This window comes from Emys orbicularis, chromosome 2, assembly GCF_028017835.1.
Source record: "Emys orbicularis isolate rEmyOrb1 chromosome 2, rEmyOrb1.hap1, whole genome shotgun sequence".
In the NCBI taxonomy this organism is placed as follows: domain Eukaryota; kingdom Metazoa; phylum Chordata; order Testudines; family Emydidae; genus Emys; species Emys orbicularis.
In genome coordinates this window covers 298254933-298325241 of record NC_088684.1, presented here as the reverse complement: position 1 = coordinate 298325241, position 70309 = coordinate 298254933, and the positions used below count along the sequence as shown (strand labels likewise).

The 70309-nt window shown below is 49.8% G+C and overlaps 4 protein-coding genes and 1 pseudogene across 4 annotated transcripts; 2 read left to right on the top strand and 3 right to left on the bottom strand.

The window, feature by feature from the left end:
• Positions 1-2126: 2126 nt before the first annotated feature.
• LOC135875104 (oocyte zinc finger protein XlCOF6-like) lies at positions 2127-12734 on the bottom strand. Its single transcript, XM_065400087.1, has 3 exons — positions 12711-12734; positions 10771-10897; positions 2127-4363 (listed from the first exon to the last, which is right to left on the bottom strand). The coding sequence occupies exons 1-3, from the start codon at positions 12732-12734 to the stop codon at positions 2127-2129; spliced, it is 2388 nt and encodes a 795-aa protein (XP_065256159.1).
• A 4620-nt stretch (positions 12735-17354) lies between these two features.
• On the top strand, positions 17355-18260 carry LOC135875100 (gastrula zinc finger protein XlCGF7.1-like). The gene has a single exon (XM_065400079.1). The coding sequence runs from the start codon at positions 17355-17357 to the stop codon at positions 18258-18260; it is 906 nt and encodes a 301-aa protein (XP_065256151.1).
• A 9175-nt stretch (positions 18261-27435) lies between these two features.
• LOC135875095 (gastrula zinc finger protein XlCGF7.1-like) lies at positions 27436-28425 on the bottom strand. The gene has a single exon (XM_065400073.1). The coding sequence runs from the start codon at positions 28423-28425 to the stop codon at positions 27436-27438; it is 990 nt and encodes a 329-aa protein (XP_065256145.1).
• A 9920-nt stretch (positions 28426-38345) lies between these two features.
• LOC135875093 (gastrula zinc finger protein XlCGF8.2DB-like) lies at positions 38346-39083 on the bottom strand. Its single transcript, XM_065400071.1, has one exon. It carries the CDS (start codon positions 39081-39083, stop codon positions 38346-38348), a length of 738 nt encoding a protein of 245 aa, XP_065256143.1.
• Positions 39084-52860: 13777 nt separating this feature from the next.
• LOC135875091 (verrucotoxin subunit beta-like) lies at positions 52861-67451 on the top strand (annotated as a pseudogene).
• Positions 67452-70309: the final 2858 nt, after the last annotated feature.

Here is a 70309-nt window from a genome sequence, read left to right as displayed (position 1 = left end):
GTTCTTTATTTACTCCAGGGTGTGTGTGTGTGTGTGTGTCCACCAAACCTGCTTCTTGTCAGCAGGGACAGAAGAAAGAAATAGAATCACAGGAGTGGGAGGGACCTCGAGAGGTCACCTAGTCCAGTCCCCGGCACTCACGGCAGGACTAAGTATTATCTAGACCATCTCTGACAGGGGTTGTCCAACCTGCTCTTAAAACCCTCCAATGGTGGCAAAAGGGGGGTTGGTTTTACTTGGAGGGATTCAGCGACTACAGCGATGGGGGGAGAAGAGACAAGCCCCTAGATGCTGGACAGCTCAGACTCTGGCCCCTAGACCGCCCGGGAGAGGTAAGTGCAGTAACATCAGTCGTACCATCACTGTCACGACAATGGACCTGTACTTTATGCAGGAAACTGAATGCGACTTTAGATAATTCTCTCCTTCTGTGGATGAACAAGTCGTCGTGCTGTATGTTAGGCATCAAAGTCTCTGCTATCCCCTGTTGCAGAGGCTGTAGTATTAGTGGGCAGAGCTTAACTTCTCATAGATTATTTCCCGGAGCCCCCCACGCCCTCCCCCACCATGCTATAAAAACTCCAGGGCCCAGTGGGCTGGAGGGGAGGCTCAGGGCTCCAGCCGCTGGGCTGGCGGGGTATGCTCGGGGCTTCTGCCCTGTGGCGGGGTGATGGGCTCTGGGATTCAGCTGCACCAGGGGTGTGGGAAAGGGGCGCGCCGGGGCTCAGGGCTTCAGTCCCATATGGCGGGCGGGGGCTCCACGCCGCAGGGTGGCGCTGGGGCTTGGAAATATTTCCCAGAGCTCAGCTCTGGCCAGATTTAAGCCCTGTTAGTGTGTCCTGGCTAGACTGGGTGAGCGTGTCTGATACTCAGCATGCTCGGTTTGGCAGCTAGAGCTGACACCTGCAGTAACAGCCCTGGGTCCCTGTGGGGAAGCAGACGGTGCAGATTCTCATGGTGCACCCAGTTCTGAATCCCCTCGCGCGGCTCTCCCCTGCGGATGTGCGAGCCGAACGAGAGAAGAGCTGGGTAGACATTCCCCCTGTCTGAACGGAAAGCCCCTGGTTTGGTCACTGCAGCACGTGCTGATGCTCCACTGAAATACACGCCAGTGTTTCCAGGAGCAGTTCAAGAAGGAGCAATGATGGTTCTGTTAAAACTCTTTCCCACTACGGCTTCCTGCCAACTCACGTTCAGTGTCCTCTGCCACCCTGCGGATACGGGGTGCAGGGGGAGTGGCTGACAGAGGAGATAACAGGGTATCTTGGTTATTCCTTTACTCCTCTTCTTTTGAAACCGTTCTACACGCCGGACACTGTGTCCCCCCATTTCTCATGTGTTCAGGGGTTACTGTACAATTGAGTGCAGTCTTTGTGGTTTGTTGATTCCTGCGATGATCCCACTGGAGATTTACATATAAACATCGATAACAGCTTTTCACACATTCATTGCAGGTCTGTCTTTGCTCTCCTGGTTCAGATCTGCAGAGTAGACTGAAGCAGGACCTAGTAGTGAAGCTTCTATTCCTCCCCGTAGATTCCCGTGAATGGCTATGTGGACTGTCTTGTGACCGTTAAAATGTCCAGTTCTTACATCCAGGATACAAAGGGACGTGTTTCCCGGGGGACTCTGTAACTGTGCTTGCAAATATTGGGAGCACATAGTGTTTGTGTGCACCCCAAACATGCTTTGTGCATGCGGTTGCTCATCTTGCATAGGCTGATGCACTTTTCGGGGCACAGACAGATGCATTCAACTTCTGCAGGTGCAACTAAGGCAACTTGCTGCAAATTTGGGCCAAAGCATGTTCTTTGTGAGAGGCCACTAATGAACCTTCGAGAGGAGACGAACCTTTCCTCTAGGGTCCCAGCGCTAGGCTGGTCCCTGGGGTGCTCTAACATTTCTCTGCAGACCTCAGCCTGATAAATAGACATGGATTCTGCTCCGTGCGTATTTGCTGGTGGGAACAGGAGCTGGATGGTTAGACTGGACCTGCTCCTGCGTACTGGGTCCGGGCACGTGGCCCCGCTGTGGAGCTTTTCTCACATTCAGTCCTGTCTGGATTCTGAGTGGTTGCACTTTCCTTGCTCAGCTCCGTTGGGCAGGCGTCTAGCGTTGCTCTTCTTTCACAGCTGGTAAATGTATATGGTCTCCTCCTTCAGCGGATCCCCCAGCGAGATAGGACTTCCAACCGAGACCGAAATCTGGCTCCCCATGGAGATGGCCCCCACGTTGAGTCTGCGCATGTGCGGCTTTACCGCGGCGTGCACTCTCTGGTGCCTCATGAGGTGTGTTTTCTTGCTGAAGCGCTTCCCACAGAGGTCGCAGGGGAAGGGCCTCTCCCCGGTGTGGATCCTGTAGTGCGTGATGAGGTGCGTCCTCTGGTTGAAGCTCTTGCCGCACGCGGTGCACGCGTAGGGCCTTTCTCCTGTGTGGATCCTCAGGTGTCGCTTCAGGTCCTGCTTGTGGCTGAATCTCTTCTCGCACTCCGTGCAGGCATAGGGCCGGCTGCCCAGGTGGGTCTTCTGGTGGGTGATGAGGATGGACTTCTGGCTGAAGGCCTTGCCGCACTGGGCGCAGGGGAAGGGCCGCTCTCCGGTGTGGATGCGCTGGTGGGTGTTCAGGTGGGTTTTCTGGCTGAAGCTCTTCCCGCACTCGGTGCAGACGAACGGCTTCTTCCCCGCGTGGATCTTCTGGTGGGTGATGAGGTTCTTCTTCCAGGTGAAGCTCTTCTCGCACTCGGCGCAGGCGTAGAGGATCACGTCCCTGGAGTGGATCAGCTGGTGGGTGAGGAGGTTCTTCTTGCAGCTGAAGCCTTTGTCGCACTGGGTGCAGCTGAAGGGCCGCTCCCCTGTGTGGATTTGCTGGTGCCTCATCAGGTGGGTTTTCTTGCTGAACCCTTTCCCGCATTCGCTGCACAGGAACGGCCTCTCGCCCGTGTGGATCCGGAAGTGGGTCACCAGGTGAGTCTTCTGGCTGAAGCTCTTCCCGCATTCGCTGCAGGCGAAGGGTCTCTCTCCGGTGTGGATCCGGTGGTGCCTTATGAGGTCCTGCTTGTGGCCGAAGCTCCTCTGGCATATGGCGCAGGTGTAGGATCGCCTTTCGAGGTGCGTCTTCTGGTGCATGCTGAGCACGGATTTCTGGCAGAAGCTCCTGTCGCAGTGAGGGCAGTTGTACAGTCTCTTCTCCTCATGGGTCTTCTGGTGCGTGATGAGGTATTTCTTCCAGCTGAAGCTCTTCCCACACTTGGCGCAGCTGAAGGGCCGCTCCCCCGTGTGGATACGCTGGTGGGTGATGAGATTCTTCTTCCAGCCGAAGTTCTTCCCACACTCGGTGCACGTGAACGGCCGTTCCCCTGTGTGGATCTGCTGGTGCCTGGCGAGATCTTGCTTGTGGCTGAAGTTCTTCTGGCAGACAGAGCAGGGAAACGGCCGGGTTCCCGAGTGAGTCCTCTGGTGCCGCATCAGGTGGGTTTTCTTCCTGAAGTTTTTCCCGCACTCAGTACATGGAAACGGCCTCTCGCCCGTGTGGATTCGGAAGTGCGTTATAAGGTGCGTTTTCTGGACGAAGCTTCTCCCGCATTCAGTGCACTGATAGGGTCTCTCTCCCGTGTGGATACGGTAATGCCGTATCAGGTCTTGTTTGTGATTGAAGCCCTTCTTGCATTCCGTGCAGATGTACGGCCTCACTCCCATGTGGGTTTTCTCATGAGTCATGAGAAGGGACATCGGCCCAAAGCCGCTGCCACAACCAGTCCAGTTAAATGGAGCCTCCAGTGGGAGCTTTCCCTGGTGTGGTTCCAGGCCAACCTGATCCGCAAAGTTGTCTTCGTATTCCATGCACCCGTATGGCATTTCTCTCTTCAGGTGTTCTTGGAAAAGTGCAAAATTCTCTATGTTGCCAAAGCCGGATTGTTCAGCCTCAGCCTGTAGAGTGCTCCTCGTCTGCCTTTGTGATTTGCACGGGATCCTGCAGACATTCCCCCAGTCTGAATTCACGGTCACATTCTCTGGGCTTGTTTCTGATGATCGGTCCGGTACCTCCAGTTTTATAGCGGAGGTCTCATGGGTCGCTTCAATGGGGCTCACCGGCTGCCTTCCTGATTTGCACGGGATCCTGAAGATGCTGTCCCAATCTGAAGACTCAAAAACAGTGTCTTTGGACTGTTCAGGTGATAGTTCAGGTGAGTCTAATTTCACCGTAAGTTTCTCATTCTCTGCTCTGGTGGGGTTCATCTGCTGCCTTTCTGGTTTGCACTGGATCTTGTAGGTGTTTCTCCAGTCTGGAGACATGGAGAGATTCTCTTCTGATCTCTCTGGTAAGGGGGCAGGTGGTTCTGATTTTATAGTAAAGTTCTCATCATCTACAACACAGAGACGAGAGTTCAGAATATTATTGCAAGGGAAGGTAAAACTTCTAATATCAACTCTTTCTGATTACCAGTGTAATCCCATGAAGGTGTGTCTCACAGCAGCACTGGTTATAGGCCCCTTGTACCACCTCCATGTCTATAGTTACAAGGTTTAAAAGATTTGGAACTTTTGTAGGAAGTCATCATGCCAACAGGATATTGCCTCTATGTTAGGATCTCAAAGCATTTTACAGGCATTATCTAGTCCCCCAAACCCATGCTGTGAGATAGGTAGGTAAGCAGTACTGGTATCATACCCGTTTTACAGAGTGGCTCACTGAGGCACAGTGAGATCAAGAGGTCACACAATAGGTTAGTGACAGAAAGCTGGGAACACAACTCAGGAGACCTTACTCCCACTATACACGCTGCTTCCATTCTTTCCATGATTGATTAGAATTTGCTGGTTACAGATCACATGATCGTCTTTACTATTTTAATACTAGGTGGCATGTATGAAATATAGATTTAAAAAAAAATGCTGTCAGGTCACATCAGTTTGCAATGAGCCATAGGGTCATACCACTGTTTACTTATGAAGATTAAGATGACTGTCACATACAGCAGAACCTCGGCGTTACGCACCCCTCGGGAATGCAGGCTGTTCGTAACTGAAATGTTCGTAACTCTGAACAGAACACTAGGGTTGTTCTTTCAAAAGTTTACAACTGAACATTGACTGAATGCAGCTTTGAAACTTGACTATGCAGAAGAAAAATGCTGCTTTTAACCATCTTAATTTAAACAAAACAAGCACAGAAACAGTTTCCTTGCCTTGTCAAATCTTTTCTTTTAAACGTTCCCTTTATTTTTTTAGTAGTTTACGTTTAACACAGGACTGTACTATCTTTGGTGGGGGGGGGGTTTATGTCTCTGCTGCTGCCTGATTGTGTACTTCTGGTTCCAAATGCGGTGTGTGGTTGACTGGTCAGTTCGTAACTCTGGTGTTCGTAATTCTGAGATTCTACTGTATTGTAAAAATTATCCTAAATTCCAAAAATTTTCACAGAAAAGATTGAGTAGGAAAATCTGTACCAGAACGTGTGATCTTAATCATATGCTATTCTTGATTTCTTATTTGCAATTCTCCCAGTCAGGAAGCACACACAATATCATGTGTCTTAATTTGCCCAACCCCACAGCACTATAAGAAGCACTAATAATGAATAGAAATCATCAAAACAGACAGTTGGCAAACAGCCAACAGCCTGAAAATGACAGGCCCCCACTGCCCAGAGAATAACGAACCATGTGAAGAAACGGAGGATGGATCTGAGAGCGAGATTAACCAATGAGGTGCTAATTTTGTAGCAAAAAATTCAACAAGCTCTAGGTGAACAAAATCTTTGAATGGCATTTGAGAGCTCAGCCCACCAAGATGTGACGACTAAGAGGTAAAAACCTGATGCTTGGAAGAGACACCCTGTAACCTGAAGAGCTTGTGGAATGTTGGCTTCATTCCTTCTCTGCCCCGTCTGCATCCGCCAAGAAAGAACCGGTGGAGCAGTCCTCCCTAGGAAGCTGTGAGCCCATTTCCGCTGGCTAGGGCCGGCTGGGCCTACACCTGAGAGTTTCTGGAGCAGGTCTGATCCCTCACCTGTGAAGCAGCTTTGCGGAGTCCCCTTTTCCTCTGCATCGCTCCATTCCCTGGGACGTGGCGGCTCCTCCCCTCGCTCGGTCCGTGGCGGGAGGGCACGTTTCATAACAGAATGACCTGCTGAGAGCGCAAGGCAGACCCAGTTAGTTTCCTTTTGCATCTCCCAGGCTTCAGAGTCTTCTGTGGCCCCTTGACAAGGTCCCCTCCTCCTAGTGAATGTGCCCCCTGGCAAGGTGAAAACTCCCCTCCCAGGGAGGGTCCTGCTTCTGCAAGCCCCACTCTTCCTACTCCCTCCCAAGGGTGGGTTTCCCTGCCCCACTGCCCCTCAGGAGGGTCCCCCGCTTTGGGTGTGTCGCCCCCATCCCACTGAGGGAGCATCTCTCCACTCGGCCCAGTCCTTCTCATCCCCCAGGGGCGTCCCTCCAGCTGGGGCTGCCCTCCTGGGACACAGAGACCGAGCCTAACGTGCCTCTCCACCCCGCCCAGCTCTCCCACCACAGAGAGCCGGCTTAGCGGGCTGCCCCCCCCCCGGATTGGACACAGAGATACAGCCCTCTACGTAGCATAGGGGTATCCATCGCGCTGCCCCGCATCCTTCAGGGCCGATACCCTAGACAGCCAGTGCCATGGCAACCACTTGGGAGACAGTGCCCTAAATCGGAGGGAAACCAGGAGTCTGGGTGGGTGCCGTCTGCAGCTCCTGGGCCTCCCCACCCCTCTCACCAGGAAGAGAAGCGGGTGAGATGGCGCCATCCCCTTCCAGGCCTCACGTGGCAATGGGACTCAACGGGGAGGGGGTTCTCACCTGGACTGCCGCAGACTGGGACCTACTCGCCATCAGCCAAGCCTGGCTGGCAACGTGATCCATGGTGTGGGAATACAGTGGCCCCACATAGGGGGACTGGCCGGCGCTGGGCAATATGCCTGCCAGGTCACTGGTGTGGACGTGGCCTGGGACAGTGGTGCACAGACGCCGCTGTGTGGGTGGGCTGGAGCGTCCCTTTCCGGTACCTAGTGGCGCCCCTATTATAAAACCCACCATCACAGCGAATGCTCGTCAGCAACCCCTACCCATCTCATGAGAGAGGCCAAGGAATGAGTGGGCGCGGGAGACGTGACTCCCCTCTCCCCCTGAGGGCCTAGACTGAGAAAAAAGGGGGTGTATTTAAATTGTGCTAGTCCCTCTAGGGCTAGCCCCAGCCAGGTGACCTGGCTTTTACAGTGAGAAACTGAGTCTTTGCTAGGTCCTAAGTGGGGTGTCTAAGGGGCTCACCTAACAATGACCCGCTCTAAACTGGTGCAGACGGGTAGGGGTGGTGGTGGGGATCTGGCAATGCTGCAGTCCAGGCTGTACCTGCTCTGAGAATAAACAGGGGCTTTTAATCCCTCGTATTGTCTCCCTCACGGTACATTGCCCTGTAGGAACCCACATCACCACCCACCCCTCTGCCCCTTTGTTACTTTGAATGTTCTACTTCTGGATTCCACTGAGAATTGTCCCAGTCGCAGTGTGTGTGGAATAAGGGACAGTCACCCCTGATGTCAGTGATTATAACACCCCTGGTGTGACAGGGTGCTGGGCAAAGGGCCGGCTGGGCCTACACCCTCTGTCACGCCAGCTCCCGTTTAGGGGAATACATTAGAGCTGGCTGGAGATAACCTGGCCCTATCTGGGGAAGCAGAGACAGCTGCCGCCCAATTACCCTGGGGCTGTATAAAAGCCTCAGGGGAAGGAAGAGAAAAGACAGGGAACGGAAGCAGCGAGGTGGCGATTCCCTCCTGCCTGCAGATGGTGAAGGGCCAACTGTACATGGTGAAACGGTGGTGGGAACAAGCTTGCAAATAAACGGCACCAGTGGTTACTAACCCCAGGGTCGCCGAGTGACTTTGTGGACCCAGCAGAGGCAGGAGCCCAGGGGCCCTGCCGCACTCTGCTACACCTGGCGTCAGTGGAGCTGTGGCTGCCTACGCCAGCTCCGAATGTAAGCACTCTGTGTGTAAGGGTTTTCTCTTGCAAACAACTTACTCCAGGGAGTAGAGCTTACTGCCATGAGTCACTCCACTGCTTTCAAGGGAGTAAGCACCACGCCTGGTCCGAAATGTCTGACAGCTCAGGACCCTGGATTTTAAATGTGGAAAAATAACACGCAGGAAGCCCCCAGCACTCGGGCTGGGAGGGGGAGTGCAGCCCCACCCCATCCAGGCAGCAGCCTGCTGCTCTCCTCTTCCTCCCCCTCCGGACTGCTGGGGACTCCTGGCGCACTGTCCCCGCGGCTGTCCTGCCCTGGCCACACGCCTGACCGGCCCCAGCACCATGTATTTTAAACCCTCCGGAGGCTGCAGGAGCTAGAGGCTGTGGGCAGGGGGGAGGAAGCACACGGTGCCCTGGTCTACTCCTGCACTGCGCTGCCGTGGGCTTCTCTGGAGACGTAGCCAGCGAGGACCTGCCCCGACCTCGGGTGAGCCACCTGCTCCGCTCGGTGAGTTACTTTTGCCCCAGTTGGGCGGGCGTTTGGGGGCGGGCTGTTATGTGACTCCTGTGGAGAAGGGGTGCAGCAACAAAGCGAGAGTACCTCCACTCTACAGCAATGCAGAGGAATATTTAAGAGAATATTTGTTCAGGTGGACGGTGGTGAGTTTGTTGGCTGCCCCAGAAGAGCAAGCACTGGAATAAATGCATGAATGAATGAATGAATGAATGACTAGGCATTTCTACTGCACGCATCACCTAGAGCGATGATGATTTGCAGAAAAAAAGTTGCAAAACAAACCAACTAGGAGGGCATTTTTCAGAAAAATGTATTGAGGAGGGATAAGCCACAAGTCAGCAGTTAAGAACATAAGAGCAGCCACACTGGGTCAGACCAACGGTCCCTCTAGTCCAGTATCCTGTCTTCTGACAATGGCTCCCCAGAACTTCAGGGAACTGTAAAGAAGAGGGCAGCTGGAGTAATCCACCCATCTTCTGGCAAACAGAGGCTAGGGACACTTCAGAGCATGGTTTGGCATCCGTGCCCATCCTGGCTAACAGCCATTGATGGACCTTGACAAAGCCCTGGCTGGGATGATTTAGTTGGGGATTGGTCCTGCTTTGAGCAGGGGGTTGGACTAGATGACCTCCTGAGTCCCTTCCAACCCTGATATTCTATGATTCTATGACCTGTCCTCCATGAACGTATCTAGTTCTTTTTTTAACCCAGTTATACTTTTGGCCTTCACAACATCCCCTGGCAATGAATTCCACAGGTTAATTGTGCATTGTGTGAAAAAGTACTTCTTGGTTGTATTAAACCTGCTGCCTATTAATTTTATTGGGTGATCCCTGGTTTTTGTAGTGTGGGAAAGGGCAAATAACACTTTTTCCACACCAGTCATGATTTTATAGACCTCTATCATATCCCCACGAGTCGTCTCTTTTCTAAGATGACAGCCCTAATCTTTTTAGTCTCTCCTCATATGGAAGCTGTTCCATACCCTTGATCATCTTTGTTGCCCTTCTCTGAACCTTTTCCAGTTCCCCTGTGTCCTTTCTGAGATGGGGCGACCAGAATTGGTCACAGTATAGCAGGTGTGGGCGCACCAGGGACTTACATAATGGTATGTGAAATGTTCTGCCTTATTTTCTATTCCTTTCCGAATAGTCCCTAACAATTCATAGATTCATAGATTCTAGGACTGGAAGGGACCTCGAGAGATCATCGAGTCCAGTCCCCTGCCCGCATGGCAGGACCAAATACTGTCTAGACCATCCCTGATAGACATTTATCTAACCTACTCTTAAATATCTCCAGAGATGGAGATTCCACAACCTCCCTAGGCAATTTATTCCAGTGTTTAACCACCCTGACAGTTAGGAACTTTTTCCTAATGTCCAACCTAGACCTCCCTTGCTGCAGTTTAAGCCCATTGCTTCTTGTTCTATCCTCAGAGGCTAAGGTGAACAAGTTTTCTCCCTCCTCCTTATGACACCCTTTTAGATACCTGAAAACTGCTACCATGTCCCCTCTCAGTCTTCTCTTTTCCAAACTAAACAAACCCAATTCTTTCAGCCTTCCTTCATAGGTCATGAATCTGTTAGCCTTTTAGACCATTGCTACACATTGAGCTGAACTATCCATGGAGACTCCAAAATCTCTCTAAGTGGTAACAGCTAATTGAGAACCCATCATTATAAATGTGTAGTCGGGATTATTTTTTCCCAGTGTGCGTTACTTTGCACCTGTCAAGGATGAATTTCATCTGCCATGTTGTTGCCCTGTCACCCAGCTTTGTGAGGTCCCTTTGTAGCTCTTCGCAGTCTGCTTTGAACTTCACTGTCTTGAATCATTTTGTATCATCTGCAAACTTTGCCATTTCACTGTTCACCCCCATTTCCAGATGAGTGGGTCAGAGCAGAGGCATGTTACTGCCTTGTTTCCATTCACGGAGCACGATTCTGCTCTCACTTAAACCACGTTTACAGTGGTGAGTCTCCATGGACCTCACTGGAGTTACTCCAGATTTACATTAGCGTAACTGAGCTCAGAATCAGGCCCACAGCGTCACCATGGTGGAGAAAGAGAAAGGGCCAGATGTTTAAAGATATCCAGATGCTTAAAGATGCAGATCGGAACCTAGTGGGATTTCAAAAGCACCTACGGGCCTAACCCATTGAAATCAAACCCTTAAAAATGTGGTGCAAACTGATAAACTGAAGTCACCCCAGACATGCCCAGAATCAGGCTATCCAAAAAGCAAAGGCAAAACGATTGTTGATTTTTACCCATTGAGATCAGAAGCTCATAGTTGTCCCTCATGACGTCCTGGTAAAGCTCCCTCTGCCACTCTTCCAAAATCTCCCACTCCTCCGGGGAGAAATAGACACTGACATCCTCAAACGTTACCAGGCTCTGAAACACAAACAGCGACCCGCTCAGTGCCCTTCTGGAACGGGAAGGGCTATGGTATCGGTGTGAGGTTAAAAGCTACTGTGTGTGTGTGTGTGCGCGCGCGCGGGGGTTAACAGCGTGTTAAGTGGGAAGCAGGTGAACAAATTCCGGGAACCGGAGGGTTTATAACAGGATTGTGAGACTGCTCGGTTCTGGAACCCTTGTGCGGCACGTACCTTCCTGAAAACTGCCATTTGCCCTTCAACTAGCTACAGGCATATGGCGTGTCTTGTGGGTGCAAATACAGTGCTCGTTATCTCCAATACATGGCACTGCCTTGCCGAGGAATGGTTTGTCTGCACGGATCGTTACTTTCAGCTCCTCCACAGAACATGCCCAGCCTGTGCAGAGCAGTTACACATTTAGGTGACCATAACCATGGGTTATTTTTCTAATTCTCTTCCCAAGTACAACAGCTATTAACGCTGCAGAACCTATGATCCAAACCCCTTCCAAAGCGGAGGGGCTGGATACGGACTCTAGTTGGATTCTAAACCTGGCAGGGTCTTATTTTCCTGTCCTGGCTAAAGCGGAAACCTGTTCTCATGTGATTTTGGCCTCATGTGGCACAAGCCTTGAGAGCAGCTGCTCTCGTGAGGTCTCTGCTGTTTGGGGATGAAATCCCACAAGAATGGCCGGGCTCCGTGCTGCTGAATATAACCCACTAGTCCTGGTTCAGCCGCTAACCTGCGCTCCAGTCTAAGGGCAGGTCTTCATTACCTGCCGGATTGGCGGTGATTGATCTATTGGGGGTCGATTTATTGCGTCTAGTGTAGACGCGATAAAATCGATCCCCGATCGCGCTCCCCGTGGACTCTGGAACTCCAGCTCGCGAGAGGCAGAAGCGGAGTCGACAGGGGAGCAGCAGCGGTTGACTCGCCGCTGTCCTCACGGCCAGGTAAGTCGACCTAAGATACGCCGACTTCAGCTACGCGTATCTTAGGTCGACCCCCCACTAGTGTAGACCTGGGCTAAGACTCTAGATAATCCCCTTCCAAGAGCCATCTCTAAAACGAGGTTCTTCAGCCTGCGTGCACTTCTCAACCATCTCAGGCCACATTTTCAAATGGAACATGCACCTGCTGACAGCTACAACACCTCCCTGGCTCTATAGAGAGATGCGGTGCTGCAGGACAGACCCCTCAGATATGACAGCCCGGCACCGCTTTGCTGTGTAGGGCAGATGGGGGCAGCGCGAATGTGTCTATTCCCTGCTCCTAGGCAGCTCTGGTCTAAGAGCTCTGCTCCAGGAATTATTTGGGGGCCGTTCTCTGGCCTGTATTACACAGGAGGTCAGAGGAGTTGATTACAATGAACAGTCCCGCCTGGCCTGGGAATCTATGACTTGATAATGGAGCCCCAGCAGAGAGAGGCATTTTACCCTTTCATTAGACACTGCTCCAGTAGAACAAAATCCAAGTCTCCACCTGTGGACTTAGAAACCTGCAGGCTGCAGCTCGGGCGACCAGATGTCCCGATTTTATAGGGACAGTCCCTATATTCAGGGCTTTGTCTTATACAGGCGCCTATCACCCCCCATCCCTGTCCCCATTTTTCCACTTGCTGTCTGGTCACCCTAGCTGCAGCCAGGCTGAGTATCAGGACACAGAGACACATTCTGCTCTCCGTGTAAATCTGGAGTCACTCCACTTAATTCAGTGGAGCTGCTCTGGATTTACCTCAGCGTAACTGAGATCGCAGTCTGCTTCCTGACAGGTTCTTCGGGGTGTTTATAATTGATCTGCAAACACGATGTTCAGGGTAAATGTCCTACCTGAGCGGAGATCTCCTCAGCCATTCCCCTCTCGGGCTGGGATGCACCGGGTGTAGATGGGCTGTCTTGGCTGGAACTCAGCAGATAATGAGGACTCCAGATCTGGTCTTTTTTATCAATCAGTGTTTAGAGATCCTGGTTTTTCTCTCTCAATGGCTGCCAGCGCAGAGGGGCTCTGGTCTGATTTCAGCAGTTACCAGGAAAGGCACTGAGAGAGTAGAGAAAAGAGAAAGGGGGGAGATCTGCAGGCAGGACTATAAGGTTGTTTTTTTTAAAGCAAACGCTGACAAACTGAGGATGCTGAGGAATAAGGCAGTTATCCACAGAGGTCACATGTGCTGCTGTTAGACCCATAGAGCCCCCTCTATTGTAAGGCTTTTACTCCTACCGAGCATCCCTGGGAGCTGTAGTCCTTCCCGGAAGGTACTGGAGCTGCCTGGGACCACAGCACAGACTGTTTTTAACCTTGTCAGAGAGGGAGAACTACACTTCCCATCAGCCCACGGAGCGGTCATGCAAACCCTTTGTTTTCTGCAGGGCTGCTGTGGCAAACCTTCCCACACGTGACTGCCAGCAAAGCCCCTCCCCTCTGCATTACAAACCAGTCTCTTTACATTTTGGAATAAGTAACCAGAGACTAGGGGTCTGATCTAGGGTGACCAGACAGCAAGTGTGAAAAATCGGGACAGAGGGTGGGGGGTAATAGGCGCCTATATAAGAAAAAGCCCCAAAGATCAGGACGGTCCCTATAAAATCGGGACATCTGGTCACCCTCGTCTGATCCTCCAGCCCTCAATGGAGCCACTTGCATGAGTAGAGTCCTCTGACGTGGGCACAGCTTTTCAGGGCCACCCTCCGATGTTGGTGCGCACCTTTTAACTGTGGGCACGTACTGTAGCATTGAGAGAGTGAAGTACGTGCACCCAGACTGACGTGTGGTGCAAACATCCTGGCACTATTTACTGCAGGTGCAAACATACTTGGGGGGAAAAGGGCTTGGTACAGGTTTCTTTACATATCAAGTGCATTGGTTTTGCTTAGATACTACGGTGATGGGCATGTTATAAACCTGTGGATACGATTAGATCATGGATGATTCACCACCATTTAGTCCTGTGGATTATTTTATTACTGGTCATTTTAAAACCAAGGCAGGCTGTTTGTCTAAAGAGCTCTGCTCTAGGAATTATTTGGGGGGTAGTTCCCTGGCCTGTGTTATACAGGGGGTCGGACCAAATGATCACAAAGGTCCCTTCTGGCCTTGGAAGCTAGAAATACAACATCCAAGCTGCCCTCTAACCTTGTCTGTACATTTCATCCTCTCTCCCCTCCCTGTGTCAGCTGGCAGAGCCCTGCAGGCCCCACAGCCGAGGGGAGTTTTCAGAAAGGATTTACAGGCAGAGGCTGATAGCTGGGCAGATCTTGCTGGGGAACTTCTACTGAAGAAAGCACAGGCATGTCTGAGGCCGGAAGCGGAGTGGTGGACGGCGAAGGCTGGGTGATTTGTCAATGCGAAGGTGGGTAAAATACCAGATCAGAGAGGGTGAGGCTAAGTCACAAAGTGCCTTACAGGGAAAGACAAGAAGCTGGTGTTAGCTGCAGTGGAGAAGGGGGAGCCAGTGGAGGGACAGAGCGGGGCTGGATGAAGTCAGGATGACCTGAAGCAGGAAGGTGTTAGCAGCAGTGTTCAGAGGGGGCCGATACGGATTGTGAATTTCCCTAGCCTTTAACAGAAGGGATTGGGGCCAGGGCTGAATTTTTAACAAAGACAAACTTTCTTCCAAGTGTTTCTCAGGCATCTGAGTTAAATGTGTCAACAAAAGCAAACAAAACCCAAAGCGTTTTAAATGCACTGAATCACAATTATCTCCCCACTCAATGAATCAACGGTCACTTGAATGGTCTCTCTAGTGCCCTAAGTCTAGTTCTGTTTGTCCGTCTGTCTTTTTATACCATCCTCATCTTCATAGTATTGGAACATCTCCAGCCATTCAGAGTTTTCTAGTCATCCATAGAGTCTTCCAGGAAAAAACAGATTAAACAAGACCTACATTTCTAATGTAAAAAGCAAGGGGGGGAGGGGGGAAATGCCTTTTTTTATACATCATGCACTTTTTAAAAAAAAGGCACAAATCCATTTGACCCCTTTGCAGGTCGCTTTCTGGATTCATCCGCACACGGTGACCAGACTGTCTTTGAGCCCGGGGAAGCGGGCTGGTCTGGGAGGATACAGATACTATAAAACATCCTGGACGTACAGAGGACAGACGTGTGTCTGCAGTGGTGTTGTCGCCTGTGGGTCCCAGGAGATGAGAGACACAAGGTGGGGGAGGTGAGATCTTTTATTGGACCAACTTCTGTTGTGGGGCCAGAGAAGCTCTGACACTACACCGAGCTCTGTTCTCCGGCCTGATCCTGGGGGCCGGGGTTTGTCTGGCCAGTCTCCTCTCCCTGGCGGAGGCCTGTCAGCCCGTTCCCACCCCCGATAAAACAGGAAATTGCAGCAATCGCAGGCAGCCGCCTTCCCTTGCAGGAAGTGCTCCAGCTGCTCCCAGGGATGCATTGCAAGGCTGCGAGCCCCGCACAATGGCGCAGGCTCGGCGTGACTCGCCAAGGGCGAGCTGCTTTCCCGGCATCGCCTGGCCACTAGCCCGTGCGGTGTGAATCTGGCCTGTCCTGCTTCCCCAACGCCGCCTCTCCCTCCCCTGGCCGGGACCGGCCCCGGCCCCTGCCCCTGCCCGCCCGGGGCGTCCTGCTGCCGTTAGCGGACGAGGAGAAAGCGAAGCGAGACGCAGCGAGCTCCGCATTGCAGCCCGGCGCACCTCACCGAGGCAGGCCCCGCAGACTCCGCTCCGGTCGGACGCTTCCAGCCAGTTCCCGTCCGTTTGCACCGAGGGAGCCAGGGGAGTCGCACCCGGGACCAAGCCCCTGTCTCCCGGGGAACAGCCCGGGCTGGGCTGTTGTACACAAACCTCCCGGCGCCTCCTACGGGTCCCGGACCGGGGCAGTGTCCGCGCGCGGCCACGCCGGAGTGAAATCGGATCCGGGTAAGGGCGTTCGCGTGGGCGATCCGCAGAACGAAACGCGCGTGGGAGGGGCACCGCGACTTGCTGCTTCGCGTGGCCGGGGCCCGGCGGGGATGTGGGGGCGGGGCTGTACCGGGGTGAACGCGGGTGGGTGGGTGTTGGGGGGCAGCACACGCCGGTGCATTCACACGGCTCTTCCCCACGCTGCAGACCCACGGGCGCGGCCCCTGCTGTCCGAGAGGCTGCCGGCACAAGGGAGTGTCAACCGCTGCCCTGCTCCTAGTGAGTGCAAACTCTGCCACTGCCTGGCTGCGCGACCTTGGGCAAGTCACTTCACCTCTGGCTCGCTGTAGAAGGAGGTTAACGCCTCGCCGGGCCGCGGTGTGGCTCAGCGAATGAACGTTTGGTCCTGGCTGCTGGGGATGTAACACGCTGCCTGCCCTGTCTACATGTGTAGCACAGCGCCGGGCACTACGGGCCGCACAGGGCCCAGCGGGCAGTACTGTCTGATCCCAGGCTCGGCCTGATTCGTGGCATGCTGGGACTCTGGCCCATTGCATGCTGGGACTTGTCTCTGTGGGCTGCAATATGAAGGGGGAGTTTGGCTGATACCAGCCTCACTTTGTGGAAAGGACATTCATCACTTGGACTCCTGGGTCTCCATGCAGTCACCTGCTGGGGAAATTTTGGGCACCCTCATTCAGCTGTTTTAGCGTATACCTAGGGTGACCAGACAGCAGATGTGAAAAATCGGGACAGGGGTGGGGGGCAATAGGAGCCTATATAAGAAAAAGACCTCAAAAACTGGGACTGTCCCTATAAAATCGGGCAATCTGGTCACCCTAAGTATACCAAGGCTCCTCATGCAAAGGGACAACTTCCCTCTGGTTGCAACGTAGTCAAACAATGAGGAACCCCCCAGCCGTCAGCCAGATCACCTTGGGCTGTGATCCCATCATGCCGTCCCACTAAGCAATCAGGCGAGGAGAGTTGGAGACCTTCCAGCAACACACAGATGTGGTAGGAACAAGCGGTGAGATTGAACAGATGTCACTCTTCCCTCTACTCCAGTACTGAATAAATACCACCCTACCGCTCACTGTTGCTATAGTTACCGTCCTTCGGGTGAGGTATAAAAGACAGTCAGGCCCTGATCACTGATCGTCATTACAGGGGCCAGGGCACACTTGGTAAGAGTCAGTGCCCTGTTTGACTCGATTGGTTACACTGTTCTTATTTAAATTCCCCCGCAGCTGAAATTGGATTCTTCATTTTGAGTGCTCAGCTGTTGTGTAGCATTGTTGTGTGGTGTTTTAGGGCTCCTGTATTCCACCCTAGAGGAGGCTGCATTTCAGCGGGATCCCGTTAATCTCTGTATCAGTTTATATTTGTCAACGGCACTGGGGCTATTCCGAGCAGAAGTGGAGAAATCAATGGAACGGGGGTGTGGTTAATAATAATAAAACCCAGATGTCTTCAGGCAGAGTTAATGGCTGTTGATGCTGAAAGTGGCAGTGAGGAGACTGTTTAGTGTTAAATGGTGTGTTTATGGCTCTTTCCCCCCGGGGCCTGGGTTAATATCTGCAGTGTGTTTGTTTACCCAGGAGATGACGGTCCCATGAGTGCGGATCGGGAGCAGGCTCTCATGACTCACCTGACGTCCCCCCCCGGAGAAAGGCCATTCGCGTTTCCGGCTTGCGACGAAAGCTTTAGCGATGAGAGAAATCTCATAATCCACAGCCAGGCGGAGGAGCGGGAGTACAAATGCATTCTGTGCGGGAAATGCTTCAACCAGCAGCCCAGCCTGACCCGGCACCAGAAGAACCACGCGGGGGAGCGGGCCTACATCTGCCCCGAGTGCGGTAAGAGCTTCAGCCTCAAGCACAACCTGATCATCCACCAGCGCACGCACACGGGCGAGCGGCCCTACAAGTGCAGCGTCTGCGAGAAGAGCTTCAGCCTCAAGCAGAACCTGGTCACCCACCAGCGCATCCACACCGGGGAGCGGCCCTTCGCCTGCCCCGAGTGCGGGAAGAGCTTCCGGGAGCAGCGGTTCCTCCTCAACCACCAGAGGACCCACACGGAGGAGCGGCCCTACGAATGCAGCGACTGTGGCAAGTCCTTCAAGGAGAAGCAGACGCTGGCCAGCCACCAGCGGACCCATAGCGGGGACAGGCCCTACCAGTGCACCGAGTGCGGGAAGAGCTTCAGTCAGCGCACGTTCCTGGTGACGCACGAGAAGACCCACCAAGGGGGGAGCCCGTTCCCCTGTGGCGAGTGCGGGAAGAGCTTCAGTTGCAAGAGCGGCCTCGTCACCCACCAGCGCATCCACACTGGGGAGCGACCCTTCGCCTGCCCCGAGTGCGGGAAGCGCTTCAGCCAGAAAGGCTCTCTGAAAATCCACCAGAGAATCCACACCGGGGATACCCCCTTCACGTGCCCCGAGTGTGGGAAAACCTTCACGCAGAAGATAAACCTGACTACGCACCAGAGAACCCACCTGGGAGACAAAGCCCTCACATGAGCCTGACGTCGTGTTAAAAGCTTTACAGAGCGGATAGCTCTGAACTCCGCTGGGAGCTCCCGGAGGGGCCCAGGACCGCACTGCACGTGAGAGGCTGAACGGCGGAGACGCCATGTGAACGTTCTGAGTGTCCGGAGTCGCTCCTTATACACCCTGGAGTCCCCACAGGGGAGACTGATTGTCTTCACGCACTGACTCTGGGGCCCCCTTTACAGCTCCTCTTTCCATTGGCCAGTCAGGTTCGTGCTCTTCATGCCCACCCCACGTAGAAGCCCCAGAAGGAATCCGAAGTCCCAGCCCCCTGGCTCCATGGTGATGGCCTCGCCCTCCAGCGAGGCACTCTCCACCCACGTCCCTGTCCCAGCTCACTTGGCTCCGTGTGCGTGGGAGCAGAGGAGCTAAACAATGAGGGAAACTCACGGCGAAGTTCTTTACTGCTGCTGTAGGGACTGATCCTGTGAAGGGCTGAGTCCCGTCACTACCCTTCAGCCTCCATTGGAGACGCCTGACATCTTGCAGGATCAGACCTGGCTGGCCTGCTTTTCAGAGGTGCTGAGCACCCACTCCTGCTGGCTCCCATGGGAGCCGTGAATGACCAGCACCCCTGAAAACTAGGAACAGCTCCCTTCACTTTCTCTCCGTCTTGGAGCATTGCAGCCTTCAGGACCTTAAAGCCCATAGTTCTGGCCTGGCCAAAATTCAGCCCTGGGATCACTGCAGGCCACAGTCTTCTACAGGGTGGCCCTGGTCTTCCATACAGTGTTGGCCTGGCTGCTCAGAGCAAGTCGAGGCCAGGCATGCTGGGATCTGGGTTCTCCGTAAGCCCCTCCTCCATATTAAGGATTAGGGCAGCTGCACTCACTTTTTGCCAATTAGACACGGCCCGTGGAGTGTTGGTTAAATACCCTCAGCTGGGCAGTTTGGTTGCTTCTGCTGCAGCCCCTTTTGGGATAGCGGAAGCACAAAGGTACCAGCTGCTCTGAGTTAGGGGAATGCAGTGAGGGCAGCTGGTGCCAGTGAAAAGAGCAGAGGGGTGCGCCCAGAGAAAGCAGATGTGGCAGCACCATCCCAGCCCTTGGCTGAATTAATAGCGCCTTGTGACCATTGCAGAGCAGTTGTCAGTCATGTTTGCCCGGCTTCCCCCCACCCAGCTCTCGCTCTGGGCTGTTTGGCTCTGGCGCTGGCCCGTAAAGCACTATTTATTTGTGCTCAGTATTGTTTGCATTATCCGGGTAGTTGGAAATTTTCCACTAGTGCATGAATTAATCTCTGAATGTGTTCGTTTACCCAGGGAGCAAGAAGGATGAGTGTGAAAAAGAAGCAGGATCTCATGAATCATGTGAAATATTAATACTTTGTATATGTGGGAAAAGCTTCATCCCACAGCCACCTCTCCTAGAAACCACACCGGAGAGAAGGTGGCACCTGAAGCAGGATCTCATCCACCCCAGAGAAACTGTGTTATCCTCATAATTAATAAAAAAAAACAAAAAAAAACTTCAGAGACCAGAGATTTCTTCTAAATCACCGGGGACCCTGCACGGAGCAGAGACTAAGCGACTATAGTCCTTGCTGCAAAACCTTCAGGGAGAAGCAGGCTCACAAAACCCCAAAGACCATCCCAATGAACTGAATGTGGGAGAGGCTTGGTCTGAGGATGTTCCTGGTGACATCTGAGAAAATCCGCAAAGGAGGGGCCCCATTTACCTCCTCTGAGCTTGGGACACGCTTCAGCTGTCAGAGTGACCTCATTATAGTCCAGAGAATCCATACCAGAGGAGACCATTTAAATGCCCTGAGGGCAGGCACGCTCCTCACAAGATAAATCTGCATGAGTGAGGTCACTTACCCAGAACTGGAGAACTAGGGAGCTGCAAAGATAAGCTAAGAATAATTCTCTCCTCTTCAGGAATCACTGGGTATCGTTTTGTGACTTGGCCAGTGCAGGAGGTCTGACTAGAGGAGCACAGTGATTTCTTCTGGCTTTAAATTCCGTGAATCTGTAATTCTGAATATAGGCCTGAGACCTCCTGAAGGTGGGAAAATATTCTGTTAAAACACAAGGAGAGACATCATACAAATGTCATGTATGTTGGAAAAAGCTTGTTCGCTCCCCTTGCTGTACAGGACAGCAAGAAATCACCAAGTGGATGCACTGGAGTGTTTGCTCCCTGTTTGCTGTTACAGGCCAGTTCAAGGAGCGTTGCTATGCCAGTGGCATGTAATTGCATCCCTGTTTTTCCCTTTGTGGTATTTCCCACCTCCTGTTCTAGTCTCTTCTGGTCCTTTCTGGTTGGGTTTGTGATGTTCTGTTCTATGCCCGACAATTCTGGGCAGAAGGGGAAGGTTTCATTAATGTTCCAAAAGGAGGCAAGTTTCTGCTGCATGTGAGGAGGGCAAGAATTCAGTCTGTTTCCTCTGGGAGAGGCAGCTGCTGGAAAAGGCCATCAGTGCAGTCAGCATAAAACGCAAGAGATGTCCAACACAGACAGTTCCTGCCTGTGTCACTCTCAGACGTTCAGATGAGTAAAACAGAAATGGTTTGGAAAAATGAATTTTCCTTTCATAGTTTTCTGCCGTTTGCTCATTGTTACATGTCACTCTGCCTGGACAATGAAACCAGATTGGTCAGTTTTAGTTTCTAGCCATTTTCACTTTCTGGGTCTCCCCGTGGGCATATCCTTACTGGGTTCCCAATGCCACAGGGGAATATTAAACATCTGGGAGGAGGAAGATCATTTCAGTGGAGCTGTTCTGGGGTAGAATTAACCCATGGATTTCAAGTCATCACAGCTGATACATGCAGAGATTAACATCAGCGATCAGACTTTAGGGCCCAGTCCAACTCCTGTTGAAATAAATGGACAGGCTCTCATTGCCGTCAGTGGGAATAGGAGCAGAAAGGCTCAATCCTGCAAGGTACTGAATACTCTGCCCTTGATCCAGCAAAGCAAAGTGCTTTAGCACATGCATTGGTGTCAGTGTGACCACTCACCGGCTTAACGTTAAGCAAGGGGTAAGTGCTTCGCTGGATCAGGGTCAGAGGCCTTAGTGACCGAGGAGCAAATATGATAACCCTCATCCTACCATGGGATAGGATACCCACCCTGGATGAGAGAGCACGTGTATCTCATTGTCAGAGATTCATGCAAACACTCCCATCGGTACGAGGTTTTTGAGATCCTCACCCTCCCAACACCCGTTATTTAAAAAAAAAAAAAATCTAAATGTTGTCTGTAACCCCAGAGGATTGGCTGGGTAAGTTTCTCTTTGGGAATGCACGGGTACCATTTCTATGACTGGAAAATGCCGCATTCCTGATTAAGAGGCACATGATGGCTCGTATTTCTATAGAGGATCCTGGGTCTTTAACTCTGTTTGAATTCTTGTAGTGATCCCTGCCTGGGCAGAAGGGGTGGTAGAGATGGGTTGATTAAAGGATGTGAAAATAAGACAGGAGGGTGTAGGGGAGGGGCATGTCTGGTGAGGGTTAATCCTGGGGGGAAGCAGCTATTAAATTGGGGGTGGACATGATGGGGTGTCTCTCTGGTACTGTAGCTGGAATGCTAGAGATCAATAAAGGAAGGTGTGTTTTGAAAGGAACTCTGCTGTGTGATGATTGATTTAGGTGAAAATCTGTCCTGATCACGGCTCACCCATGATTTTCCAGCATCAGCCTCCGGTTAGGTGTAACGAACTGGCTGCATAGATACGGCTATCCCCACTCTCACGGCCCAGGAACTTCAGCGCTTAAACCACTGGCTTCTACCAGTTCAGCTAAAGAAAACAACAACCACTCACTATTAGCTTGAGGCAGTAGCAGACTGTGGTGGTCACTGGGGCTTGGGAGACAATCACATGCACTTAGCCAGGGGGAAACCTTTAGCCCTGGAGCGGCGATGGCCGTCAGAAGCAGCGTCCCATCAGCACGTGGGAGGCCCTGTGGGCACGGGGAATGTACTCAATTTTCAGAACTCAAGGCCACATGCAACAATTCACAGAGACTTAGGTCCAGTTCCTCTCCTCTGCTTCCATGAGCATAAGGGACGTGGGGTTGGCAGAGGAGGGATGCTGGGTGGGGGAAATGCCACCCTCACATCCTCCTCCCCATGGAAGCTTCTCCAGCAGAGCTCAAGGCCCCATAGGGACGCCATCCACGGGTGTGCTGATCACCTCTTCCAGAGCATTCCCGGAGAGGTTAACCAAACCAGGCCCTCTCCCCAAGACAGGGGATACCCAGAACAGATATGGGGTGGAGCAGGAAACAAGCCCTTCTCGCCCTCCCAGCTTTCTCTGTTCCATCAGTTCCCTCCTGCTGCCCAACACCTCTGCTCAGTAATGATCTCATAGCCGTATTCTTGGGGCTTGTCCCTGCATGTTCAAGGGCCCTGGCAGGCAGCGCCAGGAGGCAAACGGGATTTATTCAGACGAAAAGAAGAGATCCTCACAATAAACTGGGTTTCTTCAGAGATCACTTGCCTTCAGGGTGGAGTTTCAGGAGATCAGAGACCTCCCTCGTAACGTATGTGCCAAAGACTAATCCGCTGGGTTTCCCAAACAGCACCACCAAGGGGCGCTAGGTGAACGTGTGCATTTCCCATGTCCTCGCTGAACCAGTGGCACTGTTAATGCGATGAGAACGCCAGTCTCAGTAACTCATTGCAGGCTCTGAATTTGTCACCTAATCTCCTCCCACTGGAGTAGTTCTTCCACACAATCCCGTTGGACCTAAGATGAAGGACTCCGCAGTAGCTAATGAGAGTGGCATCTCCATGTGCCCCAGCTCCTCGCACAGGTCTGGTTTGATCCCTATGAGCCCCCTGGTGCCAGCTGGGGTCTTTGAGCTGATGCTCTGGCCGGTATTTCTCTGTGTGTACTGAGCCTCAGGGCCTGCCCGGTGTATCAATCAGTGAAGTGTTGGCTTCTTTCCCGGGGGTGGGAGGAAGAGTTTTTTAACCCCATGGAACGGCCCAGTCTGTATGCCTATGGCCTGAGGGGGAGAGGACAGTTCTCAGCTAGTCGCATAACCTAGCGTGTGGTCCTCTGAGCCCATCCTGCAGCTCATCTCTTTTACTCCCTCCTGTGGACCCTTGGAAGGCCCCACTCTGGCCAGAGCTGTCTTGGGACAGGACTGCACGTCTGGGGTCAAGAGGCAAGGAGTGCTCTACCAGTGCAGGTAAGTGTACTGCCGCTGCATGCCACAACCCAGCCCCTGCCGGCCTGGGGGCAGGGGACCAATCCAAGAGCCCAGCACCTGGCATCCACATGGCTGCTAGAACCAGGAACTACATTAAACAAAGCAAAACAACAACAAAAACCCAATCCCAAACAAAACTGAGAATTTTCTTCTAACCACTTAACTATCTAGAAATAAATTACCCAGCCTCAGCTCACAGGTAAGGAGAACTGTGCAGTATCAGGCTAGCAGGTCCGTGCACCACTGCCCTCTAGTGTGTGTCTGGAGCCAGGGACGGGGGAAAGCCACAGTGCTATGGTGTTCTCAGGGCCATCCCTGTGCTCTTGGGTTTGAGGAACCCCACTGCTGCAGGAGCGCAGCTGAATTGGTCGTGGTGGCGTCTATGGACATGTGGCCATGGGCCGTTATGCTGTATCCGAGAACTTCCCAGCCCATTTAAACATTGTAACATGAACTCTTCAAGGACCAGTAGGAAATGCTCTGATAACTGATGCGCTGGTCACTTTTTTGGAATTTTCTTCCCATATGTTTTTTGAAAACCAGTGCTAACAATTGCATGCAGAACACAACTTTTTGCTGCCACATCATGTGTCTAATTTGCTGACCACTGTCAGACCTGGAATCATAGAATATTAGGGTTGGAAGAGACCTCAGGAGGTAGCTAGTCCAACCCTCTGCTCAAAGCAGGAGCAGGAGCAGGACCAGCACCAAGGGGGGGGGGGGGGGGGGGAAGAGGGACAGCTCAGTGGTTTGAGCATTGGCCTGCTAAACCCAGGGTTGTGAGTTCAATCCTTGAGGGGGCCACTTAGGGATCTGGGGCAAAGTCAGTATTTGGTCCTGCTAGTGAAGGCAGGGGGTTGGACTTGATGACCTTTCAGGGTCCTTTCCAGTTCTAGGAGATAGGTATATCTCCATATATTAACTAAATCATCCCAGCCAGGGCTTTGTCAAGCCAGGCCTTAAAAACCTCTAAGGATGGAGATTCCACCACCTCCCTAGGGAACCCATTCCAGTGCTTCCCCACCCTCCTAGTGAAAAAATGTTTCCTAATATCCAACCTAGATCTCCCCCAATGCAACTTGAGACCATTGCTCCTTGTTCTGTCATCTGCCACCACTGAGAACAGCCGAGCTCCATCCTCTTTGGAACTCCACCTAGGTCCATTCCAGCCATTTCTGCTTCCCAGGTGTCTCCTTCCCCACTGTGTACGTGAGATTCTGGTTACTTTCCTTGACATGTTCTAACTGCTTTTTTTCCAAGTTGATCTTAATTTAGTTATTTCCTGCCCAGGTCTCTAATGCCACTAGGACCCTTGGGATTATTTCCATGTCTTGTCTGATCTTTGCAACACCTTCCAATTTGGTATCATGTAAAGATTTCATTTGTGTGCTGGTCACCTCCTCTTTCAGATCATGGACTGAGATGTTAACTAAAACAGGACCTCTCACCAGTTCCTGTAAAACCTGTGAGACACCTCCCTATAACTGGTTACATGACCATTTCTGATTACTCTTTGTGAAAATACCCCAGTGATGGGAACCATAATAAGAACATAGATAGGTTAGACTGACTGGTCTTCCAGCCGGTTTTCAATCCAATATGAATTAACTTTTCAAAGAAAATTTTGTGAGTCACAGAATCAAATGTTTGACTAAAATTCAAATATATTTCATATTTCTGATTTATTGCAGTCACTTTAACCACTAATTTGCCGTTCTGCCAGTTGTGTTTGTGCAGCAAATTTTATTCTTTTCACAGAGAATCTCCTAATACATCTCATCTTTTCTACATTTGCCTTACAATCATCCGCACCTCAGGTTAGGGTTAATTATAGACAACCGATTTGTGTCTTGTGCAACGCCAAACACATTCTCTGTGCCTAACGTATTCCTCATAATAATTAACCCATGCTCATTATTGCTCATGGCTCTGTTCCTTGTGGCTGATCAGTGATTTTTTTTCTCTTATGTTTTACTGTTTTTACTAGGGCTATGAGATACAGACCTGAACTGCCAAGATCACTCTCCTTACCACATTTGAAAATCAGTACCACATTTAAAGAGAATTCTGTGCTACATCTTTCTACAAAACAATAGGTTGAGTAGCTTCTATCTCACCACAATTAAATGGTAAGGAACAGACATCAACAACTCTTGGTGCTGATTTTAATGTTTGTGCATTAAGGACCATATAGTAGACAGGAACTCTAAACTGTAAAATCAACAAGGCGAAGCCTTTCCTTTATACCTGTCTGTAAACTGCTCAGCACCTGCTGACATTATGCAAATAATAAATAATAGTAATACATTCTAAGGAAGCCAGCATTCACAGCCTGAGTGTGCGTCATACAAATGGCACAGTTACAGCTCATTCATCTCCCGGGTCACCTTTCAAACCCTCCTTTTCTCTGGCATTGCCTTGTGTGATGTTTCCCAGCACCCAATTTAATCACCCAATGTCCCAACAGGTAAAGGACTTGTTAAGAATTACCCATGCATTGGCAGGAAACAGAATGGAAACGCTTGTGTCCTCACCCACAAGACTTCTGCTTCACAGCATGACATTTTTTGCTTCCATTTGCTGTGGTTGGACTTAAATCTGGAAGAATGAACATCTTAGCATGTGCTTCGAGCTAATCTTTCTGCTGCCCAATGACTGCCAGAACTTGGTCCCATCCCTCGTGTCCAGCAGGGTCATTGATAAATATCCCACCAAGACCTGCACCTCCAGCAAGTGGTGCATACATGTGGTATTTCTCTACGTGGAAAGGGTGAACTTTGGTAGCTAAATTCAGCAGGTCCCCTTCAAACTCTTCCATGAAATAGGCGGGACTGGGTGCTTCCTTCCCCACTGGAATACCAGCATCCACTCATGATGAGCGAGCCAATCATACATTAACAACATTGTGTTATTGGAGGAATCTCTTTGTTAGTTGTAGCTGGTGGTTTTTGTATGGTGTATTTTGTGCGTTTGGGTTTGTTGCCCGTCTCAAACTGCCTGTCCCTTGAGGGCATTAGCTTTTTAAATGTAAGACTTCAACTATACCCAGTAGGGAGGTTAGTGATGCCTGTCATGGGTCCATCCTTGCCAGGATCCCCCAGACGTTCTTTCACCAACTGTCCTTTTCTGAAGGTGCTGGTGTTATGTTTGCCGCCAGGGGATCCAGCCTTTCCTGCTCAGCTAAACCCAGTGAAAGTTATAGCTTAAAGACCTTCTCTGCCCCAGCTCTAGCTTTGTTTACACCATCAGCATCAGATGTCAAGACACTAATGTTTCTCGCGTGAGGTAAGTGCCATAGAAATGGAATCACTTCCCTTTAAAGTGTGCAATTTCTACTCTAAATGCATTGTGCGCAGACAGCAAACATAAAGGCCTCGATTGCAAATTCTCCATGGACTTCAATGGGAGCAGGATTGGCTCTGCAAAGCATTCTCTGTGGCCTGTTTCTTTGGCCCTGCCTGCCCGAGAGGGAAAACATTTTAGACAGAGCTCTTCTGAAATAAAATTGTCCCAGGAAGGCGTGAACACAATTTCCAAATGGATCCCCAGCCCCCTACGGGCTGTGTTACAAACTGGCTGACCTACACGGCATCCTAGACTAGGATTCTGCCTCAATTAATTAATTGATGTTTACAAGTACCTGCGAATCTAGAGACCACGTAAATGCTGCATGATGCTTATCACTGTTACCTAGTTGGCTTGTAAAATGGTTTATGGCATATTCTACCCAGTCTACACAAATGAGACCCAATCCAGACTGAAGTCAACAGAAAGGTTCCCATTGATTGGATCGGGTCCTTAGAGAGACAGGGAAACACGGGGAGGTCCAGTCGTACTTACACCTGTCTGGGAAGCATTCTGGTTCAGAATGGCTCTGGCTAATGCCCTACACCCGGGGCGCAGCCGGGGCCCTTAACTCGTGTATGGATGTGGGCTCTCGTGTGGATCCTTGGCCTGCTCTGAGATACGTTGCCTCTGTTACCGATATTCAGTGCATGCAGGCTGGCTCTGCCGGGTGTGGATTCTCTCGTGGGCGGTGAGATGCGCCCACTGGCTGTAGCTCTCCCCACACTCGGCGCATATGTAGAGGCTCCCGGCTTTGTGGCTCCGCTGGTGGCTCACCAGGTGGTTCCTTTGCTTGAAGCTCTCCCCACACTCGCTGCAGGTGTGGGAGGTCTCCCCGCTGTGGGTTCGCTGGTGCACCTTCAGGCTGTACTTCTGGGTGTAGCTGTTCCCGCACTCCCCGCAGGTGTAGGGGGTCTCCCCGCTGTGCGTCCGCTGGTGCTTGTTGAGGTTCTTCCTCTCGGTGAAGCTCCTCCCGCAGAGGGGGCAGTGGAAGGGCCGTTCCCCGGTGTGCAGGCGCTGGTGGATGCGGAGCCCCTGCTTGGCACTGAAGCGCTTCTGGCACTGGGCGCACTGGTAGGGCCGCTCCTGGGTGTGGGTGCGCTGGTGGGTGGCCAGGAAGCGCTGCTCCCGGAAGCACTTCCCGCACTCGGGGCATCGGTGCGGCTTCTCCTCCAGGTGGCTCCGCTCGTGCGACACCAGGTTGCCCTTCTGCCGGAAGCTCTTCCCGCACTCGCTGCAGGTGAAGGGCTTCTCCCCCGTGTGGATGCTCTCGTGCTTCTTCAGCGCCTGCTTCTCCACAAAGCTGCGGCCACACTGGGCACAGGTGTGCGGCTTTTCGCCGCTGTGCACCGACTGGTGCTGCAGGAGGCTGTGCCGCCACCGGAAGCTCTTCTCGCACGCGGTGCAGGCGTGCAGCTTGCCGCCCGTGTGGATCTGCTGGTGCTTGATCAGGCTGGTGCTCCAGGTGAAGCTTTTCCCGCAGTGAGCGCATTTGTGCGGCCTCTCGCCTGTGTGGATTCTCTGATGCTCTCGGAGGATCTTCTCCTGCCCAAAGCCTTTCCCACACTCGGTGCATTTATAGGGTTTCTCATCCCCACAGAGAACCTGGGCAGCTTGGAACATGGTGTTGCCGTTCGTGTGCCCACATACAGGGTATTATCTACTAGAGCTGGCTGAATGATGGGTCATTGCAAACGGCCTAGGCTGTGAATTCAGCCCTTTCTCCTGTGCCTGAGCAACTTTGCAACGTGCATGTATTCACCAGAGGGGTTGTGCAAATAAATCTCAATCTATGAGTTGTCCACAAGTTATTTACTATTCATTATTCGTGGGGGTTTGACTGATCACCTAGGTCACATGGGATTGTTTCTGCTCCCTGACTGGATGGCTGAAACGTTTAAAATAAAAAAATAATGAATAATAAATAATGAAAAATATATTTCCCAGGATGAAGTTTTGGACAGGTAATCACTGGAGTTAAAATTCATGAAACTTTGGCGATGCGCAGACATTTTCACAAATACCTGATGGCTATTCAAATATGGTGAATAGCAAATAATGTGACTGCAGGAATAACATGGAACCAAATTAATAGCTTCCAGTCTCCAAAATATGTTTCATATCATTCAGCCAGCTCTGTTAATTCTGTGAACCCTCCAGAAGTTTTTTCCCCAAACTGATATGTTTTTTTCTGTGGTGTCTGTGATTATTGTCTGTGTACCAGATATGTGGGCACGGCACTGGGAATCTTAAAAATGCTGCTGAGTTTGTTGAAACTTCTTTCACCAGTATTGAATGTTTCTGGTTTGTTTTCCGCTGGCTTCCTCTTCTTTCTCAGTTTCCTCCAGCTCTTTCAGCTTCTCTCATTAGCACTGCTCCAGAAACCATCTCTTTGTATCTTTCTCTCAGAAACTCCTGTTCCTCCAGTTGCTTTATATTTTTATGGTGTTTCTCTTCTCTAGTTTCCACTTGTGGACCTTTTACCCACTGTAATGAAAATGGAAAAAGCAAATTATTTTGTTGCTAGTAATGGTGCTATCGTCAAATGGAAAAATAATCCAGAAAACTTTTATTCACAATAAGGTCTCCAAAATTTTCTATTCTTCACTGTTGTTGCTACGTTGACAGTGCTGCCTCTCGGGTGTAATGTTTGAGAGTCTGCGGTAATTTGGACCAATGGGTACAGAGATTTCCCTTGTGTCATATTTCAGACACCTCTCATTGTCACCTCCTCAATTAACCGACCAGACTTCTTAAAGCAAAAGCAATGGCTTCCTACAGTGTACAAACGTGTTTATAGCTTGGAACACACATGCTCATGGTAAGCTCACTTTTAGCCCCATTCCATGCTGTGGCATTAAAAGCCACGGCAGAGCTCAAAGAGCATCACACTACGATTAGGTTAAAATTTTCTTGTCTCGTATTTCCCAAGACCAGGAGACCCTGACATCCCTGATCTCTCCCTCAAATGCCCGCTGCGTCTTGGAGAACACAAATGCCAGACACTGCTGGCACCAGCAGCTAGGGTTGCTAACCCTCCCAGATTGGCCGGGAGTTTCCTGGAATCGGCCTCAATCTCCCGGCGGCTATTGAAAGCCATCTGGGATATTTTAATAGGCCAACAGTCCGGTGGGGGGCGCAGCAGGGCTAAAGGAAGGCTCCCTACCTGCCCTGGCCCCGTGCAGCTCCCAAAAGTGGCTGGCATGTCCAGCTCCTAGGCGCAGGGGTGGCCAGGGGGGTCTCTGCGCGGTGTCCCTGCCCCGAGCGCCGACTCTGCAGCTCCCATTGGCCAGGAACCATGGCCAATGGGAGCTGCGGCAGCAGTGCCTGCAGGCAGGGGCAGTGCGCAGAGCCACCTGGTTGCCTTTGAGCCAGATATGCCGGCCACTTCCGGGAGCTGCCCTAGGTAAGCGCCGCCCAGCTGGAGCCTGTACCCCTAACCCCCTCCTGCACCCCAACCCCTGGCGGCCCCAGCCCTGAATCCCCTCCCACACCCAAACTCCCTCCTGAAGCCCACACCACCTCCTGCACCCCAACTCCCTGCCCCAGCCCTGAGCCCCTCCGACACTCCAGACCCCTCAACCCCATCTCCCAGCCCAGAGCCCACACCCCAACCTCCTGCCCCAGCCTGGTGAAAGTGAGTGAGGGTGGGGGAGAGCGAGCGATGGAGGGAGGGGGGATGGAGTGAGCGGGGGGTGGGGCCTCAGAGAAGGGGCAGGGCAGGTGTATTGCCTCGGGGAAAGGGCGGGGCAGGGGCAGGGGCAGGCAAGGGTGTTTGGGTTTGTGTGATTAGACAGTTGGCCCCTTGTGCTGTATAGAAATATTTGTCAGTGATGTTTCCATTGCCTGGAGTAGCAAACAATCTATATCGGCAGCAAAATTCGTGTGCTCAAGTGTGTGGGATAAAAGCCAGCTGCTTACATACACATTGCTTGTGACAGGCGCCCGCCTGACAACTCCAGAGACTGGACCCCTGGGTTCATCCAGTGACGGGTACAGCAGCAGACTCTGCTTCCCACAGGGGCCAGCCCATGTGCCTTAACTATGAACTGCAGGGAACCTGCCTGCTGCAGGGGACTCTCCATCATCTATTCCAGTGGTTCTCCACCAGGGGGACGTGTACCCCGGGGGGCGCAGAGATCTTCCAGGGGGTACGTCAGCTCATCTAGACATTTGCCTGGTTTTACAGCAGGTTACACAGAAAGCACTAGTGAAGTCAGTACAAACTAAAACTTCATACAGACAAAGACTTATTTATACTGCTTGGTCTATTCTACACTGAAATGTAAGTACAATATTTATAGTCCAATTGATTTATTTGATAATTGTATGGTAAAAATGAGAAAGTCAGCAATGTGTCAGTAACAGTGAGGCTGTGACACTTCCATATTTTTATGTCTGATTTTGTGAGCAAGTCGTTTTCAAGTGAGGTGAAACTTGGGGGTATGCCAGACAAATCAGACTCCTGCAAGGGGGACAGTCGTGTGGAAAGTTTCAGAGCCACTGTTCAGCCTACAGCGGCTCCGCTGCGATGGGCCAGTTGTGATGGTAGGCTTGGGGAGGAGCACTCCACCCCCATCCTTTGGGAACTGTACTGAGATCCCCAGAACCCATAACAGCGAGGCCAGCAAACCGCCCCAGATGGCAGCAACCTTCAGTCACCACCACCTTGGTCTGGATTTAACTAGCAACCTAGAGCTAGAACATGTCTACAGCCCATTACCCATCCCTGCGCCTCCCGGTCCCCTGCAGAAAGCTTTCCTGGAATGCAGCTGTTAAAGGCAGGTTACACATGGAAGAGATTTTAGCTCAGATCCCTAGACAGAGCCCGTCATTCAGTCCTGTGTCATTATGGTCCAGGTGCAAACACAAGAAAGTCAGTGTCCTACCTGAGCTGAAATCCCACCAGGTGTTTTCCTGTCGGGTTCCCTGATGAAGCTGGAATTATAACTGCTGAAAGTTCCCAGATCTCTCTTCTCTGTCAGGGTTAGGAGATCCTGTTTCCACTCCTGCCTCTTGCAGTGTCTGACTGTCCTAAGGGCTACAGTGAGTGCAAGGGTAGAACAAAGGGACCGAGAGGGAGGGCTGTTGGGGGCTGGGGGAGGGGAAGGCTGGAAGATAAGGGAAGGTAGATCTATGGAAGGGATATTCCCAGAGTGAGCTCATTCAGACCATCCTTAGCACGGTGCCAGATGCTCTGAGCTCCATCCCTGGCTATGCATTCGGGACTGGCTTGCACTGCACCACTTCCTGGGAGGAATTGCTGTCGCGTGCAATTGCTGTAGTTTCCTGTTCTTTCTCTTGATCGCTGATGTAAAAAATAAACTACATTTCCCAGCAGCCCTGTGGGTGGTAACTAGGTGCGGAGAGCTTGGGCAGCTGCTGCAGCCTACGTCAGCTTCTGGTCCATGCCAAGTGCCCGCTCAGGGATGAGCCGGATGCTCGGGGTACCAGCCTGTGGCCTAGTCCAGCACACGTCACATGAGGGGCACAACTATAAAGGCCATGCAGAGATCAGTTTAATATAGGAGCTGAGTATCAGAACTATTTCAGAGTCGGGGCTGCCTGCTTCAGATCTAGTTTTGTTTCAGAAATGTTGAAACAACCTTATCAAAGCACTTTGTTTCCACTGTATTCAAATATCATATCATAATGTAATATAATGAATAATATAGTTTATATGATTGAAACAAAGAACTTTGACCTAATCAAAACAAAACGTTTGGATAAAGTGTAATTGAAATGTTTGATGAAATCAATATGTTCATTTAATTGAATCAACATTTTCCAACTGACAGTTGTCCAGCTGGAAAATTTCAGACCAGTTCTAGTTGGTATGTTGCTTTCCCCCATTATTCAGTATGTGTTTATGGCTTTTTTTCCTTGCGTGACTTGCCTTGTGTGTTTTGATTTCATTTTGGATTGAAGATTTTCCCACACTCAGAGCTCTTGAATGGTTTCTCTTCCATTTGGATAATCCACAGAGTGAGGAATATGATTGTGTCTTTAGTTCTGCAGTATATTTATGTTGTTCTCTGGTCTGGTCTCTCTGCCCAGAATTATGAAGCTTTTGGCTCTTTGTCCTGGATTCTTGTGTCATGTTAGAGTTTGCTGAAATCGGTTTATCTAGTTTGATATTTGGTGTGATTCCTCTTATTTTTCACTACACAGCTCTGTGAACCTCTCTCTCGTATCTATTTCAGACAGTATCTTCTTTCAGTTGTTCTCTCAAGTTTTATGCTGATTTTTGTTTTGTTTTCCATTCAACATGGCATCATCTGCTGTACTAAAAAGAAAAGATCGTTAGTAAAAAACAAGCTGTCTCTCTCCTAACAAATAATTGGATTAATAATAGGTCCCTAAGAGTCCATTCTGCCTGAATTAGTTAGTATCAACCCGTGCAGTATGGTGAATAGGTTATGACTCAGCATTAATACACAACAAGGTGGATTTTATTGGTTTTTTAATACAGTACTTGGCTCAGGTACATGGAGTTTGAATGCCTGTAACCAACTGTGATGTGTATTAACAGGCCAATACAGCAACCCTCATGGAGTGGCAGCTACTACAAACATTGTTAATTAAAAAAAAAATCTATTTACATATGACACTTTTTCTCTACTGTTTTTGAGCTTGTGAACTCTGGCCCTGCTGTTTTTCCAGCTTTGTTGAATCAGGAGTTTTCTGTGCTCTTGATTTTACCTTTCTAACAGAGGAACTATTCTGAAAACAACTGTCTCGGAGATGCGGCTGAAGCACAGACTTTGAAGTAGTTTTCCCCATCCCAGCCCACCAGACTAACCTCATAAATAACCCCAATTCAGCCACTGGTATCGCTGTAATGATGCTGGCCCCTAAGCATGTAGAGGGAGATACAAGAATTTACACAGTTTAAACTAATGAGGATTTTACCCCTATTTTGAAACAAAGTCCAATGGGCCCACTCCCATGATTAAAGTTTCTCTGGCTTGGAGCGAAAGGGACAAGGATTGCCCTAGGTTCAGGGGCTGGGATTCAAACACATGCTGCCTGCCCAGCAAATGAGCCAGAACTCCACTCCCAGGCACATTGGTGTAAACCTGGAGTCACTCTGGTGCCGTGAGTGGGGTTACTCTGGATTTACATGGCTATCACAGAGAGCAGAGCTGGGCCCAGTGCGCCCAATTCCCACAGCTGCAAAATCTGGTGCAGCCCCACGTGTGACACTGGTGACCGATCGTCACTGATTCCAAGTCAGGGTACTCCTGAGCAGGGGGAACAGGGGTGGGATAGGCAGGAACTGGAGAGGAACCGGGGGTGCTTGGGGAGCCAATAGGGAGGAGGTACTGAGGGGAGCCAGGGGCTGCTGAGGTGGGGGGAGCGTGGAAGAGGGATTTGCGGTGCTTTTGTGGAGCAGCTGTGGGCCAACAAGGGGCAGTGTGACTGTGAGGAGTTAGAAGGGGCGTCTGGGGACCCCGGCAGGAGTGTGGAGTTTTGGAGCTGGTTGGCAGGGGGCTGTATGAGACCCCTCCGGCCGTTAGAGTCATATGGGCTCGCAGCACAGGCCTGGTTACAGGTGCCCCCAGGCACTGCCAGGGAGCCGGGCTGGTGTCACAGCAATCCCAGGGGGTGATAGTTACAGATTGTGGGTGGTGGGGGGAGGAGAGATGAGCTTGGAGGCTTTCAGGGCAATGGAAGAGCCTGGGGCAGCCTGGCAAGGGCTGTGTGTGTTGGGAGGGACAGGCTGGGGGGTGTTAGGGGGCAGTGGGAACCAGGCGTTTGTTGAGGGAATGGGGGACCTGGGGCAGCCTCCTTCATTCTGCCCCTGCCCGATTTTCTCCCCCTTCTCCAGCCCTCTTCTCTTCCCTCCCTTGATTCCCAGGTCCCCCCCTGCTTATCGCCTTCCACTACCATTGCTACACCTCCTCCCCAAGGGCCAGAGAGTGGGGCGGCAGAGAGCGCCGAGAGGCAACGAGACCACTTGGCTGCCTCAAATCCAGTGCCAGGGGCCCCAGGAGCAGGAACTGCAGCTGCTGCCCACGGCCCGGCTGAGTGTGCGAGGGTCCTGCCAGGCTGCGGCTGACGTGACACGGTGCCCAGCGCACGAGTGTCACAGAAAGTGCCTGGCACTTGGCAGCCCCGGGTTCCAATCTCACTCACACCAGTACTTCAGTGTCAGCCCCTCAGTGCAGTTAATCCAGAGCAAGGGCCCCTCTGAGTGGAAAACTCAGGGCAGCAGTTTCCCTCCAAAACGAAGAGACGTTGCTGCAGTTAGACAGGATGGGAAACCCCAAGTCTGAGGGAGTTTTATATTTATATTTGAAAATTAGATAGACAACAGAGGCAATTTTATATAAATACTTAATAATTAGAGAGAAGAGGCAAAGCATGAGTGGATTTTATACCAACGTTTGAGAATTGGGGAGAAAATGGGAAAAAATTGAGGCTTTTAAAATCAGTATTTGATATTTAGTGGCAAGGGGCAATATCTGAGGGCTGTTTTAAATCATTCTTCAATAACTGAAAGAGAGGGAACATTTAAGGGGGGGGTTATGTCAATATTTGAAAATTGGATGAAAAGTGGCATAATCTGAGGAGATTTTAATCACTGTTCAATAATCTGATGGAAACTGGTGCAGGGTGAGGAGATTTTATATCAATATTAAATAATTCGAAAGAGCAAATGGGAAATCTAAGGGTATTCAATAAGATTATAAAGAGAAGTAGCAACATCTGAAGTGATTTTATAGTAGTATAGAATTAAATGGGCCAAAATCTGAGGAAATTTTCTATCAGTATTTGAGAATTGGATAATGGCAAAAATCTAAAATACCATTTATATTGATATTTGATAATGATAGCGAAACAGATCAAAATCTGAGGGGATTTGGGGTGATTTTGTAGCAGTGTTTGATTATCAAAGAAGAAAGGGTGGAAATTTGAGGGGATTTTATATCCATATTTGATAAATACATCCTTGGTAACTACACACGTGAGGTCATACAGCCAGGAACGGGGAATGCAGGTGCGAAGGGGTACACATGCCCCACGCTGGCTGGAGAGCGTTAAGGAGCTGCGTGGGCCCATTCAGCCCTACAATAGGTGTTGGACAGCAGCGGGAGAGCCCAGCTCAGCTGTGAACTGGCTGGGAGGAAGAGCAGACCTCCAGCTCTCACTCTGTGAGCCAGAGAAGTCTGGCTAGGGCCAGGTATTGACTAGGCAGCGTGCCTGCCAGAGCCTCCCCGAGGAAAAGTAGGCCTGACGGGATGATTGTTTGGTTTGCTACCAGTGACTTGGCCGAGTGTTGCTGAGGAACACTGTTGCCGGTGGTGCCCTGCTGGAAAGGGGTGACAGCTAACTCAACCCCTTTTGTCTTTTGCACCTGACTGGGGATACAGCCGTGGCTGGTAGTGAGCCCAGGAATGCCCTGGTCACAGCAAGCCATACCAACAGACTGCGGGCTGTACCCTGGGAAGCAGTGACGCTGAAAAAACATAGGGGTCAGCTGGGCAAACAACTAACCATCAGCTCCCGGTGCGGCAAACAAAAGGGTTGTGTGATCCTTGGATAAACGGGAGCAGTGAGTAGAAGTAGAGAGGTAATTTTTACCTCTGCGCACAGCATCGGTGAGACCGGTACTGGAATACTATGTCCAATTTTGGTACTGACATTTTAAAAAGGATGTTCAAAAATTAGAGATGGTGCAGAAAAGAACCACAAAAATGGTTCTCAGGGGCTGGAGAAAATGCCTTCTCACAAGAGCGTTAAGGAACTCAGTCTGTTTAATTTATCACAAAGAAGATAGAGAGCGGACTTGGTTACAACCTGGAAGAGTACCTTCCTGGGGAGAAAATACCAGGTACTAGTGGGCTCTTTAATCCAGCAGAGAAAGTCGTCACAAGAACTAATGGCTGGAAGCGGAAGCCAGACAAATTCAAATGAGAAATGAGACACGAATTTTTAACACTAGAACAAATTACCCAGAGAAGTGGTGGATTTCACTGTTCTTTGATACTTCAAATCAGGATGGTCTGTCTTCCTTGAAAACATGCATGGGCTCAGTACAGGGGTAACTGGGTGAAATTCTCTCACCTACAGTATACAGGGGATCAGACTAGATGGTTGAATGGTCCCTATTGCCCTTAAAACTGATTAATCTTTTCTCTGATCCTGGGATTGTTCTACAATAGAGACAGCTCAATGAGCCCTTTAATAGCCCTTGAGTTTAAATGACTCACCTCAAATTATTGTTCACCCTGTTCTTTGCTGGGACAGTTAAAAATTCATCCCTTTGTTTCTGTTCCCCTTCCCAGGCTCGAATGAGATTTCCAGTCTCAGAAAGGAAAAAATATGTTAACATATTAGGGCCCTGATCCTTCAAACACTTACACAAGTGCTTGGCTTTAACCCAGTGAATCGTCCCACTGACTTCAAAGGGACGGCTCATGTGCTAAAGGTTAAACATGAGCATGTTCCCAGGATCAGGGCCTAGAATGACAGGAGAAGCCACGTCATGTCACAGCTGTGTCCATCATAGACCATGTCTCACCAGAAGCCCAGAAACCCTCTCACTCGCTTCACTCCTGGATGCCAAGGATTCTCTGAATGGATCTCGACCTGTGCAGCACTGATCCATGTTCCAGTGGGGTGAACTAGGCACATAATACGTTGGTCTCTGCAGAATCTCATGTTAGCAATTTTCGCTCATTCCCCATGTTTTCCTTAAAACAGACACCACAAGGAATTGAATTCAGTATCTTTGGGGAAAAAACATAAGGCAGAACTTTATCCATGGGGAACAGACAGTGTTTTTAAAAGGATGGGCTGGAAAGTCATGCAAATGGAAACGTTCTGGGGCAAACCAAGAAACTCCTGAATAAACAAAAAAGGAAAACAGGCTGTTAATTGGAAAACTGATCAACAATTGTGTGTAAACCTGATGGTTATTCTGGACAATAACAAAATGACCATCATGTAACTACATACAATGCAGCATGTAGCCATCTTGTTTCATGATGCATTGTGCAGAAATACTTTAACAAAATGATACTCATTCTCTCTGCTAGCAATCCTGCAGGGGCATAGAGGACTCATTAGTGACACTCTATCCAGCTCCATGTATCTATTCTAACAGCACACTTCTTGCTACTCAGATTTCCACATAATGCACATGGTGTCTCTCCTCCAGAGAGTCATCTGTCCTACTAGGATTAGATTTATTGCTGAAATTGTCTAGTAATTATTACACCTAGAGAGTCCCTCTCCTGCGTGGATGATTCTCTGCTATGTACCATCCTATTGGCTTCACGATGAAGCTCTCCTATTCACCACTGTGTATATTATGATTTATTATTTGTATTACTGGAGTGCCTACGACCCTAGCTATGGACCAGGGCTCATTGTGGTAGGCACTGTACAAACTCAGAACAAAAGCATATCATCTAAATGGGTAAAGTGTTGATTTTCCGGGTCTTTTCTTCGTCATCTGCTCCACGAAGCTGTACTATGCTCGTCCTACTGATGGTCTTTCCTCTGTGTGTTCTGAGACTGTCTCTGCGAAGCCCTCACCGGCACTCGCTGCAGGTCAGCTGGCCCTCCCCGGCGTGGGCCCGCTCGTGAGTGGTGAGATGCGCCCACTGGCTGTAGCTTTTCCCGCACTCGGTGCATATGTAGAGGCTGCCTGCGGCGTGGGTCCTCTGGTGACTCACCAGGTGGTTGTTCTGCTTGAAGGTCTTCCCGCAGTCCTTGCAGCGGTAGGGCCTGTCCCCCGCATGGCTCGTCTCGTGCTTCAGCAGGTTGGGCTGCTTCCTGAAGAACCTGTCGCACTGGGTGCATCTGTAGAGCTTCTCCTCCCGGTGGGTGCGCAGGTGGCTGATGAGGTGGTTCTGCTGTTTGAAACCTTTCTCGCACTCGGGGCACTTGTAGGGCGTCTCGCCGGTGTGCACCCGCTGGTGGGTTTTCAGGTTATGCTTGTGGCTGAAGCACGTACCGCACTCGGTGCAGGCATACGGCGTCTCCCCCGTGTGCGTCTTCTGGTGCTTCCGCAGGCGCTGCTTCTCGCTGAAGCGCTTCCCGCACTCGGCGCACTGGTGGGGCGTCTGGCCGGTGTGGATCCACTGGTGCTTCCGGAGGTTGTTCTTCTGCCGGAAGCTCTTTCCGCACTCGGCGCACGTGTGCGGTTTCTCTCCGGTGTGGATGCTCTGGTGGGCTTTGAGGATCTTCTTCTGCCGGAAGCACTTCTCGCACTCGGTGCACTTGTACGGCCTGTCGTCCGGGTCAGGGCTCTGCGGGGCTTTGAGCATCTTCCTTCCCCGCCAGCTTATGGCACAGGAAAGGTATTTCTAGTATTGATACTGCGATAGCACCTAGGGGCCTTAACCTGGTCAGGGCCCCATTGTGCTAGGAGTTGTACAGACACATAGGATTTCTGTCTAGCAGGGGCTGCATTAGGAAGATCCTGCTCTGGGAGTCTCTCCCCCCCCATCACATAGTCTCCATTGTCTAATATCGGCAAGTGTGCTGGGTCTTCTTTCTCCAGGAGTGGATTTCTCTCCTAGGTTCCTCTTTGGTTTCAGATTTCACCAGGTCCTGCAGCTTGGCTCATTATCACAGCCCTAGAAACCATCCTCATCGTGTCTTTCTGCGGCTGTTCCCTGCAGTTCAATGTATTTTGTATGATGCTGCTTCTGTTTGTTCATGGATTCTTCAAGTACTGGAGAAGAAAGAAATTCTGGAGGTTACTGTGATGGCAATACAGTTGTCCCAGCATGAAGCATGTATATATTCATAAGCTGAAAACATGAGACCTTCCACTGCTGAAGTGAGTGAGATTGAAATTGGAATAATTTGAGCCTAGTTTGGCAATTGTTGCTTGCCCAGAATGAAAGTAAAGGGGGGAAGGGGGAGCACACTGGGAATGCAAGCTTGAGCGTCTTGCATCATATATTAGCAGTTTCAACTGGAGTTTTGCCTGTAGCGCAACAGGATTGGGCCCATTAGGAAAGCGTCCAGGCACCTGAGCTGTTACACACCATGAGCTGAGACCCCAATGCGGCTCTGACACCACCACAAAGCAGTCTTGGGTGTCAGTGGAGCCCCTCTTTCAGCCTGGGGAGATGTAGCTGCTATTCGGCTTATTTTCCTTTTTACAACAAAGGGGGGAATTAAGGCCAGAGTTTTATTCTAAATCATTTCACCACAAAGTGAACTATATACTTAATTCTCCACCTGGGCTTTTTCTTGAATAATGGCTTACACCTATCTCCCTGGCGGCAACACGGACAGAAAGTTTTGTTGCTCTTGCTAGAAGAATTGAAGCTGTCATTAAATTGGTGTGTTTGCGGCCCAAGCCCCTCAGCAATACGATAAAATAGAATAATTGTCCGACAGACACCAAAGGCCAGTGCCGCTGGTGTCAGCCAGCTCCCTTTGCTGGGCAGAGATGTTCAGCAGGAATGTCTCTGGCCCTTGCAAAAATTCTCGGCCTGTTTTTTTCAGTCACTTAGACCCGTTTTACAGCAGTGAGGTCAGTGGTGCTGCTCCGTATTTGCACTGCGGGAAGTGAGAGCTGACTCAGACCCTCTGATTGCTAATCCTGGGCCAAACTCACAGGGGTGCTCAGGACCTGCACTGAATTCAGGGGGTGTTGTGGGTGCGCACCGCCTCTCCAGAGCTGAAGCTGTAATAAACTCTGCTCTGAATTCCACGCTTGTTAACCTAGAGTAACTCCATTGACATCAGTGGAGTTAGTCCAGATTTACAGGGGTGTAAACAAGAGCAGGATCTGACTCATCACTTTGTGTTTTACAGCTTCTAAATTCTCTACAACTAGCACGGGCCACTGTGTGGTCTCAGTGCCGCTGGTGTGAATTGGGCTTTTGAAAGCAGGGCAGGGGACTTACTCCAAGTTTGCCCGACATAACTGAGCCGCAGTCTGATCCTGACTAGTTATTAGTCAGCACATGGGCAGCAAACGCTTAAACAAATTTCTCTTTGCTGCCCTGATTTGCCAGGCAGAGATTTTACTACATTTGGATGTGGTTAAGCTACTGATGCTCGGCCCTGCTCCTAACAACAGCGACAGCAAGACTCCCTTTGATTTGAATGAAAGCTGGATTAGCCCCAAGCTCACTGGAAGATTCCTACCTGAGCAGAAACCTCTCCAGGCGTTTCCTTGCTTCCCCTTCCTCTGGCCAGACTGGGTTTCTCAGCAGAGAACTGGAAAATACCGAAGGCTCCAGACCACTCTCTGACAGGGTTCAGTCCTCTTAGCATTCCTCATGCCTGCTTGCTCACTGCATCGCATCATGGCTGCACACTCAGCCTCACACCCCAGCTTGTGCTCAGCTCAGTAAAGTAACAGGGGAAGCAGCACAGCAAACAGAAACGCAGCTGAGCTTGGGGAGGGGGTGATTGCTCCCTGCTTGGAGAGCAAATAGATGCTAGATTTAGAGCATAATCGACAGAGGCTTTGCTGGGGGAAGGACAGGGCTCTGGTCTCCCTTGTTGCTGTGTCTAATTCGCCCAGCCTGCTCTGTTGTGAGAGCTGGGCTCTCACAGGGTATTCCTGGGAGTTGTAGTCCTTCCTGGAAGGATGGTTGGGATTTCTGGTGGTGTTTGCTCGGCTCAGGCCGATTGGAGTATTGCACTGGTATAAGGCAGACTGTAGCGTGTTGGGTGCTCGGGGCCAGATCCATAGCTGGTGTCAACGGAGTCTGAAATCCCCGGCCCAATGGCAGGTCCTGGCACTGTGCACTGACGAGGCTTCTTAAAATAAGGGATTACAAATTAAAACCCAGACAGTGCGGCTGCCTGTCTCCTGAGACGGGTTCCAGCTGGTCAGGGCTGCAGCCTCCCTGCCCCCTATCATCAGACTTGGCTGTGGACACTCTGAAATGAACAGGCCAGCTAGATAGAGAATGGACGGGGGGCTTGTTGTTAGGCTGGTCTGATAAAAGTGAATATAATGTGCTTGGGCAAAACGGGCCGGTTCCTGCAGTGTGGTGAGCCAGTCACTCTCCTGTGGCCTGTCGGTAAGTGAAATGGAGAGGACACCGTGCTGAAAGTACAAACCCCCGTGTCACAAACCCTGTGTTCAAAACACGCGAGCCAGGTCCTCCAAAGGATGCGATTGCCTTAAAAATCATGGAAATTCACACCCACAAATGACCTTTTCTTTTATTTGCCGCCAGGTTTGTGAGCCTTTAAGGGTGCGTCTACACCGTGAGGGGCAGCCTTGGCAGTGAATTGCAGACTGTAGCAGGGGGCTGGTGCAAAAGCACCTAATTAGCCCCTGCCCAGTCAGCTCCAATCAGGGAAAAAGGCCTGGTGCCGGCCTGAGGATTGGCAACACCTGCTGGCCTGACAAGCCAAGGGCTATAAAGGCTGGGAGGGAGGCAGGGAGAAGTCAGGCAGGGAACTGGAGGCCTCCTAGCTGAAGGCTGACTGTGCCTGTAAGGGAGGTGATTAATCCTGCAAGATTTGTATCAGAGTAGCAGCTGTGTTAGTCTGTATCCGCAAAAATAACAGGAGTACTTGTGGCACCTTAGAGACTAACGAATTTATTAGAGCATAAGCTTTCGTGGGCTACAGCCCACTTCTTCGGATGCATATAGAGTGAAACATATATTGAGGAGATATATATACACACACATACAGAGAGCATGAACAGGTGGGAGTTGTCTTACCAACTCTGAGAGGCCAATTAAGTAAGAGAAAAAAAACTTTTGAAGTGATAATCAAGATGGCTCAGTACAGACAGTTTGATAAGAAGCAAGTGTGAAAATACTTACAAGGGGAGATAGATTCAATGTTTGTAATGGCTCAGCCTTTGATTAGGCATAGATTTGCGCATTTTATTTTATTTTGCTTGTGACTTACTTTGTTCTGTCTATTACTACTCTGAACCACTTAAATCCTACTGTCTGTATTTAATAAAATCACTTTTTATTTAGTAATTTACTCAGAGTATGTATTAATACCTGGGGGAGCAAACAACTGTGCATATCTCTCTATCAGTGTTATAGAGGGCGAACAATTTATGAGTTTGCCCTGCATAAGCTTTATGCAGGGTAAAACGGATTTATCTGGGTTTAGACCCCATTGGGAGTTGGGCATCTGAGTGCTAAAGACAAGCACACTCCTGTGAGCTGGTTTCGGATAAACTTGCAGCTTTGGGACTAGTGATTCAGACCCTGAGTCTTTGTTAGAGCAGACTGGAGTGTCTGGCTCAGCGAGACGGGGTGCTGGAGTCCTGAGCTGGCAGGGAAAACAGAAGCAGGGGTAGTCTTTGCACATTGGGTGGCAGCTCCCAAGGGGGTTTCTGTGATCCAACCCGTCACAGATTTGTATCTAGACACTGGTGTTGGGAGAACCTTATGTAAATAAAGATGTAAGCAGAGTCAGGATGAGCTCTACCCTGACATCTGGTGGTGAATTATGGCGAGTGTGGAAAAGAACCACGTAAGGTGCCCCTTAACACCCTCTGCACTCCCCTTCCCCCCCATTTCCACGGGGGGGGGGGGGGTAAAAACCCTGCAGATAAACTTTTGACCCCTGGGGCTGCACTGACCAGGGGCAGAGACTTTTGGGGTGTTGGACTTTGGGGACTCTGGGTGATTCTTGGGTTGCTGGACTCAAGAACCAAAGGGAAAGGACACGGCCCAGTTTGCTGGGGTGGGTCCTTTGCTCATGGTTTGTGCCATGAATCCTGTTTGTGGTGTTTTCCCAATTTTATGCTGATGTCGTTTACCTCACGTTATTAAACATTTTTTACTACACTCAGACTCCGTGCTTGCGAGAGGAGAAGTATTGCTTCTTAGAGGCGCCCAGGGGGGTGGTATGTAATTGTCCCAGGTCACTGGGGGGGGCTCGAGCCGGTTTTGCATTGTGTTATTGAAAGGAACCCCTAGATAATGAACCCGGCCCTTGCTGCTGCCAACTCAGGTGGGCAGAAGGGTTACAAAGACACGGGTGTTGCACAACCCTGAAGCCTCTCTGAGCCTTATTGGGGGCAGCAAGCGGGCCCCAGGAAGAGGGGCAGGTCATGAACCCTGTTACACAGACCCTAGGTCAACTGCTCGGACTCACAGGACTTGCACTACAGCAGCTCTGGAGCCTAGGGTAGGGGAAGGCCTTCAGTGCCCAAGCTCCAGCTCGAATGTCTCTGCAATTGATTTCAGGGCTGTAACGCAAGCCTGAGTCTGCCCAGGCGCTGAGATTTGCTGCCGCAGGCTGTGTACATGTAGCCTCAGAGGCAGATGGGTGATGTGTCCAAGCTTTCCTGCAAAGCCATGAGCACCAGCTGAGATTCACATGTTAACATGACTCCTGGAGCTGGGGCTTATAAGAAAAGCATCCAATACATGAGACTTGCAATAAAACCATGAGAGCTGGCTACACTGAAATCCACAGAGTTTATTATACAATCCCTCCAGTCCTTCAGCACTGCCCTAGATCCACTGGAGTACGCAATCAGCAATCGGGCAGATCCTCAGCTGATGCATATGAGCAAAGTTCCATTGACTTCATAGATTTACACCAACCGAGGATCTGGCCCAATGTCTCCATAGTGCAGGATTAGTATTCGTTACTACTGAACACCCTGCGTCTCTGAGCAGTACAGCTCCGAGGTTTCTCCCTCCCACTGAATATTTGTATTTTCAGTAAGCTTCTTCCATGTGTGTATGTTTGTACTGTTCCAAACATTTGGTTAATTTTGTGACGCCGGCAAACCAGGGGCCAGCTCTTGCCAATACTGCAGGCAATAGCTAAAAACTAACAAACTTATAGCTGGAGACCAAACCAATTCACCTGTATGTTATCTATTTTGCTCAAAATTATTAGTCTTATAAGAATGAAAACAACAAGGAGTACTTGTGGCACCTTAGAGACTAACACATTTATTTGGGCATAAGCTTTCGTGGGCTACAGCCCACTTCATCAGATGCATGGAGTGGAAAATACAGTAGGAATATGAGTGCATGAAAAAATGGGGGTTGCCTTACCAATTCTTACCAAGACAATTCAATTAGAGTGGATTATTATCAGCAGGAGGAAAAATCACTTTTGTAGTGGTAATCAGGGTGAGGCCTCATCTGGGCCCCACACTACAAGAAGGATGTGGAAATATTGGAAAGAGTCCAGCGGAGGGCAACAAAAATGATTAAGGGGCTGGAGCACATGACTTATGAGGAGAGGCTGAGGGAACTGGGATTGTTTAGTCTCCAGAAGAGAAGAATGAGGGGGGATTTGATAGCTGCTTTCAACTACCTGAAGGGGGGTTCCAAAGAGGATGCATCTAGACTGTTCTCAGTGGTGGCAGATGACAGAACAAGGAGCAATGGTCTCAAGTTGCAGTGGTATCAGGGTCGGCTCCAGCATTTCTGCCACCCCAAGCAAAAAAAAAAAGCCGTGATCGCAATTGTGACCGGCGGCGACAATTGGGGGGGAAAAAAAAATAAAAGCCGCGATCGGCAGCGGCAGTTCAGCGGCAGGTCCTTCGCTCCTAGAGGGAGTGAGGGACCTGCCGCCCCCGAATTGCCGCAGGTGCCGCCCCTCTCCCTTGGCCGCCCCAAGCACCTGCTTGTTAAGCTGGTGCCTGGAGCCGGCCCTGAGTGGGGGAGGTCTAGGTTGGATATTAGGAAATCTTTTTCACTAGGAGGGTGGTGAAGCACTGGAATGGGTTCCCTAGGGAGGTGGTAGATTCTCCTTCCTTAGAGTTTTTAAGCCCCCGGGTTGGACTAGATACCTCCTGAGGTCCCTTCCAACCCTGATATTCTATGATGCTATGTGCTGGCAACTGAAGTCTCCCATTATCACCGTTTGATCAGACTTTGTAATCTCTTGATATCCCCCAACACTGCAGCGACTCTCCTTTTCCTGACCAGGGGCTTGGGAGTGTGACCCTTCTAGCTTATTGGTGATCTTGTGATTTGGGCCTCTTCAAACAGAATTTTTATCTCAGTAGCTTCTACATCTCTGCTCTCAGTGGGATGGGTGTGTCTATGGCTGAGTGTATTCTGAGAAACTCAGCAATTGGGGGTGATGGTTTCACTTTCAGGTTTGCTCATTTCCTTTTCTGGGGAGATTCTGTGTGAAGGCATTGGAAAAAGCACTGAAGTTTTCTGAACTCTCCTGCCTATTAGAACCAAGGAATCTGTCCACCAGGTAGGACCGAGGCAAATATCTTGTCAGAATGGAATTATATTGGTTTGTACAAACGTCAGAATTCTTTGTTTCGTCCTTTTCTGGTCTCCAGAAATGTGTCTGAACCTGTCAGCCCTGGGTGTGGCTTGTTTTATAGGGCCTCAAGGGTGGGAGCCAGCTGCTGGGGTCTGAATTATGAACAGAAATCTGTGGGATAAGTGTCGGGTGCTGCTAAATTGCCTTTTCTCTCAACTGTCAAAATTATATTATTTAACTGAGCTGGAGAGTGTGTATTTAGTGTCAGATGGCTGGAAGCTTCTGGGTGTGGAAGGGCCTGGATTTTTGTGGCAAGCAGTATGATTAAAAAATCCATTCTAGGGGCACCTACACGTTGACATTTTTATTTTTTGAGGAAAACACGAAGGTCGGGTGTAGACGGGGGGAGGGGGGGAGGTGCTGAAGAGGCTGTGCGTAGGGGCGTGTAAGGTGGAAATCCGGCCCTGCCTGCATCCAGGTCACGTTCCCCACCTGGGCTGTGCCGTGAGGGATCAGGAGCTGCTGCTCTCCTGCCCTCTCCTTACGCAGGGAAAGTGACCTGGATGCAGGGAGCCCCGATATCGCTCCTGGCTCCCCCCCCCCACCGCCCCCTAGGGGTGCACAGGGCAGAGGAGCAGCAGTGCAGGGGGTGAGTGAGCAGCAATGGCAGCTGCTCCGTGCATCCAGATCAGTTTCCCCACATGGGCACAGGAGGGGATGCAGGGGTTAGAGGGGCAGGAGGGGGCAGGGATTGGGGTGAAGGGGGCACAGTGCAGCGGTTAGGGCACAGGAGAGGAGCAGGGGTTAGGGGTGAAGGGGGTGTAGGGATTCAGGGTGCAGGAAGGGAGTGCTGGGATTAGGGGCACAGGAGGGGGCAGGTGTTAGGGACAAAGGGGGCACAGTGCAGGGGTTAGGGGTGAAGGGAGGGGGGAGCCTGGGGAGCCTATAGGGGCCAGGGGCAGCAAAATGCAAGTTTGCCCAGGGTGCCATTTTCCCTAAGGCCGGCCCTGCTCTTATTTTTTTAAAAGAAATTAAATACTAATCAGTGTTGTTCACTGACTCCTTGTGGGACTCCTGTAAGGAAAGGTGAGGAGCGGGTGACGACTCGGTGAGCTGGCTGGACAGGGCATTCCCAGAGTGGAGGGTACCATGGGAGCAGGCACGGAGCTGGTTTGGCAGAAGCAGATGAGTGGGCACTGAGACTGGCATTACTGGTGGTGCTGAGGGGATGGCGGGTGACGTGATAAGGGATTAAGGGGTGCAGACTGGCTGTGAAGGTGAGGACAGGAAGTTTGAACCACATGCAGTGAAGCAGGGAAGAGCCAGTGGAGAGATCGAAAGAGGGAATCGTCTGGTCAGAATGACAGGCTGGGAGGATTATTTTAGCAGCAGCATTTTGTATTTCGGGAGCAGTGATGTGGGTATCATGGAGGCCAGCGAGGGGGAGGTTGCAGTAATTCACGTCAGAGGTGATTCGGGAGGACAAGAGGTTTAGCTGTCAGGCTGGAGAGGAAAGGTTGGATCTTACAGACATTGTGGAGGCAGGAGCAGCAGGATTTGTACATGGTCTGGGCATGAGAACAGAGGAGCTGTCTGAGGAGAGGCTGAAACGTAGGACTGGGCAGTGAGAGAACGTAGCGAGCCAGAGCCACAGAGAGAGAGCGAGAGATGAAACCAAGGAAGCAGGTTACAGGGAGACAATACATAGAACACGCTGGTTTCACTCACTGGCTCTGATTTCCTGTCGCCCAGCACTTTGTGAAGTGAATTACACCAGTGCACATTGGGGGGGTGAAGCACTTTCATTCCACTGGCCAGTGCTTTACATCCCCTTTGCATTGGGGTGAGTGACAAGGTGCAGGGCAATGGGGCTCAGGCCCACAGCGCTTGGATTGGACGTGGTAACAGAGCAGAAGTCAGTGAGGGGAACTGAGGAGGAGAGAATGCGCTTGGAGAGGAAGCAGAGGGAGGTGACTTTAGCAGCAGCATTGGTGACAGACTGGAGGGGAAGGAGGTGAATCAGGGAAGCTGCAGATTTTGATACAGTAGTTGGGAGATGGACAAAGGACCAGGTTCAAAGATGCCCTATAATGTACAGTCACTCGGATAAAACCCCCACCCCAGAGAGCCCCTAGGCCCCCTCTCCAAGACCCCAGCACAGGGGGGGTATCAGGGGTGTTCTGGGGTGCGCCAGGGGTTGGAGGAGACATGACAGGGGCGTTCTTACATCTCTGCAATGGCCCAGAGGAACCACTGAAGCAGGGCACAAGTTAAGGCAGCCCTGAGGGTACGAGCCATCCCCCTGCACCAGCCGCAATGCCAGTGCTGGGATGAATCTGGCCACGGGCTGTAGCTGACAGGGTGGCAGAGAGAGGGTTAATTTGTATTGATGTTATACAGGGAACAGTGACAAAACACAGCAGGAGCCTGGATGTGAAGCACTCTGATACCGCGGTGACACGTTCTGGGGATCCCCAGAGCAGTCAGGGGGTCTGTCACCACCTGCCCTGTGACCGTGGGGGCCTTAATGCTGTGCGGCTTTGGCTCGGAGCCCTGGCACCAGTAGCCACCCACAGGCATAAAGGTCTGATCCTGGCTTCCAGCAGCCTCGTTATCCCTGCAGGGTGACCCCACCAGCCCTTCCAGTCCCAAGCGTCCCCAAATCCGCCTACCCCGAGTTCTTCACTACCAGATACGTGGACTTTTCCCCTCTGGTTCCTCACCCCAAAGGCCTGAAACCAGCCCCCAGTTCACAGTTCACTTTGGGACACACTCCACACCATTTGCACACTAGAGACCCAGCATTTGTCTCTCCCGGGGTTGTACAATGGTGGGTCAGTCTTGTCTGGCTGGGGAGGCAGCTCCTCCCTGCCTGGCTGGCCACACCCTGCTGGGACAGGGAGGAAAAGCTTTAGGAACCAGCTCTCTACATACACGATACATAAATCCCTAACCACGGTCTGGATCCATCTCTCACTGGGATTAGTAAATTTAGAACATCACAAGCTTTCAGAAAAGACAATTCTTTGATTCCATTGCTTATTCTTTGGGGTTCAGTCCCCCTCTCCTGCCCTTGGAGTGTCCTGACCCTGTGACACATGGTAAAGGGGGCAGCATATGAACCCAGATTTTAGTGGGGAAGTAGCTGCACTGTAGTTAAAGTTGAGACTCCCTTACTGTTTAAAAGCTGATTTTTCTAAGCTGTCAAACTCCCTCTGTTTGCCTGCACTTACTTTGCAACTGGCTGCCTTTTTATAAGGCTGCTGGCTCGAAGCATGTGGCCTGGCTCAAAGCCTTCCCTCCAATCAAAGCACTCCCAATCAGGGCCGGCTCTGTGGGGGGGGGGGGGAACCGGGGGGGGGGGGCGGCGAGCCCCGGCGGGGGCTCCGCTCTCCCCCCGGCGGCCGGGGGGAGGGCGCCGGAGGGGAGGGCGGCCGGAGCCCTGGGAGGAGGGCGGCGAGCCCCGGCGGGGGCTCCGCTCTCCCCCCGGCGGCCGGGGGGAGGGCGCCGGAGGGGAGGGCGGCCAGAGCGCCGGGGGCAGGGCGGCGAGCCCTGGTGGGGGCAGGGCTGCGAGTCGCGGCGGGGGCTCGGCTCTCCCCCCGGCGGCCGGGGCTCGCCGCTCTCCCCCCAGCAGCCGGGGGGAGGGCGGCCAGAGCGCCGCGGGGAGGGCGGCGAGCCCGGCTGTGGCCCCGCTCTCCCTGGCAACCCGAGCGCCGCGCCGCCCCCCTCCAGGTGCCGCCCCAAGCACCAGCTTGGTTGCCTGGTGCCTGGAGCCGGCCCTGCTCCCAATTCACACTTTTCAATCAGACACCCACAGGGTCAAACAGTCACACTATTCAAACAAACAAGCACATGGTCAAACAAATGGTCACAGCAGACAGACACTCAAATATTCACTCAGACCTGAAGATCTCTTTGTAGTTCAAAAGCTCGTCTCTCTCTCACCAACAGAAGTTGGTCCAGTAAAATACATCACCTCTCCCATCTTGTCTCTCTGCACTCTAGTGTCAGTCAACGTGCTGGCAACTGAAGTCTCCCATTATCACCGTTTGATCAGACTTTGTAATCTCTTGATATCCCCCAACACTGTGCAGCGACTCTCCTTTTCCTGACCAGGGGCTTGGGAGTGTGACCCTTCTAGCTTATTGGTGATCTTGTGATTTGGGCCTCTTCAAACAGAATTTTTATCTCAGTAGCTTCTACATCCCTGCTCTCAGTGGGGTGGGTGTGTCTATGGCTGAGTGTATTCTGAGAAACTCAGCAATTGGGGGTGATGGTTTCACTTTCAGGTTTGCTCATTTCCTTCTTTGGCGAGATTCTGTGTGAACCTGTTGGAGAAAGCAGTGAAGTTTTCTGAACTCTCCTGCCTATTAGAGCCAGGGAATCTGTCCACCAGGTAGGACCGAGGCAAATATCTTGTCAGAATTGAATTATATTGGCTTGTACAAACTTCAGAATTCTTTGTTTCATCCTTTTCTGGTCTCCAGGAATGTGTCTGAACCTGTCAGCCCTGGGACTGGCCTGTTTTATAGGGCCTCAAGGGTGGGAGCCAGCTGCTGGGGTCTGAATTATGAACAGAAATCTGTGGGATAAGTGTAGGGTGCTGCTAAATTGCCTTTTCTCTCAACTGTCAAAATTATATTATTTAACTGAGCCGGAGAGTGTGTATTTAGTGTCAGATGGCTGGAAGCTTCTGGGTGTGGAAGGGCCTGGACTTTTGTGGCAAGCAGTATGATTAAAAAATCCATTTCATTTGCTGCTATTTCTGTGTCTGCTGAACATTCTAATAATAATAAATAATTAATGGAGATATCCCATCTCCTAGAACTGGAAGGGACCTTGAAAGGTCATCAAGTCCAGCCCCCTGCCTTCACTAGCAGGACCAAGTACTGATTTTGCCCCAGATCCCCAAGTGGCCCCCTCAAGGATTGAACTCACAATTCTGATGCCCTTGGGGGTTTGGACTGAGCCAGGTTCATTAGGACTTTGTGTCCTGATTAGAGAAGCGAGTCGTGTGTCTGTGTCTCCTCCTCTGCGCTAAGAATATTGTTTACTTCAGCTCATTGGCTTTTCTGTGTCTTCAGTTAAATGTTTGTTTAGTTTTTCCCCTACCTGGTTTCTTTTTATGAACGAGGATTGCTCCATTTTTGCTGAGTTTTAGCTCAGATTCTTTCTTTGTACGAAGTTTTCTGATTTATCCTGACTTTTATGTACCACAGCTATTCAAATAAGCTGCCCTCTAGCTGCAGCCAGAATCCTCTTCCACCTGACTAGGACTCACTCCTCCCCTACTAGTCTGGAATCAACTTCTGTCTCCAGGCTGGATCCCCAGCCCCAGTCTCCATTAGATTGGAAATGCCCCATCTCCTGCTGGAAAGAATCCTCACAACCTGCACCCACTGGATTAACCCCAAACACCTTCCCTGCTGGGCAAGAACTTGCCTCCCATTCCTAGCAGACCAGAAACTCCTGATCCCCTGCAGGGCTAGAATCCCACAGTCCTCTCCTGCCAGACTGGAGCTTCTTCCCCGCTGAACAGGAAGCTCCGCTGCCCCACTGGTACCTTTAGACTCTTGTAACTGTTAAGTCCATCGTCTGATTGGCTATTTTAATTTCCCTCATATGAGCCTTCCACATAGAATTCTTGGTCTGGAGGATCTCTTGTAACACATGTAAGTTATGCGCTTTTAGACGTTGTTCGGTACGTTTGTTCTGTGACATGTTACTAAGGTGTTTTTTACATACAAAAATAAATAAATCACCTTCCCACGAGGGGGATATTGTGCAGCTGCCTCACTAGAAGTACAATGATTTGCTGAATAGGGAATAAACCTTCTGTTTCCCAGCCAGGATGAACTTTTGATCCGAGTGGTTAGCCAGATTTGGGTTCTTGTGTGTTGTTCTAGCTAGGAGGAGAGATTGATGATAGAGCCTGTGACACCCTGTACCCCATGTTCACCACTTTTATATGATTCTGATATATTTTGTACAAAGTATGCCTTATGAGATATCTTTTGAAAACTCATAAGCTGCTGAACATCATTGTCCTGTTACGATGTGTGTAACAACACTGCAAGTAAAAGTATGAAATTTTACTGTATGATTATTACTGAAGTATGTTGTATTTCTGGGTAATGCCAAAAAGCCAGTTTCTCAGAGACAAAGGCACACTTGCATGCCAGCAAGGTGCTAAAGAGCCATTACCTATATAATCAGACATTCACCAGCAGGGGGAAAGGTATTTGCAATTCAGCTGAAGGACAGTTTGCAGCTCATGTATGTAATGGAACTACCTGACCCCATTACCCAGCAAGGATTGTTCCAGCACAAAGTGTTGGAAGACAAGATACTAGGCTAGATGGACCTTTGGTCTGACCTAGTATGGCCGTTCTTATATTCTTATGTTCTTAAGTTCTGTTTCCCTGAACACAGTAGGAATCAAACACCAGGAGACAGTTTCTTGCTGTTCCAGTCCCCTTTCCAGCCAGCACTCTGTGCCCCAAAATCTCTCTCTCTTCGCTTTCTCTCAGGGCCACATTACCAGCACTTCTGTTACTGGCTGCTTGGCTTTGGGCTGCTTCTGTCTGTCTCTGTGTTTCAGCTTGGGCCACGTGGGGCAACTTCTGCTCAAGCTTTTCCACGTGCCTGTGTTTTGGGTGCTACTGCTGTTGTTTCAGCCACCGATTACGTGGCTTTTTTACATTTACCCTGAATACAAAGTGGTGGTTACACCTGACCCATAACAACAAGGTAGAACCCAACACGTAACAATATCAAGCAGAAACTCATAGGGGACAAAAGCCAAATAGGGCGATCATGAATAGGAGGAGATCACATTGTCTGTGTAACTGTGCTGCTGGTGTTTTTTAGGGCTGGATCAACCTCTCGGCTACCACCATGGCTTACTCTGGAGCTTCAACAATTGAGATGCCGGCCCTGGGCCGCCCTCTGCGGCTGGGGATGCTGTACGACTGCCGCAGCGACACACTCATACCAGGTACGGTTAGAGCTGCACCAAACACACTTGTGTTTGTTTGTTGTAGTTTATGGACCTCTTGACAACTTACCTACCCTGCGGGACCCTTTCAACATAACACCTGGTTCACTCTTTGCCTCTTTACGATGTCGTCAGTTGTGAGAGTGGGAAGTGACTGGTTAGATCTAAAACCAAGACATTTAGTGATAAATGAATGAAATGTTTAAAGAGTCCTTAGAAAAAAGCATTTCCCAGAAACTTATTAGACAAGAAGTTCAACTGCTTAGATAAAACCTACATGTTAATTTGAGAGAAGCACTAAGAGCAGCTTGAGAAATGTTCAAACAAGCCGTTCATTTAGTCTTAGGTAACATGAAACTTCCTTCAAGCAGCAAAGCAAGATGGTCAGTGGTCCCAGTTCTTGCTCACTGGTGTGGGGAAATAGAACATTTCCATAACCCCTTCCCCAATCTTCCTGTGCTCTCTATTCTGGCTGTAATGGGTACTAAGCCTGAGGGGAAAGATTGTCCAGGAGGGAGCTGCTCAGGATCTCAGGAGACATGCGTGACCTTGGGCTAGTCACTTAATCTTTCTGGGCCTCAGGTCTCCATCTGTAAAAATGGAATAATGATACTTCTCTACCTTACAGGGGGGTTGTGAGAATAAATACATTAAAGAGTGTGAGGTCATAGAAGTGTCTAGGTAGTCAACCCCTTCCCTGCCTAGTTTAGTTTGGATTTTATTATATTATAAAACTATTCTAATCTTAGATTATCATAATATTATTATTCTCTATTTCTAATTCCCCCACCCCTCCAAACCAATAAGCAGTTCTCCTGAACAAGACCAACAAAACAAATTTGGAGTTTCTTAGCCAAGCCAATTTAGGCCAAAGATGAACTAAAGAAGTTGGGAATTTTTTTTATAAAAGAACTTCAGGTAAAATTTTCAGAAACTGTAATTTTTTTTTCTGTTTGGTAACAAACTTCCCAGAAAAAAATTGCCCTGGGATGAGATGTTGCATGGGAAATGTATTTAATATCTGTAGTGCAGTAAGGCTTAGGGTATGTCTACACTACAAGAGTAGTTCGATTTTACTTAAATCGAATATGTGGAATCGATATTACAAAGTCGAACGTGTGTATCCACACTAAGGACAGTAATTCGACTTTGTGAGTCCACACTAATGGGGCAAGCATCGACATTGGAAGCGGTGCACTGTGGGCAGCTATCCCACAGTTCCCGCAGTCCCCGCTGCCCATTGGAATTCTGGGTCGAGCCCCCAATGCCTGATGGGGAAAAAAATGTGTCGAGGGTGGTTTTGGGTAACTGTCGTCATCCAACCGTCACTCCCGCCCTCCCTCCCTGAAAGCGCCGGCGGGCAATCAGTTCGCGCACTTTTCTGGTCAGTGACAGCGCAGACGCCACAGCACTGCGAGCATGGAGCCCGCTGCGACCATCGCTGCAGTTATGGCCGTTGTCAACGCCTCGCACCTTATCATCCACCTTTCCCAGAGGCAGATGCTGAGAAATCGGGCGAGGAGGCTACGGCAGCGCGGTGAGGACCTGAAGTCTGAGAGTGGCACAGACCTGTCACAAAGCACGGGACCCCGCACCGAGGACATCATGGTGGCAATGGGTCATGTTGATGCTGTGGAATGGCGATTCTGGGCCCGGGAAACAAGCACGGACTGGTGGGACCGCATAGTGCTGCAGGTCTGGGATGAATCACAGTGGCTGCGAAACTTTCGCATGCGGAAGGGGACTTTCCTGGAACTTTGTGAGTTGCTGTCCCCTGCCCTGAAGCGCAAGGACACCCGGATGCGAGCAGCCCTGAGTGTCCAGAAGCGAGTAGCCATAGCCCTCTGGAAGCTTGCAACGCCAGACAGCTACCGGTCAGTCGCGAACCACTTTGGCGTGGGCAAATCTACCGTGGGGGTTGTTGTGATGCAAGTAGCCAACGCAATCGTTAAGGTACTGCTCTCAAAGGTAGTGACCCTGGGAAACGCGCAGGTCATCATAGATGGCTTCGCCACGATGGGATTCCCAAACTGCGGTGGGGCTATAGATGGAACTCACATCCCTATCCTGGGACCGGACCACCAGGCCAGCCAGTACATTAACCGAAAGGGCTACTTTTCAATGGTGCTGCAAGCACTGGTGGACCATAGGGGACGTTTTACAAACATCAACGTCGGATGGCCGGGCAAGGTTCATGACGCTCGCGTCTTCAGGAACTCTGGTCTGTTTAGACGGCTGCAGGAAGGTATTTACTTCCCGGAGCACAAAATAACTGTTGGGGATGTGGAGATGCCTACAGTGATCCTTGGGGACCCAGCCTACCCGCTAATGCCCTGGCTCATGAAGCCCTATACAGGCGCCCTGGACAGTGGGTCTGCTGGGCTGCCTGGGCTCAGGAGCAGCCCATAAGTTCCGAGAACATGTCCTCCCGTGTCCTCTTCTTTCTACGCCTAATCTGCGCTAGCCTCTGGGAGTGTGATGCCAGGGTAGGTTGGGAGACAGTCGCAGCTGTGGGATGGGAAAAAGGGAGTGAATTCCTCAGAAAGATAAATTTTGTTGGGAACAAAGAACATAGTCTTTCTCTGTGAACAAGACCATGCACAGCACCTATCACATGCGCACTCAGGACAAGGTCGAAATTTTGGCCTTCGCTTTCAGTGCCTGGGGTCTTGCAGTGCAGATCAGACAAGCGGGGCAGGACAGCGGAATTTTGGTAGCAGGCCGACATGGTAAGCCGTAGACTTGTGGCTGCTTAAAACTTTAATAATAGCACTGGCCTCCTTTCACGTTCAAAGCAATGCTCCTAGCGTTGGCCAGTTCCTGCTGCCAGCAATCCGGCAAGCATTAACTCTGCCCCTGTCCCACCCCCTCGCGGCTGTCCCAGGGAAAGATCCCTGTATGCTGCCCCTCTCCCGCCTCCACCGCGTGGCTGTAAACCGCTGGTTACAGTTCTGTAAAGGAACAGGCAAGCAGTCCCAATACTAACATTCCCCTACCTAATTCAAAGCAGGTCACTATGAGCGACATCACTCTGATGAGGATTTCAGAGACCGAGAAAGAAAGGATGCTTCGGGAAAGCCTGCAAAGACCAGGGCCGTATGCCGCCATGCTCTGCAAGGCAATGATCCCGGAGTACTTGCTGATCTCCTGGCGCGGAAACGTCTCCTACTACGGAGGACACAATAAGGCCGCTCTCCCCAGGAACCTGATGCAAAGGCTTTCCCATTACCTCCAGGAGAGCTTCATGGAGATGTCCCATGAGGATTTCAGCTCTATCCCCGGACATATAGACCGGATTTTACTGTAGCTGCACTGGCAAGGACTAAACAGTAGAGCGCCTAGGGCAAACCAATCATGATAAACCGGACATTGTTAGATTTTTTTGCAGTAGTTGCACTGCCAAGGACTGAAACGTTAAGCGCCTAGGGCAAACTAATCATGAAAAACCCATTGTTAATATTGTTAATATTCCTGTTCTGTTCAAAATAAATGTTTACATGTTTAAAACACTTACCGACTGATCCTTCCCCTGATTCTGGGTCCGGGTTAACGCCTGGGGACGGTTGGTAGGGGATCTCTGTAAGGGTGATGAAGAGATCCTGGCTGTCGGGGAAATCAGCGTTGTAAGCGCTGTCGACTGCCTCGTCCTCCTCATCTCCTTCCTCATCTTCCCCGTCCGCTAACATCTCAGAGGAACCGGCCGTCGACAATATCCCATCCTCAGAGTCCACGGTCAGTGGTGGGGTAGTGGTGGCGGCCGCACCTAGGATGGAATGCAGTGCCTCGTAGAAACGGGATGTCTGGGGCTGGGATCCAGAGTGTCCGTTTGCCTCTTTGGTCTTCTGGTAGCCTTCTCTCAGCTCCTTGATTTTCACGCGGCACTGCGTTGCATCCCGGCTGTATCCTCTCTCTGCCATGGCTTTAGAGATCTTCTCGTAGATCTTTGCATTCCGTCTTTTCGATCGCAGCTCGGAAAGCACGGACTCATCGCCCCACACAGCGATCAGATCCAAGACTTCCCGATCAGTCCATGCTGGGGCCCTCTTTCTATTCTGAGATTGCACGGCCATCTCTGCTGGAGAGCTCTGCATCGTTGCCAGTGCTGCTGAGCTCGCCACGCTGTCCAAACAGGAAATGAGATTCAAACTGCCCAGACAGGAAAAGGAATTCAAATTTTCCCGGGGCTTTTCCTGTGTGGCTGGTCAGAGCATCCGAGCTCGAAGTGCTGTCCAGAGCGTCAACAGAGTGGTGCACTGTGGGATAGCTCCCGGAGCTATTAGTGTCGATTTCCATCCACACCTAGCCTAATTCGACATGGCCATGTCGAATTTAGCGCTACTCCCCTCGTTGGGGAGGAGTACAGAAGTCGAATTTAAGAGACCTCTATGTCGAACTAAATAGCTTCGTGGTGTGGACGGGTGCAGAGTTAATTCGATGTAACGGCGCTAAATTCGACATAAACGCCTAGTGTAGACCAGGCCTTAGAGGCTCCAGGGAAGGACCAGAACTTATTTGTGTTAGACGCTCTACAAGCATTCAGTGAATAGAGACTCCCTGCCCTAGAGAGCTCACATTCTAGGAATGTGACAAAACACAACATGGGGAAGAAACAGGCAAAAGTGGAGTAGGTAACTTGAAAACAAACATTTTATTATTAATGATTATTGTTCTGGTTGTAGTGGAGCCTGGAGGGCCCAGCCCCACTGCACTAGGCACTGCACACACACAACAAAATGTTCCGTGCCTCAGAACTCACAATCCAAGTATAAGACAAGACACAGCAGGTGGATACAGGACATGAGGCGAACGAGATACCAATGAGATGGCTTGACTCACTATTGGCCTGGCTATTTTTGGAAAACTGGCTTGAAACTCAGATTTATGATGGGATGCTAGATCGAGCCTCAACTATGGAGTAACTTAACTGCTGCTCCATTGACATAATGGAAGCACAGCACAACAGGAGCAGGATTGGGCCCATTACTCTAGATCAGTGGTTCTCAAACTTATTTAATCGCCCCCCCCTTCTTTGTGTCTGTAGTTGTTTACGCCTCCCCCACCTACAAGTACATACACCGCTACCTTGCGCTGAAGGCAGAGCAGAGAGCAGCGGCTGCTGCCCGGGCGCCCAGCTCTGAAGGCAGAGGGGAGAAGGGGAAGAAGAGCCCGAGCCTGGGTGGCGCGCCTCTGGTTGTCCTCTTTATCCCTGCTCCCTGGGTGTGCACGGCCGGTGGCTGACAGCCAGAGCTCTTCTCCAAAAAAAAAAAAAAAAAAAAAAAAAAAAAAGAAGGCACACAGCTCGCACCTCCCTTGACACATTCCTGCACCTCCCTTGGGAGGTCCGCCCCATAGTTTGAGAACTGCCACTCTAGTTGAAATCAGTGATAGCAGGATTGAGCCCAAATCTATTCACAACAAAAATCTTTCATAACTTTGTGAATTAATAACTTTGCTTGATTACAATCTCTTTTAGAACATAGGAACATAAGAACGGCCGTACTGGGTCAGACCAAAGGTCCATACAGCCCAGTATCCTGTCTGCCGACAGTGGCCAATGCCAGGTGCCCCAGAGGGAGTGAACCTAACAGGTAATGATCAAGTGATCTCTCTCCTGCCATCCATCTCCACCCTCTGACAAACAGAGGCTAGGAACACCATTCCTTACCCATACTGGCTAATAGCCATTAATGGACTTAACCTCCATGAATTTATCTAGTTCTCTTTTAAACCCTGTTATAGTCCTAGCCTTCACGACCTCCTAAGGCAAGGAGTTCCACAGATTGACAGTGCGCTCTGTAAAGAAGAACTTCCTTTTATTTGTTTTAAACCTGCTGCCTATTAATTTCATTTGGTGGCCCCTAGTTTTTATATTATGGGAACAAGTAAATAACTTTTCCTTATTTACTTTCTCCACTCGTGATTTTATATACCTCTATCATATCCCCCCTTAATCTCCTCTTTTCCAAGCTGAAAAGTCCTAGCCTCTTTAATCTCTCCTCATATGGGACCCGTTCCAAACCCCTCATCATTTTAGTTGCCCTTCTCTGAACCTTTTCTAGTGCCAGTATATCTTTTTTGAGATGAGGAGACCACATCTGTACGCAGTATTCGAGATGTGGGCACACCATGGATTTATATAAGGGCAATAAGATATTCTCCGTCTTATTCTCTGTCCCTTTTTAAATTATTCCTAACATCCTGTTTCCTTTTTTGACTGCCGCTTGCACACTGCGTGGACGTCTTCAGAGAACTATCCACGATGCCTCCAAGATCTCTTTCCTGATTAGTTGTAGCTAAATTAGCCCCCATCATATTGTATGTATAGTTGGGGTTATTTTTTCCAATGCATCTGAAGAAGTGGGTTTTTTACCCACAAAAGCTTATGCCCAAATAAATCTGTTAGTCTTTAAGGTGCCACCGGACTCCTTGTTTTTGTGGATACAGACTAACACGGCTACCCCCTGATATTTGACTATATTTGAAAGAAAGCATTGAGTCAAATGAAGTAAAAATCTTAAACCGAACTAAACTGTACCATAGAATCTCTATGGATAGTAATTCCATGCTGTAATAATAAGAATACAGCGGTAGGGATATATTACTGACCACCTGACCAGGATGGTGATAGTGACTGTGAAATGCTCAGGGAGATTAATAAAATAAAAAACTCAGTAATAATGGGGATTTCAACTATCCCCATATTGACTGGGTACATGTCACCACAGGACAGGATGCAGAGATAAAGTTTCTTGACACCTTAAATGACTGCTTCTTGGAGCAGCTGGTCCTGCAACCCACCAGAGGAGAGGCAATTCTTGATTTAGTCCTAAGTGGAGCACTGGATCTGGTCCAAGAGGTGAATATAGCTAAACTGCTTGGTAATAGTGACCATAATATAATAAAATTTAACATCTTTGGGGGGGAGCAGGATGGGGAACACCACAGCGGCCCAACACTGTAGCATTTAATTTCAGAAAGAGGATGTTAAGGCTGATTCCCCACTCTGGCACTTGGAGTGCAGAAGGTGGGGCCTGCAAGGATTCTAAAAATTAATACTGGCCACTCCAGGCTTGTATTAAACTCCCAAGGTTACAGCGTTTCTCTGGCTTTGGATGGGTAGATGCTGCCACCACCCAAGTGCAAAAATCCCTTTGAGAACCCAGGAAGGTGCACTTGGGAATTCCTTCCTGTGGGGTACGCTCAAGCCCTTTCACACACACCCCCTCCGGGGAAGAGCTGAGAAAAAAAAACACAAAGGAAATCAACTGTTGCCACCAGCTAATTAAACAACATGTGCACAAACCTCTTAGGACACAAAAATCCAATCCTGATCTAAAAGAGGTAAATTTTATTAAAAACAAAAGAAAGAAAATACATCTGGGAACTCAGGCTATTGCTAGATTTTAAAAGAGGAAATACAAGAATTAAGGACCAAAAATATCTTTCTTAGGTCCAACTTAAAGGTTACAAGCAAAAGAAAAGCACCTGGGGTTAGCACAGAGGAGTCTACAAGCCATAAAGAAATAAAAGGGATAAACCTAATTGCGTCTTCCTAGACATTTCCTGATCTACTTACATATCTGGGGTTTTAAATGAGTAGCTTCTAGGTATGATCCTGATGATTTTTTCATACCTGGCCCCAAGCTTCTTACAGCAGAGTTCTGCCCTGTTCCCTCGTTCGCAGAGAACAACTGCAGACAGACAAAAGGGGAGTCTTGTTTCAATTTTTAAAAGTTCTAGCCTTCCCATTGGCTCTCCTGGCCTGGTGCCCACTCACGTCTTTTAACCCTTTACAGGTAAAGCAAGTAGAGAACAGCTAACTGGCTGGCTGGGTCCATAAAAGGGAGCTACACCCCCGCCCCTTTCATTTATCACAGGGGAACTACACAAAAATGAGGAGGTTAGTTAAACAGAAATTAAAAGGTACAGCACCAAAATTGAAATCCCTGCAAGCTGCATGGAAACTTTTAAAAACACCGTAATAGAGGCTCAATTTAAATGTATACCCCAAATTAAAAAACATAGTAAGAAAACCAAAGAAGTGCCACCATGGCTAAACAACAAAGAAGAGAAACGGTTAGAGGCAAAAAGGCATCCTTTAAAAAAGTGGAAGTTAAATCCTAGTGAGGAAAATAGAAAGGAGCAGAAACTCTGGCAAGTGAAGTGTAAAAATATAATTAGGAAGGCCAAAAAAGAATTTGAAGAACAGCTAGCCAAAGCCTCAGAAAGTAACAGCAACTTTTTTTTTATGTACATCAAGAAGCAGGAAGCCTGCTAAACAACCAGTGGGGCCACTGGACAATCGAGATGCTAAAGGAGCACTCAAGGACGATAAGGCCATTGTGGAGAAACTAAATGAATTCTTTGATTCGGTCTTCACGGTTGAGGATGTCAGGGAGATTCCCAAACCTGAGCCATTCTTTTTAGGTGACGGATCTGAGGAAATGTCCCAGATTGAGGTGTCATTAGAGGAAGTTTTGAACAAATTGATAAATTAAACAGCAATAAGTCACCAGGACCAGATGGTATTCACCCAAGAGTTCTGAAGGAACTGTGAAATTGCAGAACTACTAACGGTGGTATGGAACCTACCATTTAAATCAGCTTCTGTACCAGATGATTGGAGGGTAGCTAATGTGATGCCAATTTTTAAAAAAGGCTCCAGAGGTGACCCCAGAAAATACAGGCCTGTAAGCCTAACTTCAGTACTGGGCAAATTGGTTGAAACTATAGTAAAGAACAGAATTATCAGACACATATATGAACGTGATTTGATAGGGAAGAGTCAACATGGTTTTTGTAAAGGGAAATCATGCCTCACCAATCTACTAGAATTCTTTGAGAGGATCAACAAACATGTGGACAAGGGGGATCCAGTGGAGATACTGTATTTAGATTTTCAAAAAGCCTTTGATAAGGTCCCTCACCAAAGGCTCTTAAGCAAAGTAAGCTGTCATGGGATAAAAGAGAAGGTCCTCTCATGGATTGGTAACTGGTTAAAAGCTAGGAAACAAAGGGTAGGAATAAATGGTCAGTTTTCAGACTGGAGAGAGGTAAATAGTGGTGTCCCCCAGGGATCTGTACTGGGACCAGTCCTATTCAACATATTCATAAATGCTCTGGAAAAAGCAGTAAACAGTGAGGTTCTGACAGATTTCTGTTACCAGTCTGCCTAGGATCTCAGGTGATCAATCTGAGACCGCAGGTCCGTTCGGGGGGAAGAAGGGGGGAAAATACAGGAACACACTATGTGACTGAATTTTAAAGCTTTATTAAGAAAATAATAAAACAACAGCAGAGAGTGCTGGGAACGCTCCCACGTCACTCAGGGGAAAAAAGAAAGTGTTAGTGCTCCAAGCCCTAACCCACTTCCATAGTCACACCCACACTACCCAAGGCTGGCCAAGCCTGGGTGTAGAGTCAGAAGAAGAGGAGGGGAAGGGGGGAAAGGTGGACGGGAGTGCTGTCCTGGGCCCAGGCCATCCAAGTCTGCTGCTTATTTTCGAGTTGCTCTGGCTCTCAGGGGGGTTTTAAGTTCTGGTTTCCTTTGGGGGTGTTTTCGTCCAAGGCCCTCTGTGCCTGGTGCTCTTTGTACCAGTCTAAACAGGCTTGCTGTGGTCTCCCTGGTTTCCCAAAACATCCTGGCTCCGGAGACTTTGTTTTTCCTTCTGTTGGTCTTCGCTGTCACTGTCTCATTCGCTCTCAGTGTTCTCGCTGCTCCTCTTCTCATGGCTGCTTGGGGTAAATTTCAAGCCCCCATCTTTCTCGGCTGGCAGCCAAGCGCCGCTGTGAGCTGTGGCCCTGTTGCCAGCACAGGGTGCCCGAGGCAAAGCAACAGCGAAGGTTCGTGGCCCGGTGTGCTTCGCGCCAATAAACACACCAGGTGGAGAAGCAAACAAAGTTTATTTGAGATCTCAAAGCGGTGCAAGGAGACTGGCACGTCTCAAATCAAGCACACTAACAGAAACAATTTTTTTTTCCTTTATACCTTTTGCAGTCAAGCCTCACCCCCCCTTCCTCCCCCTTTACCCCTCCCTTCCCTGGTAACAGTTACTAAGCAAATATCAAGTACATTTAAGCAGTTAAGTCATTCTTGGCAGTTATAAGCCTAGCTTGTTAGTAACTTCTTTAAACCGTTATCTTGTCCTTTTTCCCTTCAGCCAGAAACATGCAGGCCTCATTATTACCGCTTGCTACCAGTAAGGGGGGTTACCACTGATAGCAGGTTGCTTATACATTCCACTTGCACCTGGCTTTTGAGGTCGATTAGAGTTTAAACATGGAAGGAGTTTGGTTCAGGCCTAGTGCAGGAAGGCTTCATTGACACTTGTGATTTTCCACCCTCCCAAGTTACCTAGGGTGATGGTGATGCCTGGTGACGTCAACAGCCCTGGGCTGTGGCCAGCGTCTTATCTTCGAACTGAGCTAGCTGAAGTGTTGAATTAACCCGTTCTCTGCTCTTTTCTTCTTCTCTCCCCTCCCCTTGGCTTCTCATAACCTGCAAAGGAAACTTCCATTCCCATTCACACCTTTAACTTTCCCCAAAATGCTTTGCGATGCCTGCAACAGCGTTAGCAACATACAATGCTGATCTGCCCCCCCCCGTCCCCCCGGGAACTTGAGGGAGGGGGCCATTGGGGCACGACAAGGTGGCAAAATTTGCAGATGATACAAAACTACTCAAGATAGTTAAGCCCAAATCAGACTGTGAAGAGTTACAAAGGGATCTCACAAAACTGGGTGACTGGGCAACAAAATGGCAGATGAAATTCAATATTGATAAATGTAAAGTAATGTGCATTGGAAAACATAATTTCAACTATATGTATAAAATGATGGGTCTAAATTAGCGTTTACCACTCAAGAAAGATCTTGGCGTCATTGTGGATAGTTCTCTGAAAACATCCACTCAATGTGCAGCGGCAGTCAAAAAAGCAAACAGAATGTTGGGAATCATTAAGAAAGGGATAGATAAGACAGAAAATATCATAATGCCTCTATATAAATCCATGGTACGCCCACACCTTGAATACTGCATGCAGATGCTGTCGCCACATCTCAAAAGAGATATATTGGAATTGGAAAAGGTTCAGAAAAGGGCAACAAAAATAATTAGGGGTATGAAATGGCTTTCATATGAGGAGAGATTAATAAGACTGGGACTTTTCAGCTTGGAAAAGAGGAGACTAAGGGGGGGATATGATAGAGGTCTATAAAATCGTGACTGGTGTGGAGAAAGTAAATAAGGAAGTATTATTTTCACCTTCTCATAACACAAGAACTAGGGGTCACCAAATGAAATTAATAGGCAGCAGGCTTAAAACAAACAAAAGGAAGTATTTTTTCCACACAACACACAGTCAACCAGTGGAACTCCTTGCCAGAGGATGTTGTGAAGGCCAAGACTATAACAGGGTTCAAAAAAGAACTATATAAGTTCATGGAGGATAGGTCCATCAATGGCTATTAGCCAAGATGGGCAGGGATGGTGTCCCTAGCCTCTGCCAGAAGCTGGGAATGGGCGACAGGGGATGGATCACTTGATGATTCCCTGTTCTGTTCATTCCCTCTGGGGCACCTGGCACTGGCCACTGTTGGTAGAGAGGATACTAGGCTAGAAGGACCTTTGGTCTGACCCAATACGGCCGTTTTTATGTTCTTATTATTCTGTAAACTGGTGTGGCGGCGAACCTGGCATTGCAAATCTCTTGCTAATCCTGATATGATATTATACTTGCTCATGGAGACCATGGCGATCAGTGCCTTAGTTATTACTGTACGTGGCAGTAGCCCCCATGGGCACCAATCCAGGATCATGGCCTCATTACTAGTCACTGGCTATATACACAGTATAAAATGGCAGCTCCCGCCCCAAAGAACTTAAACTCTAGATTGTGACGAAGTGAGACAAATAGAGGAGGAGAGAATGAGGTAACAGGAAAGCTAACACAGTACTAGACAGAGAGCAAGATAGATAGATAGATGGAGACTCAAGTGGAGGGTCAGATGACAGGGCACATTGATTTGAGCCCTCAGTGCTGTGTTCTTTTGCTCATGGTGTCTCTTTAATAGGAGGCAACTTTAATAAATGAAATTGCAACAATTTCGTATCCTCTCCCGTGATCACTGACTATGTGTTTGGGTGGAATTTTCCAGGTATCACTTTATGGGGCATCGAGGCCCTTAAGAGAGATGTGGAGACAATGCCAAAGCACAAGACTGAATTCCAGATCATTGCGTCCGACACCATTGAAGATAAGGCCTCAGCCCTCAGTCTGTCTGCATCCCTGAAGGCCAGTCTCCTGGGGGGGCTGGTGGAAGTAGGTGGATCTGCAGCATTTTTAAATGATACAAAAAAAATCAAAATATCATGCTCGAGTTGCTCTCCACTACTCAGTGACAAACAGGTTTGAGCACATGACTATGAGCCAGTTGGGGACCGAGAACATCTCTTATCCTGCTGTGTTTGACCAAGGCACGGCCACCCATGTGGTCACAGCTGTGCTGTACGGGGCTCAGGCTTTCTTTGTGTTTGATTGGGAAGTTTCTTCATCAGAGAGTGTGTGAGAGATAGAGGGGGAAATGAAACTGATGATAGAAAAGATCCCAAAGGTTTCTGGAGGAGCAGAGGTGTCTGGGAAAAAGGGGAACAGGGCAGAAGAAAGAACTGAAAATTTCAGTTGCAAATTTTATGGTGATTTTGCCCTGGAGAACAATCCGGTTACTTACCAAGATGCCATGGGAGTTTACTCCACTCTCCCTAAGCGGCTTGGAGTCGCTGGTGAAAACGCTGTACCGGTGCGAGTCTGGCTGTATCCACTGAGCAAGCTGGATCCCAGAGCCGCTCAGCTAGTGCGCGAGATCAGCGCGGTGCTGGTTTATGATGCTCAAAGTGCCCTGGAGCACCTGACTGAGTGCGACGTCCGGTGCAACGACATGGTGAAGGACAGAACGGCTACAACCTTCCCCGAGATCCAGAGGAAAATCCAGCAATTCAGAGATCTGTGTAAACAGCACAGACAGACCTTCCAAAAAGAGCTAGCTAGAACCCTGCCCTCTATCCGTGGAGGTGGAGCAGAGGAGGGGGCCCTGGTGGAGATTTTAACCAACAAGGAGCAATCGCCATTTGGTACCCAGAGACTTAATGCATTTCTGGATAAGAAACAAGAAGAAATGGATTTTGTTAGTTCCTACCTGGCTGAGCTAGAGGAGGTGGAAGTCGTATCCTCCAGGAGTGAGCTACAACGTATAGTTCTCAGCCCCAGGCATGAGTTTGTTGTGTCTCTTACACTCACTTCATTGCATAACGAGGAATCCTATTTATCAGAATTGAACCTATGGCTAAAGAGACAATTTACGAAGAAAATTCACAATCCAGCCATAGACAGTTCTGCCTGTGAGATGCCAAAATTCAAACTGTGGTTTGAGGATGAAGAGATAAGAAGAAAAGAACGACAAGCTGTAAAATCCTTCTCTGACTTTTCTCGTGTCAACAAATCTAATGGGAAGCTTCGGTTCATTGTGGCCTGTGTTCCAGACAAGAAAAATCCAGGAGTTTCCATTTACCTGTATGAAAACAGAGAGCTGATCAGCACCAGCTTTGAGCCTCCATCAAAGCCTCTTCCTGCCCCGATTGATGGAATCAGACATGACCGCGTGCAGCTCACGTTTAACCCAGCAGTCTATGGCAGGGCTGCGATATCCGGCTATCGGGCAGAGTACAGAATTGTAGGGCAGGAGAACTGGACGGCTGTGGATGTAAATAACACACAAGTGACATTCACAGTAACAGGGCTACGTGCAAACACCGAGTACCAGTTCCGATATGCTGCAGTGAGCAAACCAGGGCTCAGCGAGAGCAGCGACGTGAGTGATCCTGTGAAGACTCTTCCCCCTACCAGCCCTCCTGGGAAGCCTGGAACAGCTTCTATAGAATCATTTACGATAGCCCTCACCTGGCAGAGTCCAAGTGTCACTAGAGATGGAGTCAGTATAAGGGAGTATAAGGTGGAATATAAGGAGGAAGCAGGAGATACATGTCATGAGGGGAAAGGCAAATGGCTGGAACGAAGGACAGGAGAGAGAACTGGATCTTGTAACATTGATGGACTGAGGCCTGAGACGCCCTACAGATTCCGAGTGTTGGCTGTGTGTGCGGACGGGACTGTGAGTGACCCAAGTGAGGAGACTCTGATTTCAACACTAAAGGAAGGTAAACACTTAAATATGTTTTCATATTCTTCCTTCAGATATAGGACCTGGAGGCGGCTGATTCAGGTAAAACTACACTTCTCATTGGAAAGAGACTGAGAGCTCAGTTGCGGAGTGTAGAAGTGCTCCATTTTGTAGCGTTCTCTTAAGCTGTGAGTATTCTCTAGTCTCTTGCTGCTTTTGGATTTTGGCTGACCAGCCTTTTGTTGTCCTTTGGTGTGGTTGTGGTTTCTTGTGCATTGAAAGTTATTTTGTTCTCTTGCAGCCCACAGAACACTAGCCCAGTGGCACCTCTCTCACAATCCTGGTGCATGTGCTCTGCCCAATCAAGCCTCATGCCCACTTTCTGAGCAACCAGCAATTCATCCCCTCAGCAAGTATGCTGCAAAATTTGTTTTGTTTTTTGCTGCTGCTGCTGCTGCTGCAGCATTGTAATATACATGTCCTTTTGTGTGTGTTTTCCCTCAAGCTACTTCACTGCAATTAGCATCGGTCTCCAGCTTGCTTAGAGCATGTCTATCCAGCAAAGAAAAATCTGCAGCTGGCCCCTGTCAGCTGACTCATGCTCGTGGGGCTCAGGCTGTGGGGCTGTTTCATTGCTTTGTAGACTTCTGGGCTCAGGCTGGAACCAAAGTTTTGGTACCCTCCCACCACACAGGGTCCTAAAGCCTGGGCTCCAGCCCAAGACTGGAAGTCTACACAGCAATGAAACAGCCCCCCATCTGAGCCACATGAGCCAGAGTTGGCAAGCATAGGTCAGCCGTGGGTATCTAGTTGTGTAGGTATTCCCTTAGTTCTAGACATTACCAGTCCTCAACTGACTAAACTCAACAGGGATGGGTCTCGGAGCCCTGGCTGGGATGATTTAGTTGGGATTGGTCCTGCTTTGAGCAGGGGATTGGACTAGATGACCTCCTGAGGTCTCTTCCAACCCTAATGTTCTATGATTCTCTGAGAGGAAAGTTTCAAGCATCCTCTGACTCCAGAGGAATGGTTTGAGATTACTAATAACAATGACTACAACCAAGTTATCAACTGTTCCCATTATCCAAGCAACAATTACACAGTTGCGATGATTCCTTAACAGTTAGAACAAGGGCTGGACATCAGGACTCCTGGGTTCTAGTTCCTACTTTTGCATTTGATTTGCTCTGCACTCTTTGCCAAGTCATTAATTTATGTGAGCCTCAACTGACCCATGTCTAAAACGGGTATGATATTTCCCTACCTCCCAGAAGTGTTGAGGCATGATTAATGTTGTCAAATGTTTGCATCTGGTTTTTCACCCCAAACTCCATTTGTTGGGTGTAAATATTAGCAGACACGTTTTAAAATTTTTTGTATTGTGGTAGCATCTTGGAGCCCTAGTCATGGACTAGGACCCTATTATGTTCGACGCTGTACAAACATATAAAAAAAAGATGGCCCCTACCCCAAAGAGCTTCCAGTCTAAGTATAAGACAAGACACAACTGACCAGAGAGGAGTATAAAAATATTGCTCAGGCATGCAGGAGTGAAATCAGGAAGGCCAAATCACACTTCGAGTTGCAGCTAGCAAGAGATGTTAAGAGCAACAAGAAGGGTTTCTTCAGGTATGTTAGCAACAAGAAGAAAGTCAAGGAAAGTGTGGGCCCCTTACTGAATGAGGGAGGCAACCTAGTGATAGAGGATGTGGAAAAAGCTAATGTACTCAATGATTTTTTTACTTCTATCTTCACAAACAAAGTCAGTTCCCAGACGGCTGCAGTGGGCAGCACAGCATGGGGAGGAGGTGACCGACCCCCTGTGCTGAAAGAAGTGGTTTGGGACTATTTAGAAAGGCTGGACGAGCACAAGTTCATGGGGCCGGATGCTCTGCATCCGAGGGTGCTAAAGGAGTTGGCGGATGTGATTGCAGAGCCATTGGCCATTATCTTTGAAAACTCATGGTGATCGGGGGAGGTCCCAGGTGACTGGAAAAAGGCTAATGTAGTGCCCATCTTTAAAAAAGGGAAGAAGGAGGAGCCGGGGAACTACAGGCCAGTCAGCCTCACCTCAGTCCCTGGAAAAATCATGGAGCAGGTCCTCAAGGAATCAATTCTGAAGCACTTGGAGGAGAGGAAAGTGATCAGGAACAGTCAGCATGGATTCATCAAGGGCAAGTCATGCCTGACTAACCTAATTGCCTTCTATAATGAGATAACTGACACTGTGGATGAGTTATTCCTTGACTTTAGCAAAGCTTTTGATACGGTCTCCCACAGTATTCTTGCCAGCAAGTTAAAGTAGTACGGGCTGGATGAATGGACTATAAGGTGGATAGAAAGCTGGCTAGATCGTCGGGCTCAACGGGTAGTGATCAATGGCTCCATGTCTAGTTGGCAGCCGGTTTCAAGCGGAGTGCCCCAAGGATCGGTCCTGGGGCTGGTTTTGTTCAATATCTTCATTAATGATCTGGAGGATGGTGTGGACTGCACCCTCAGCAAGTTTGCAGATGACACTAAACTGGGAGGAGTGGTAGATACGCTGGAGGGTATGGATAGGATACAGAGGGACCTAGACAAATTAGAGGATTGGGCCAAAAGAAATCTGATGAGGTTCAACAAGGACAAGTGCAGAGTCATGCACTTAGGATGGAACAGTCCCATTCACTGCTACAGACTAGGGACCGAGTGGCTAGGCAGCAGTTCTGCAGAAAAGGACCTAGGGGTTACAGTGGACGAGAAGCTGGATATGAGTCAAAAGTGTGCCTTTGTTGCCAAGAAGGGTAACAGCATTTTGGGCTGTACAAGTAGGGGCATTGCCAGCAGATCGAAGGATGTGATCGTTCCCCTCTGTTTGACATTGGTGAGGCCTCATCTGGAATACTGTGTCCAGTTTTGGGCCCCACACTACAAGAAGGATGTGGAAAAATTGGAGAAAGTCCAGTGGAGGGCAACAAAAATTATTAGGGGGCTGGAACACATGACTTATGAGGAGAGGCTGAGGGAACTTCTGTTTAGTCTGCAGAAGAGAAGAATGAGGGGGGATTTGATAGCTGCTTTCAACTACCTGAAAGGGGGTTCCAAAGAGGATGGATCTAGACTGTTCTCAGTGGTAGCAGATGACAGAACAAGGAATAATGGTCTCAAGTTGCAGTGGGGGAGGTTTAGGTTGTA

Coding starts and splice junctions, on each gene's coding strand:
- LOC135875104 (XM_065400087.1), bottom strand. CDS start 12,734: ATGGCTGAGGAGATCTCCGCTCAG. Junction 10,898..12,710: donor CTGAGGAGATCTCCGCTCAG/GTAGGACATTTA, acceptor TTTGTGTTTCAG/AGCCTGGTAACGTTTGAGGA. Junction 4,364..10,770: donor TGAGCTTCTGATCTCAATGG/GTAAAAATCAAC, acceptor TCTGTGTTGTAG/ATGATGAGAACTTTACTATA.
- LOC135875100 (XM_065400079.1), top strand. CDS start 17,355: ATGAGTGCGGATCGGGAGCAGGCTCTCATGACTCACCTGACGTCCCCC.
- LOC135875095 (XM_065400073.1), bottom strand. CDS start 28,425: ATGTTCCAAGCTGCCCAGGTTCTCTGTGGGGATGAGAAACCCTATAAA.
- LOC135875093 (XM_065400071.1), bottom strand. CDS start 39,083: ATGCTCAAAGCCCCGCAGAGCCCTGACCCGGACGACAGGCCGTACAAG.